Raw genomic sequence first — 55,393 nt, 5'->3', positions numbered from 1 at the left:
TTGTTCCAGTTCTCCACCTCTACAAGGACTCTGCTCCAAGACCTCCCCTTTGATGTCCGTCTTTGAAATGACTGCATCACCCTAAGACAAGACCTAGTCCTCCTGTATAAGCCAACCGCCTGGATCAAGCGCTGCCAGGGAGCCAGAAGGCGGAGACAGAAAATGCCAGCCAAAATGAAAATGGAGCAGGTGCAAGGGAGCGGTGCAGTGGCTTTTCTCCCTTCCCAGTGACAGAAAGTTAAGGCACAAAATTAATTTTAACTTCATTTTTTTCTCCACAAATTGTGTTGAGGCGTAACTGACTCTACAAGGTTCAGTATTAAACACACAACTGCAAACTATCCTGATGTGAAGGCAAGACAGAAAGAAGAGTGAGAGGTCAATGTGGCTCCATCAGGAGCTCTTTAATGGTCTGAAAATCCAAAAGGAATCCTACACAAAGTGGAGACATGAACAAATTGCTAAGGATGGTAGAAAAGAACAGCACAAGCATCTAGAGAATAAAATCAGAAAGACTATGGCACAAAATGAGTTACACCTAGCAAGGAACATAAAAGGCAATAAGAAAAGGTTCTTTAAATACATTAGGAACAAGAGAAAAATGAAAGAAAGTGTAGGTCCTCTACTGAGCAGGGAACTGGAACAGCACAGCAGTTAGTCCAAGACCCCACGGGGGTCTGAAGGAGCAAAGGAGGATGCTTCTGGCAGAGCCAGGGGAAGGGGAAACCACCTGGCAGTTAGTCAGGGTGTCACAGGGGCTAGAGAGGAAAGGGAGGTTGCCGCAGACAGGCAGACTGACAACGCTGAACTATCCATGACTGGGTTCCCTGTCCCCCACCCACCCATCCATATGCCTGTGAACACAAAAATCCTGGCTGCCTCCTTCTTACCTAACCCCATTCAAGCTGTGGTGGCCTCGCTTCCCGTTTCTGGCCTTGTCTGCATCGTTTGCTGACAACCCTGCAGTATGGGCACTGTGAAGCCAGGAGAGGTGCAGCTTTCCGAATGGTGAGTGGGGAGGAAGATGGGAATTGGCCCTCGGCTGTGGAATCAGAAAAGATCGGGGCTGGGATCTGGGCTGGCACTTGGGATGGTGAGCTGGGTGCGTGATGTAGGTGTAACTCACATACCTCCTGGGTGTGGTGTTCTGTCCCATCTGGTGGCACCAACACCACTTAGAGAGAGAGTTAATGAGTCTGTTCTACAGCCTTAGCTAACAGCCATTGGCTTTTAGATCATGCGGTAGACCTTCATGCACTAAGCTCCAGAAGTCCCAGGTTCGGACAGAACCAAGGTCTGTTGGCTATTACACAGGCTTCCTGAGAGAGCAGCAGCAGGGGGCCATATGCTGCCACATACGTCTCTACTGGGGGTCAGTCAGTGATGACAGAGTGTGAGGGAAGGTCTGGAAGGGTGCAGCAGCTGCTCAGCGAGTGCCCATCCACACTACAACGTCAGCCATGCTTGTTCTAACCTTTAATTCCAGTAACCAATGATGTTGCTGTGTCAGTTTGTGTATGATCTCTAGTTGCAGTTTTAAAAGCACCATTTTCTTTTGTTTGCCATGTGCTCCTGGTTGTCGGAATTGGGAATTCTTTGAACAATCACCATTGCTCACCATTGTTGCTTGTTAGAAAGCCAATAGCATTTGTTCTTTTGTGGCAACGAGTTCCAGGGGCAAAATTTGCATTCAGGTCCCTTTGGCAGCTGGCTGGGCGGGGGTGGGGAGGGAGGGAAAGGGAATCAGACATGATTCTGGGGGTACTGAATAACAAACACTTTCCATACAGTAATTTGAGGGACCACCGTGCTAAATAATTTGCATTAAATGCAGGAATTGCTATCTCAAGTGTTATGTAGGAGGTCATATTAGATAAAGTGGCCTCTTCTGTTACTCTAATTTTATTTATATATCTTTTGGTGTAGATAGGCTGCATCCTAGGAATAGGAAAGGTGGGTGGAAGCAACCAAACATAAATATGTTCAGTCTGTTATGGATTTTAGGGGAAAATTTAAGAGCAGAATGAGTTAATAATCAAAATGGGCCAAGGGAAATGTGAAGGGCTTTCACAAATGTGTATATATAAGCCTTGGATGCAAATCTAATGTTTCTGGGAAGATCTACAGAGAAACCTAAGATAGGGCCTGACCCAACTCCTGTAGAAATCGACTCTCATTGACTTCAAATCTAGCCCATAGACAGTAACAGGACTGGTCAATATTTTAACTTTTTTGCAAATATTATTGAATAAATGAAAACTTTAAATTTTATTCAAAAGCTTTCAGGACCTTTTACAATATTCACAGCTAATTTTCTCTTCAGTTTTTCCCCCTGCCATTTTTTTATCTTTTTCCACTTGAAAAGTTGGGGGCAAGTTTATTTTTTTAAATGAGAAAAGACTGTCTTTTTCTTTTCTCTCCTTTTCTAATGAAAAAGAGAACCTGCAAAACTGAAATGAAACTCTTTATCTATATCTATCTATATATATAAACTGACAAATTTCCACAGGAAACTTTTTTGTTTTTGTCAAAGCCATTTTTGTGTTTAAAAAAATAATTTCAACCAATTCTAGAAAGTAGGTCTATTAATATATGAGGAATATGGGAGAGGGAAGAAACGACATGCTAACATTTCCAGATGACAGTAAATTGGGACGAGTTGTGTATACCAAAGAAGACAGAAGAATAATACACAGAGATTAAAGAGTTTAGAAATATGGATAGAAAACAGGATTCAGTTTGCGGAACAGGAAGGTAATACAGGAAGGGGTAACTAGCTAACAAACAAACAACTTACAATATGTTCTTGTTTTGTGCATTTGATACTGTTATCAACTGACGATAGCACTTTGTGGGCTATAGACAGAGGTGAAGGTAAGAGGTGGCCACCGGGACCGGCCTGTACACAGCCGACGTTAAAGCGCTGCCAGGGACGCCAACCGGAGGGGCGGGGGGCAAAAGGGGCAGCTGCCCCAGGGCCTGGTAATTTAAAAGGGCCCAGGGCTCCCGGTAGCGGTAGCGGCTGGAGCCTCGGGCCCTTTAAATTGCCACCGGAGCCTCTGGTGGCACAGGACGGGCAGCGCCGCAGGGTGGGCTGATCAGGGAAGGCTGATCCCCAAACCCTGCCCCTTCCACCTGAGGCCCCACCTTTTCCAGGGGCCTGGAGTCAGGCCCCCGTACTGGTAAGTCTTTAGATTTACTTTCACCTCTGGCTATAGAAATAATAATTTAATACTGTAGTCAGTAAAACTTACCGCCTGACCACTAGGTGCTGCTGCTGCTATAGACAATCAGAGTTGAGACTATATCTAGGCCAAGCTTTTCAAAAATAGGAGCCTAAAGTTTGGTGTCTATATAGATTGAGAAGCTAAGCAAGTGGCTTGGTTTTCAAGAGTGCTGAGCACCCTATAGCTCTCACTAATTTCGGTGGCATCTGTGGATGGTCACTGCCTCTGGAAAACACACCCAGCTGCATCTTGGTGTGAAGCCAGAAGTGGAGGTACCAAATAAGGGACATTTTAAAAATCTGTGGTAATAGAATTTGGATCTCCTCATTCCAGTCGAGTGTTTTAACTATAAGCCTGTCCTTTCTTTCATCCTTCTGTCTCAGAGCAGGGAGTGTTGAAGCACCTGAGGTTTAGAAGGACTGAGGACCTAACGATAGTGTACTCCTCAGTGCTTTAAGAAATAATGGTAATAGGCTTGCTCACCAGTCATAGCAAGAGTGTGGAGAACTCTTGCAGGATCTAAGATTATTTGCTGTGCTACTGTATGGTGCTTTATGCAGAATTTGTTTCAAGTGAAACCAGAAGTTCTCAAGGTAAGTGGTGACCTCTGCTCTGGCAGAATCTTAGTCAGAGGCATTTAGAGCAACTCTGGCCTGACCTCTCTGACTAGGACCCTGGAAAACTTAATAAAAGCATCTCAGTGAAGTGCATGGTAATGTCTGGGTGCAATAAAGCAGCAAATAATGTGCCTCATACTCAGCACAACTGAGAATAGAAAGGGGGAGAATCTGATTCTGTAGAATTTGAAGGGAAATTTCTGTGGCTTTTCTGCATGATGTGAAAGTGACACTGTTAAAGGTGACTTGTAACAATTGAGTAAATGCAGAGGGGACTATATTGAATGTGAGCCCTTTCTTGTTGCTTTCAGGTGCATGAAGGTCTGAAGGGGTCTTTTATGTTAAATTATGGATGAAGGCGTGTTCACAGCATATACACAGAGAAATTAGATAACGTTAACTACTCTTGCTGGAAGGTTGCAATGTAACACTATTTTATTTCTTAGAATTGAGAATGATAACACAAGAACCCAAAACACAGAGAGAGAAAAGAGGCTGCTCCCTATGGTGGAGAGAGACAACTCACTCAACTTGTGGTCTGGCTCTTTCACATGCTTTGCCACAGAGCCTCTTGGTTAGCAAACAAGACCAGGGACCCCCCTTACTCTTAAAGAGAGCACTTGCAATTGCAATGCAGTGCTCAATACACGGTTGGTGGGTGGTGGAAGGGATTTGCTTTTATATATTAGAAATGTGGATCTTGCCTATCCTGTTTGTCTGGAGACCCGATGGCTAACCAGAGAACTAGTGGGCTTATTCTATCAGTATCAGAGTCTGAATGTGGAGTTTGTTAGTTGTTAGTTCCTTTTGTCTGGCTCAACAGCCACCGATCAACAACAGGTTTCAGAGTAGCAGCCATGTCAGTCTGTATTCGCAAAAAGAAAAGGAGTACTTGTGGCACCTTAGAGACTAACCAATTTATTTGAGCATAAGCTTTCGAAAGCTTATGCTCAAATAAATTGGTTAGTCTCTAAGGTGCCACAAGTACTCCTTTTCTTTTTGCGATCAACAACACTGGATGGAGCTATGTACCCAGATTTTGGGAGTACATTACTTGGCACAGTAGCCCCTTTAAAGTTACAGAGGGGCATATTTCAAAAATACTTAAGGAATAGGTTAAGCGACAAAATTAGCATTGATGTATTGCCACAATTACACATGCAACTGTGGGGAATTGTATGCACAACTAATTTTGCAATTGCACACTTTTGTGTACAACTCTTCACTTCTAAGGCTTTGAAGTTTAGGCAAATGACATCTAAAATAAGTGTTCTGAATTGCTGCCACTTTACAGCTGTATTGCTGCAACAAGACTTAATTTTGGTTTCCTCTTTACTTTTTGCTTCCTTGTGGCTTTTAATTCCAAAGAAGTGCTGGAGTTTTAACACTATTTCAGGTTTTTAGCTAAAAACAGACTAAGACTCTTGTGTATTTTGAAACCTCTGTATTTAAAGTTGTGAATCACTGTTTAAGCCCAGCATTCATGCCACTTCTCTGCACTCCATAGGGTGGCGATTATAATTTCCTGACTAGAAATTCATTTCTGGTTTAATACAACTGACAAGCATTCAGGTATAAAGTCTTTATACATTACTAGGAAGTTAAACATGTTTGACTCACAACTGTTAAAAATGGTTTCAGAGTAACAGCCGTGTTAGTCTGTATTCGCAAAAAGAAAAGGAGTCCTTGTGGCACCTTAGAGACTAACCAATTTATTTGAGCATGAGCTTTCGTGAGCTACAGCTCACTTCATCAGATGCATCTGATGAAGTGAGCTGTAGCTCACAAAAGCTCATGCTTAAATAAATTGGTTAGTCTCTAAGGTGCCACAAGGACTCCTTTTCTTTTAACTGTTAAAAATGGCTTTTTAAAACTTATTCGGTGGCTTCTGATGTGAAGATTCTTTACATCATATTATATTTTTTATAAAAATATAAAGTAACTTCATTGTTTTAGCCTCATCAAATTGCTTATTGTACCCTAAACACCTGCAGTTTATTTTGAGAGGGAACTGTTTGAGCATTTGCCCAAGAATCATCTTATGGTTAAACATAGAATTAGAGTCCTGCCATGGACTTCCTTGTCACTTTAGGCAGAGCATGGTTCTCTGCCTCAGTTTTCCCATCTGTAAAAATGGAGATATTTACCTACTCATAAGGTCATTGAGAGGATTTAACATGTGTTTATAAAGCCTCTGAGGGGTCCAGATAGGATACTATTTATTAGTACTAAATACTACATTTAATTGTAATTAATCAGTTCTCTGAAAAAATGTACTACAGAAATGCTAAGTACAATAGTTATTCTACCCTGAGTCCCTCTTTGAGATGGGTGGCTGTGAAACCCTGTTCAGCTTGCATCTTTTTATGTTCTGTTAAATTGTTAGATGTTGAGGGGTAGCTAAGCCCATGCTGAGACTGTCCAATAGGCCTGTAATGGAAACAGTGATACCTCATCAAGGGTATGAACTGAGAAACCACTTGAAAATTTAGACAAGGTATAGATGCAGGTAGAAGAACAATATTTTGTCATTGTTATTCAGATGGGACTCCTGGATGCATGAAGATAGTTTTCTGGCCACACAATAGAAAGTTAAACCAAAGAATCATACAGATAACGATTGTGTAATGAAGTCAGATGCACAGCTCCATCTTGTTCTTCATTGAGATGTGGCATAGGCGCTGACTTTTGTTTTTCCTGGTGGGTGCTCCATCCCAAGGCCCTGCTCCCGCTTGGCCTCTTCCAAGGTCCTGCCCTTGCTCTGCCTCTTCCTGCCCCCGCTCGCTCCTCTCCACCCCCTCCTGAACACTCCCACCAGGTGCTCATTGATCCGCAGCCAGCCCCAGGAGCCACCCAACAGCTGATCAGCAGCCAGCCCTAGGGCCAGAATCACTGTGGCTGGTGGGTGCTGAGCACTCCTATCTTTTTTCCTCTGGGTGCTTGAGCCCCTTACCACCCATGGAATTGGTGCCTATGGGAGATCCTACACTTCCTCCTCCTCCTCCCTCACCTGTTGCCTTTTGGAAAACAGGTTTAGATACTTTTTTAATAGACTTAACACAAGTGTGAACCTTTGAAAATGGCTGGGATTAGGCTCTAGGTGTTTGCCCTCTATCTGCTCAAAGTCACTATTGTTTATTACTAGGAGAGGACATGGGGTAGATTCACAAAGGTACTTAGACACCCAGACCCCAGAATTAGACACCTAACTCCCAGTTTTAGGCTCCACGGAGATCCACAACACTCCCGCCAAATACTGCAGACACCTGTGTTTTCAGAGAAAAATTCCCTAGGTGCCTAAGCTTCTGCCTCTGAGCATGTGCAGAGATGTCAGGATGCCTAGGTCCCATCTAAGTCCCCACACAATCCATGACCCAGGGTAGGTAGGCGTTTGCCCATCTGTCTCACATGCAGGGCCTGATCCGGTAAGTGTGCTCAGGGGCTGCCTTCCACATTGGCTCCCATTCAAGATGTGGGCAGCAGTGGAGGTGATAGCGGCAGCCACCTTATAACTTTTAGCCCAGTGGGTGGAGCACTCACCTGGAATGTGGGAGACCCAGGTTCAATTTCCCTCTCTGCCTGAGGGGGAGAAGGGATATGAAGAGGGGTTTCTCAGGAGTACGCACCAGCCACTGAGCTATGGAATAGTCTAATAGGGAGAGGGTCCCTAAGTCTCTCCTGTTGAAGCTCTTCCACTGTGGATAAATAAATATTCATTGGAGCAGGGCGACTGGACCATGAGTCTCCCACCTCCCGAGCGGTTGCCCTAACTCCTAGACTACACAGCCATTAATTCTCTCTCCCCGTTCACCTGCTCCAAAAGCATGTATGTGAGCCAGGGTCTGAATGAGCTCTCCCCTTCCTTCTGTCCATGCACTAGGGGAAAAAGACCTCAGGAGCAGATCGTATTTGCATAGACACACCTACTTCGCCAAGATGATCAGCAGACAGAGCTGCTTTGCCAAAATGACCAATTTTTGCTGTTTGGGGTTAAAAATCATTTTATTCTTAAATGTGGTGGTAATAAAATGGTGTTATCTGTACTGTGTGACTGAAAGGCAGCAAAATTGTTAAGGGTCACCCTAACTGTAATCTCAATAGGTAAGCAGGGGGTAGTGAAGTCAAATACCAGTGAAAGTCAATAGAGGTAGGGAGAGAGATTCTGGGGGGGAGGGGTCTGTTTAAAGGGTGTTTTTAGATACTGTTTGATCCTTTTCCTCTAGTGTTTAAAGGCAGTGTATAGCAAATTCAGCTTCATCTTTGTTTCCACTCTGTGATCACAAGAGGTAAAATCATTGATTAATGGGTCTAAGGGGCTGAACCTTAGCCTGGGTCTGGGGAGAACTACCTAGTGAAATTGCTAAGTGGTGGAGCCTCTGAACATGACATTGAGGCTAGAGGCAGAGGCAGCAGTACAGACAGGGGTGAGCAGCAGCAGCAGCAAAGCAGTGGCAGAGGCTACAGAGGTCAGCAGCAGAGGTATTGATCAGTCCCCCCTTTCAGAGGTGGGAATGAGCCATGTGGACACACCCCTGAATTCTGGGACTTTGCTGACTTCAGACAACCAGCCATGAGTGGGATGTAGCAGAGGGAAAAGGGAGCAGTGTGTTAAAGGGACATTCATCCATCAGACTTCCACACCACAAGCTGGGAAACTGAGGCAAAGGACACTGCCCAAGATATTGAGGGGTAGGGGTAGGTGTCTACTGATGGTTTGCATACTTTCTCTCCCTTTTATTGAAAGTTTTCATTTGTTATACACAGACTCAATGCTTGTGAGTGGGGAAGTATTGCCTGTTAGAGGTGCCCCGGGGTGGTGTTTAATTTTCCCAGATTACCGGGTGGGGGCTTGAGCTGGTTCTCTTTTGCAATGTTAAGAGGAATCCCTAGATATTGAAACTGGCCCTTGTTGCTGCCAACACCACCTGGCAGAAGGGTACAGATATAAATAAAAGGGACTTAAACTTATGTACAAAGGGTGTCCCACCTTCAGGGTCATTGCAGAGTGTGCATGTCTCCTCTTGCTTGCTCACTCTCTGCTCCAAAAGCACTTGATGTATATCACTGGGACGTAAACATATGTATGAAGTGTCCAAAGCGGCCTTGCTACGTGGCTGCTAAATATGTTGTTTCATGCATGGCAGCCAAAATCTGTGCATCCAAACAAACACTTTTATACATGAATTGGATAGAACTACGTGATTGGTATGAGCAAAGATCCTCTGCACATCACATGTTTTTCATGTACAAATATTTGCATGCAAATATATTGTAACCTTAAGGCCTCTTTTTTATAAAAAAAAAAATGGCTGTCTTCTTCTGAGAGCTTTGCCTGAATAAGGCTTGGGCTATATAGTACATGTCATGCTCTGCTGAACAGCAGTTCTCCTGGAGTGAAATGTGCTGATGAACAGTGGACAGCAATACTGTGCGGTACTTTAGGACAAGAACTGAAGATGCTCACAGTAATAGCAGGTTTACTGAAGTAGTGCCTGGGGACCATCAAGAAAGGAAGGATGATCCAGCGGTTTAGGGTGCTTTTGTAGGGCTTGAGCAATCTGAGTTTAAGTCTCTGCTGTGCCACAGACTCCCTCTGTGACCTTGGGCAAGTCACGTAGCCATTCTGTACTTTGGTTCTCCAACTGTAAACTGAGGATAATAACCCTGCCCTGCCCCACAGGGGTGAGCGGGGATAAAGATTTTGACGAGTTCAGACCTATGATGATCATGGGTTCCATATAGGTACTTCTGATAGGTAGAATGGGCCCCCACTGTAGCAAGTGTTGTACAAATAGAGCTGATTGTCCCTGCCCCCAAAATCTTAACAGTCTAAATATACAGGACAGGGAAATGGGCATAACAGACAAGCACAGTAAACAAATGCGATGGCCTGGAAATATCCTGCTACTGCCCCAATTATTTGTATTCCTTGGATGTGGTTTAGTTAGGAGGGGATTAGTTGCTGAACAGACAAAGGAAGGGGGTGAAGGGGCATAGGAGAGGGAGGGAAGGGAAGAGAGGAACATGGAAGCAAGATGGGGTGAGGCTGAGGGGAAGGCATTGTACCAAACCAATCCCTGCTGTAGCGCTTGCAGAGGCAGCTTCTGTGTCTGCTCCTGCAGGCTACTGTCTCTTTGGCCTCTGGGACTAGTTCCTGTTCTTCCATGGAATTTTTCTTCCCCCAGCCCCACATCATGGCTCATTGACTCGTGGCAGGGGGTTGCCACATGGGTCCCAGTGCTCTTCTTGTAGGTTGCAGTGGGAGAGATCACTCCTGCACAGTTCTGTCTCCGGAGGCATTGGGGAGGAGGAAAGGGGGTCATCCCAGCTGGGCCCATCTCTTCCCTTTCCTTTGGCCAGATATAGGGGATTGGGTGTCACTGGTTTTGGTTTTTTGCCTGCAAATCAGAGAGGGAAAAGGTAGAAGTTCTATTGTCATTCAGTAATATATTTTTTTTTAAAGGTAGAGATGTTTATTTTACAGAGATTAAGAATCTATGTGGTGTTCTTTACTGGACCTCAGCAGTTCCCAGAGATGTTAGCTGTTGGTCTAAACTTTTTAATGTCCCTCTAATTCTGTTCTTTTATTTTGTATTTTCCATGAGAGTGGGAGTCACAACCCACGCTGAGTTAAAGATAGCCCGGCACAGTTTTCTGCTGTTTTGCTTGCTGGTTTGTAAAAGAAAGGAAACTGAGCCTTTCACCAGCACAATTAACACTTCAGACTTCTGATACCGCAAGCCCCTGAGCCCAGCTACCTTTTTACAGAGAGCTAGGCCCTGATTCTGCAAGCTCTTCTGCATGTTTACCTTAAAGCGTGTGCATACTGCTCTTGATGCCAGTGGGACTGCTCACATGCGGATAGCGAAGCATCTGCATAAATGTTTGCAGGGTGAGAACTTGTTTTGAAACCTACTGGAGAAAGCAAAATCAGATGACAATTTTTTAGCACTTTGGGTCAACAAATAGGAGCCATAGCTAGCAAAATCTCTTTAGTGCATCATCCTGTTAACCACAATTTCTTTCCCCTTATTGGCCACCTGCCTTTGCTAAACATCCGCATCATTTTTTCACTAATTGCTCTGCTCACAAAATACATGTTCCCAGACCTCACCGTGTTGCTGAATAATTGCACAGTTTGGTTTCCAACTATATGCTACTTACTCTAATCCAGTGGCGCCCTTTCAGAAATATGGAGGGAGATTGTGTCAGCATGTAGAACATTATATGTGTGTTCTATCCTGCAAGGTTGTTGAGCGGGAGGGGACAGAGGTGCATATAGACCTATGAAAAGTTGGGTGGGGAGCAAACCAAGGCTAGTATGTGTGTGGGGGGGGCAACAGCCCCCTTTGCCCTAGATCAAATAACACCCCTCTAATGTTCTAATGCTCTAATGTTCACTGTAAAGTATCTTAAAGTACCAAAATACTTTACATACAAACGCTCCCCATCATATTGCTTTGTGCTGTAGAAACCTGCATGTTTGCCTTTCTTGACTCTTGCTCACTTTAACTGCAACTTTATGGTTACGTTAATAGTATAGGGCTTTTTGCATCTAGACTGAGACTTCAAAGCAGCCTAAGGCAGTTAAGTACCCAATTCCTACTGAATTTCAGTGGGATTTGAGTATCTCTGGATTAGATGAAAATGTCCTAATTTTTTAAAAGGAAACACGAATGTGTATTTCGATATAGTATTTTGGAATAAAACTTTCAGCAGATAATATTTAAACACCCCCGCCCTCCCTCGGTTGATAGAGCAGTGGCAGGTTCTGTGGTCAGAGTTAAAGACGGCAGACAGTGCCCTGTGACTCAGAAGCTTGTACCGCAACAACCTGTTTGGTAGTTGTTGCAGGACAGCACTGAAAGACCCTTCCTTTCTTGAACAAATTCACTCATATTTTAAGAGGGACAAAACAAAATTAGGAGATTTTTCCTCTGAGCCTGAGACTTAAGCACTGAAATTCAATAGGAATTGGGTACTTCACTTAATGCATCTCATTCAGACTCCTTTACACTTTCTTTGAGGTATTTCAGTTACGCTGCTTTTTCATCCTCCATAACGGTTTCACGGAGGATGCAGGGTAAGGTCTCTTTACAAAATGCATCTGAAATAAAGAGCAGATGCTAAGACCAGCAGGAAATTTAGTGATCACACAGGAAAAGAGCACAAAGTTAGTCAATGATCAGGTAGGATTTGGTCATTGCTGAGGCTTCTGTGATATAGATTTTTCCAGTGCAGCTGACACAAGTACCAGCCTAGAACACAGGCCTGAGGTCAGAGTTTGAGGCTGTTTATTAAATAAAGTATTTTGTTCTTAGCATATCAGCCTATGGACACACACCACATTATATTGGTGCAATGCAGTAGAGTACCTCAGTGTAAGGGTAGCAAGCTCAGGGCACTTCAGTCCCACTCTCCTTGTGCCTGGCAGCACTCAGGAATAACATGACTTCTGTCTTATAAAAGAATGATACTTGCCCCTTCCCTTTCTGTTACTGATGGACAACAATCCCACCGGCAGAATCGGAACGAGCCTCTTTGTGAGTGAAGTTTGAAAAATTTGTTTAATAATTTCTATTCCTCATCGCCCTCCATTCCTGCTTCCATTTTAAGCCCCCTGTGCACCTTCTATGCTGTCTCCTCTCCTTTCTCACCCGTCCTTTGTTCTCCTGTCCTCTTCTAGCTGTAAACATGTAACTGTCAGAGTGTAAAAGTGAAGGAGTGAGTGAGTACAGCAGTTCACAGAATGTTTTTTAAAAGTGTAAGGGCAGCTAGTCTACACTGTCACGCTACATGGGTGTAGCTGGACTGATGCAGCTGGTAAAGACATGCTATGATGACGGGAGAGCGCTCTCCCTTCGGCATAATGACTCCACCTCAACGAGAGACGGAGGCTATGTAGTCAGCAGAGCACCTTCTGCCAACATAGTGCGGTGTTAGACACCGCTTTAAGTTGATGTAACTGATGTCGCTCGGGGGCGGGTGGCTTTTTCACATTGAGCGACGTAACTTACATCGACTTAGGTGGTGGTGTAGACAAGCCCTTTATGTTTGTATAGTACATTATTATTATTTATGATTGGTAGTCCATTGCTGACGATGATGACGATTGTCACAATACTCATATATGGCTACGCCTATGGCTCCCCAGTCCAAATCCTGATGCATAGAGTTGGCTGCACTGAGGGCATGGGAAATCTGGATCTATGGTTAATGATTTATTTTATTTTTTCTACAGGTTCTTCCAGACCATGGAAGGAAAGGAAAAGGGGGGTGTTGTACATCTCAAGGGCCCTGCTAGACACGCTGAGGCATTCAGTGATACAGGAATTTCATACAATTAACCAGAATTCATAAGTTGTACAGAGACAGATTCCCCAAATCATCTCAGTTGAGTTTTTCAAGGAATTTGGCAGGTGAGCTTCTCTGAAGGAGGTGTTGATTATTTCCATGAATAGTGGGCATAGCTGTTCTTACCTGGCTTTTACTAGCGAGGAGGGGCATGAAACTGTTTCACAGGTTGGACCTCTAACATTTTTCAGGGCTTCTTGAGGTTCAGTGTGTATGATGGGGGCAAACTCAGAGATGGTGGGGTGAATAATACAATCTGGTCAGCAATGGAATTTTCTTTCCCAGTCAGCTCCATTCGTACATATTTGGTTGATCTTATCAGTGAAGCATGTTGACAGCTCTTCACAGCAGTGGACGCCTGGGTCTGATGTCTGGGCTATGCAGCCTGGATTGCTTATCCAGTTCACCATGCAAAATAGCTCCATTGACTATGATTCTGCTGCATGGATGTTGGAGGATCAGAAGGGTTGTTTTGCCTCCTTTACCGCGGTGCCATAGTCTCTAAGATTGCTGTACAGGGGGGGGATTTGCTGCAGTAACAGGAGGGGTATGAGGGATGGACAGAGAAGTGAGGTGGAGACGACTCTGGAGCTGCAGATTTATCAACCGGGTTGTTAATAAACTAATGTTACGCAAGTGCTACGTGATACCTAGGGGTGCCGGCATTACTGCATAAGGCTGGTTTTTCCTCCAACTGTACTTCCTACTTGTCAGGTCACTGCGTGACAAGGGAACCTGACTATTTTACTGTGGGCACAAATTCTGCAGAACCTTGGCTGACTCCTACAGCCCCGGCATCAGACACAGGACTCTATCCTGTGAAGTGCTGAGCGCCCTTTCCTCCCATTACTTCAGTAGGAGTTGATGTCACTCAGTGCCTTGTAATCCTAATGCAACAGAGCAGCTTTTCCCTGGACCAGGCGCAGCTTGCCAAGGAAGTGCTATTACGAGAGTCTGAATATCTCAAAGGAATGGGACTAATGCTGTTCTTGCAGGTTTAACCACTGGCCTTCATTTAAGTCACGGTGGTTCTCAAACTTTTGTACTGGTGACCCCCGTCCCACACCAGACCTCTGAATGCGACCACCCCCTTATCAATTAAAAACACTTTTTAATATCTTTAACACTGTTATAAATGCTGGAGGCAAGAGGGGTTTGGGGTGGAGGTTGACAGCTCGTGACCCCCATGTAGTAATCTCCTGACCCCCAGTTTGAGAACCCCCAATTTAAGATAAGTTAAGAAAAGCCTTGGCTGGGATGATTGAGTTGTGGTTGGTCCTGCTTTGAGCAGGGGGTTAGACTAGATGACCTCCTGAGATCTCTTCCAACTCTAATCTTCTATGATTCTATAATCACAGGTCCCCACTTAAGACAAAGGTGGACATGAGCCCGCCCAGAAATTAGCACTGTGTGGGAGAAGACTCCACTGTATATTGTTTGACCAGAAATATATGTGTGTGTCTGTGTGAAGAGAAGCATCAGACAGAGCAGAGAGAGAAAAACCGGGGGTGGAGGGTGAGAGGGGGACAGACACACAGGCTGAACAAGCCACTAGAAGCATGGTTTGGCCAGGGGAGTAGCCTAGAGAGAGGATTTGGGCTGGAAAGGCTAAATGAGTTTTGGACCTGTGAACAAGGACACTCCTGTTTGGTTCCTCCTGTGTTTGGGGAAACAGGACTTTGTACATTCTTTGTAAATAAGATTGAATCAAAGGTAACAGACTCCATCAGCAATTTCTCTTCCTAACTGGAACGACCCACAGAGGTCCCAACTTTGAGCAGACAGTCAGGTTAAAAGGTGTAATAGTATAGAACCTGAATAGAATAGCTAGAGAGAGGAGTATGACTATCCCTAGTGATGAGATAAATTAAAGATGTCTGTCTCCAATGGGAAATATGAATTGTAATTAAAAAGTTCTTATTTTTCAATCTGTTTTCCACTTTTATGCAATGACAAGAATTTCTTCTCTTAAAATGCCCAGAGCTTCTGAACCAAATACACCAGGGAGCAGCTTTCTTTTAATGTAGGAAAAATCAACAGTTTATGTGAAATCCCAGCACCAGCTCTAATGCAATTGTACTTTAAACACTTTATCTCTTAGATTGCTAGGAAAGAAGGAAGTCAAAACCTTCTGATAGACACTTCCTCTTACTGGATACGTCTGTCATCTTGGCTCATGCATAAATATGAGGCAACTCTTAGACAGTCCGTCTTCTTGTAGCCTCTCATCTTTCTCTGCACTTGCCATGGCTGGAGAAATAATATATGCAGATTTAAACATTCCTGGAGCTTTTTCCACTTCACAGTCACTGCATCCATCTCAGCATCCCAGTAAGTGTATTTAGCTTCTGAGTTTTGTACCAATATGGTCTCTTTTTTTTATTTGTATTCCACTTTTTGGATGTATTTTTTTGTTTTTACGGGTAGCACAGATATTTATATAAAGTTTCTCTAGAAACAAAGAGCAGGTGTGAGTCTCTATGTTCCGTTTGTATGTTAGGACTCAGCAAATATGAGGTAATTTACCATCTGTCAGAACTAGGAGCTGAATCTCTTTAATGCAATATTGTGCATTTTATTTTAATGTTAATACACAGTGTCACAGAAATCTTCAGAGCTACTGCCAGTCTGTAGATGCAAATTACATGTGAAGAACAATACAGCTTTATTTTATGGCATTTTTCTACTTACTTCATAAACACTTGGGGGTGGATACTCATGCTGTATTGAAGATGCAGTACATAGTATAGTGGGGTAAGTCAGAGGTAAAGAGCAATGCACTGATCAAGTCTTGGGAAGACTGAACACAAGGAGTCTGGGAGACTCGTATAATTGTCTTTCATTTCTTGTTGGAGACAGATCAGCGAGAAGAGATTGGATTTGGAAAATTACTGAGAAGTCAGTGCAGAGGGTCATGGAGGTGATTCCACATGGTGAGGGAAGTGTGGAGAAAAGGATCTGCTAAGATTCATGAAGAGGCAAGTAGGGAGACTGAAGTCTAGTATCCCATGTTAGGAAATAGGGGAGGAGAAGAGAAAGAAATGAAGGGCAACTTGGTCAATAAAGGATGAAAACTGTGGGGGATGCAGCGAGGGGTTGTACTGGATTCTGAATAGACCTGGATAGGGAAGATTTGTGAGGAGTCAAGTCATCACACTTCAGAGCAATTAAAGCTTGGACAACTCTTAACTCAGGGGATACCAACAAAGATGATCACAGTCATAAAGAGAAGAGGAAAAATAATAGCTTTCAGTGTTCCAGGAATAATGAATATACAAGGAACTGTAAATTAAACTTAAAAGGATGTAAAATGTAAATATATAAATCCTGGTATTTTTTTTACGAGACTCTCCTGCAAAGATTGGTATCTGGAAATAAAAAATCCTAATAATATTTTGCAGAACTGTGGTAAAAGAGTAAATATATTAGCTATTTTCAGAGCATATTTTCTATAAATAGAGTCAGGCTACTAATGAGAGGACATTTTAGAGGACTATTCTGCTGTTAATCTTAGAATCAAAATATATAAAGCTGATATTTCAGTTGTCAAGCAAATTAAATACTAACAGTCCAGATATTGTATCACTCAGTCTGCGTACAGTACAGTATATGCAGGATTACATATAAAAAGTTAAACCATTATTTAGTTTGCACAGTGAAGCATTCAAAAGTTAGAAAATGCCGGACATACAGTTGCTTGTACAACCTTAATTCTGCCCCACTGTGCAACCATTTTGTGTATGCAATGAGGAGGGATCCTTTGGGAAAAAAGTGGTCTTTAATTACATGGACATACATTGTCGTCATGCACATGCACACAGGAGCAGAGATAAGTGTGCTGGGGCAACTGTAAATCTGGCATTTCTTAACTTTTGAGTGCTTGACTTTGCAATCTAAATAACATTCTTTTGAGAGTTTTCTTTTTATGTAATTTACTAGAGTTTTTAAAGGACAAGGGTAAAACCAGATTCTGTTATGTGCCACTGTAGCAACCCCCATCGTGTATTTTCAGCAAAGTTTGATCCCTGAAACTTCAGCACAAACTGCTACTGCTTGAACAACAGGACTACTTTAATTAGCTGGCTGCAGCAAAACACTTATCGCAGAGGGAGGAAATAGACCACTGGGTTCAGGTGTTGGTTTGTGGGATGTCTCTTGGGGGAGCCCAGTCCATGCCAGCTCTCTCTCCCTCCAAGCCTCCAGGAGTTGGAACCCCTGTCCAAGTGATGCACCCAGGCCCCTGGGGTTATGGGCTGGGTCCAGGATGCTGTTGGGGAAGACCCTGACCCACTTTCTGCCCCCAGGGAGTAGGGGGAGCTCCAGCCCCATGCGGTGCCCTGTGGGGCTAGAAAATGGAAATGGGCCACAGTGGCAGGAGGTGGGTCCCTACACATGTCCTTTACTTCCCTTGGAAGCTAGAGCTTAAATTGTGGAACCACAGTAGGTGCACTTGTCAAAGTGTTTCTAGGACAACTCTAATTTTTTAACACCATCTCTAACCCTCCTCCCCGCATTTTATCCCAAAATTTGTTAATCTGAGGCCAGAAAAAAAAAAGGAAAATTTGAAGTCAATTTAACAAATCATTTAATTATTTTTAATTAAAAGACAGAAAAGCAACTTTTGACTTTAAAAAAAATACACCATTTTTTGTCCATGTATGTCTCCAGAACATCTTGTTCTATTAAGGACATAAGTTTTATTTATTAAATCTCAGTGAGAACTCATGTAAGATGGACTTTTATGAATAATGGGCTACAGTTTTTAAAGTTACTCGAAGTTAAGTTCTTTGACATTGAAAGCACTGAAGTCTCCTGTCATGATTACAGACTTGGTGGAGCCTAGAAACTGTTACTCTTTTTATTTTAAATGATGTTTCTAAGTCTCTAGCCCTTTTCCTCTTTGAAGACAGCCTTGAAAATGTAAAGCGATTTCTAGGGTTGTACTTCACGGTGGCTTTTCTAATTTTGTTACAGTAGGAAAATATCAGAGCCATTTTAAAAGCACCAAACATTAGAATGTCAAGAAGTGGACAGTTCAGGGAGTGAGCGTGTTCCCTCTGCCATGGTCTACTGACGATTTTCTAAATCCTTCTCTCACAGCCTTTTTGCACCATCCAACCAACCATCACTTTCTTCCCCAAAATTTGAAAACTATGTGCAAATGTCAACATAGCAAGTGACTAGGAGACTAGTTTCCCATTCAAGGGATTTACTGTTCAAGGGAACTCCATCAGCCACTGCCTGCTCCAATTCTGGTGCCTCCTCCATCAACACTGGCATTGGCTGAGCCGGCACCGGCCTAGCCTACTGTCCCTCCACACTGGTGTCTACGACGATGACATATGGGACAGTGATGCTTCCAGGACATGGAAGAATCCCCGTTTGGGGACACTACTATGCCATTGTCCTGCATGAGAACATAGTCTTTCTGTAGTGTCACCTCCTGATGACTAGACAGTTTCAAGAGCATCTCGGGAAGAGGGCCAATACACTGGAGCTCAAGGCAGGTACCTCTGCAGTGGAGCTGTTCGGTGTTCTGCAGGTCCAGGTGAAAGACAAGGTTATTCCCACCAGTCGGGCTGACAAATCCTACAAAGGACATTTGGTTGACTGTTGTGCCTTTTCCCCTGGTCTCTAAGAGAACAGATGGGGTGTATCCTGTCCCATCAGAAAGGTGTCAGTTCCTTCAGCAACACCTTACCCCCAACTCTGTGATGGTGTCAGTGGCCTAGGACAGACCCAGAGCCTAGCCTTCTGCTCTCACAAACAGGGAAAGGAAAAGATTTGTCCCCTTTTTCTACAGGATATTTCCCTCATGCTCTCTAGGACTGTGAGTCTTGAGTTACCAAGGAGTAATGGCCAGGTAGAGCTGTGCTCTCTGGGATACCCTGAACCCCCTCTTGGAGTCTCTTCCAAAGGAACAGAAGCAGGCAGCTAGGGCATTGCTAATGGAGGGGCTGTACAATGGGTAAACATCCTCTTAACACAGCCTTGGATATTGTGATAGGCCTGTGTAGATATTCCTGTCTCCACCCCCAGGCCTGATTACAGCAGCCCAGTGGAGGATAGAAGATCTGCCTTTTAAAGGCAAGGTCCTCTTCAGTGAGAAGATCTGAAGAAGATCAGATCTACCAGGGCCACAGCTAGAAGCATATGCCCTACCCAGCTTGGGAATGATCTGAACCTTGACAGGTTTTCAAAGGGTGGGCTCAGCAACTTCTCAGGCCTGCTCCCTCACTTTATGTCACATGAAGAGGTTCCAACCTCTCTCCACCGTGGCCATGGGGAGAGACCTCAAAAGCACAAGAACAAACACTTCCAGCGTTCTTCATCACAGTCCTCCTCCTCTGCCTACAAGCTGCCAGTTTAATGGGACACTCGGGAGCCACATAAGTTTCTGGCACCTTCCCCTCTGACATTCTCTGTCCCCTCCCTTCAGTCTTTGTCTATTCTTCTACAGCAACCGATGCACAGTAACTTCTGATTGCTGGGCTTTGGAGACTGTCACAAGGCAGGGCTTCTGCCCCGCTTGCCAAGGATTCACTGCCACACCCACAGTTGTCTTTAAGTAGGTTTATTGTCAAACTTAAACAAACAATCAGTTCCTCAGATCACCCTTTAGATGTTAGACTCTTGCTGCCTCCTCTCCCGGTGGACTCTGGCAGTCCTGCTTCCTGCGGCTTCCTAAATTTCTCTCAGTCAGCTTCCTTCTCACAGCTGGTCCTCGCTCACTGGAACTTCCCCTAACCCTTTATTCCCCAGGTGCAGTTCCCTGCCCTCTTGACTGGCCCAGCTGGGAGCACCTGCTATGGCACAGGACACTGGACCTGCTTCAAGTGACAGGAGCCAGCCACCCTGTGACAGAGACCATTCCATCCAGTTCTGCACCAGGTCCCGTCCCCACTCTCCTGCCTCCTTCCCTCCTAAGGGGGCACCCCTCTCACAAGAAAGTCTCCCTGGAAGAAGGGGACTCACTCCTCTTGAAAGTAGCTATAGAAGTTCCTCTGTGTAACCAAGGGAAGGGACTCTACTCCCACTACTTCCTCATCCCCAAGAAGGAAGGTCTATAACCTATTCTGGGCCTCGAAGACCTGAACAAATATGTCAGGCTTCGGATCCTTCCCTCACTCTTCAGGAGACTCGTACTTCCCTCTCGACGTGAAAGATGGATACTTCCACCTGGCTATCGGGAAGAACCATTGCAAATATCTGAGATTCTGCATGGGAGTCAGGTACTTCCAGTTCACAGTTCTTCCCATCACCTTGTCAACAGCCCCAGGGGTATTTACCAAGTGTCTGCTGATGGGGCTGGCACACAGCAGACATTGAGGGATACGTTTACTTGCATGGATGGATGGATGGAAAAAGCCAAGTCAGAGGAAGCCGCTTGCAGCCTGTTTTTGCTATGCCGTCATATGGTGAAATATCTCCCCTTTACCAACACTATGGAGCAAACTCTCTGCTGACATTGATTTCCCTGGAGTCACTGTCACAGTTCTACAGGATTGGCGCTGCGCTCCAGCTTTTGAACAGTCTCTTGGAGGAACCCCATCAATGTGCCAGATCCCCAGTGGGTCTCACGCATCCTTCAGGGTAGGCCAAATGGCCTCACCTCCTCCTAGACTGAGCTCCTGGGCTCCAGCACTCCTGTTCCACACTGTGAGCTCTGCTCAGTGAGCCCAACTGAGCTAGACTCCTGGCAGAGACTCACACAGCCTACAGCCATTACTGGACCCCAGCCAGTATTTACAGTGACACCCAGAGATGCAAGTAGGCTGGTGCGCCCTGGTGCGGCACACTGGTAAGAGAGTGGCCAGCTGGGGATGGGGCTCCACCCCTCCCAGTGGCCCCTGGCCCCAGCGCCGATGGCCGGGGGACGAGGCCCCTGTCCTGGTGGGCCCGAGCCAGCACCCACAGCCCCTGGGTGGCGTGGCCACAGCGCCCCCAGGCTCCAGCCCCAGTGCTCAGGCGGCCAGGCAGCACAGTCACCGTGCCCTGGGGATCCGCCAGCCAAGCAGCGCCGTGGTCCCTGTCACCCCAGCCAGCCCCAGGAATCAGGCAGCTGGGCAGCTCGGTGGCTGCACTCCCAGCCCTGAGCTCCCCCCAGCTCCCCAGTCCTCTGCCCTGAGCCCCCCACACCCTCCAACCCCCTGCCCTGAGCTCCCCCACACCAACACACACTCCAACCCCCTGCACTGACTCCTGCACCCCCACTCCCTGCCCTGAGTCCCCCCTCCCACATCCCAACCCCTTGCACTGACTCCTGCACCCCCTGCCCTGAGCTCCCACATCCCCCAACCCCCTGCCCTGAGCCCCCCCACACACACCTCCAAACCCGCTGCCCTGAGCCCCCCGCACTCCATCCCACACCTACATTTCTTACAGGTACTGTCGTATTGCAACCCCCCAACCCTCTGCCCTGAGCCCCCCAAGGGGGGGTTGCAATACAACGGTACCTGTAAGAAATTTAAGAGTGGTAGCCATGTTAGTCTGTATCAGCAAAAAGAACGAGGAGTCCTTGTGGCACTTTAGAGACTAACAAATTTTATTTTATTTTAACAAAGCTTATGCCAAATAAATGTGTTAGTCTCTAAGGTGCCACAAGGACTCCTCGTTCTTTTTGTGAGAAATTTAAGTTACTTTCGCCCCAGTGACACCTCAAAAAGTGTCTTCAGCACAGAGTAGGATTTATTAGTCACCTGGAACACAGCACGGGAAGTCCTTAGGTTAGCAGAGAGACATAAAGGTTAAAACACAGGCCATTCTTGTCTGGCCACAATTCACCAAGCAAGCATTAATGAACTCCATTTTCAGACTTTTTCTCTCTCTTTGACTTCCTTCCTTAGTCAGTTCCCAGGTGAGAGAGACCCCAAGCTTTTTCCAGACCCCACACTTATTACCCTCACCTCTCCCAGTCCTTTGTCCTGAAGCTGGGGTTTCTGCTCTGCTTCTCTGCTGAGAGGTGGGCAAATCCTCCCCACTCTGGATCATGGGTTGCTAGGCGTCAGTGCCCTGGTGACTGGGCTTTTCACTGTCTTCTCAGAATTTCCACTGATATGGGTCAGCCTTGGCCAGTCCTGTTAATGACCCGTTCGGTCAGCTCAGACAGCTAGGTGATACACACACACACATCTCTCTCAGGCTAGGTCTACTCTACACAGCTTTTAGCGACACAGCTGTGTTGCTACAGCTGTGCCGCTAAAAGGCACGCAGCGTAGCCACTGTTTGTCAGCTCTCCTGCCGACAAAAAACTTCCACCTCAAACGAGCGTTAGCTTTGTCAGCAGGAGAGCGCTCCTGCCGACAAAGCGCTGTTCACACCCGGTGCTTTGGGTTTTTTCAATACCTCCTGAAAGACAAGTTTTGTCATTCAGTTGCTAGTGTAGACACAGCCTTAGTCTATCCTGAAAGCAAATTTAATCTTTTTCTCTTTGGTATTTTCTTCAGCTTCCCGCTACTTCCATCTAGCTAGACAATTAATGTTGCCCTTGTGAGGGTGATGTGGCCTCAGAGTTTTAAACTCCGTGCATGATCATTTCCCTCCTCATATTCCATGAGCCTGAACTTTATCCTTATCTGCATATGAAGTAAGTTGCGCAGCCTCCAAAGGAGAGCAAGTTTCCATGTTTTCTTTTAAATCTTTACCCAAGGTTTTGGTTCTTGCAGATAGTGCTCTGTGCCCGCGCTGGCATAGGATTGCTCTCTGGCTCGGATGGGCTGGGAACATCATCCTGGCGGTAGCTGTGATTGTGTTTGGTGTTTGGGGTGAGTAGCTCAGTGCCACAGATTCTTTGGCTCAATGAATTCTCCTCTTCCTCCGCAATTCCATTTAGATTCTATATTTTGGCCTCCAAAACATTTCTGAATAAATTACCGGGCATTTCATCATTGCCATAGACATCAAGCGTGTTATACAAAGAAAGTAGAGTTGAGAGCTTGATACAGGAAACATACATTATTTGGCTGTAACAGATGTGTAAGATGTTCATTCCACATTTTTGCACCTTACGGTGGATAATGAGTGAGATTCCATCTCACACTACTTCTCTGTCCCCATCCTAACTTGATAGATATCCCATGGTATTTGGTGACTTGATACTTTTTAACCTTCTCTCTTTTGTTGCATGTCCTTGTGAAGGACAGACCAGAGGACAGAGAACAACAAATGGAACTGAATGTAATTCCAGCCTGAAGGATTCCCAGTCCTGCTCGAAACAAAGTTTGTATCCAAAGCCAGACAACAACTTAACAGGTAACTGTATCTGCTATTCTTTGTGCTCTTTGCAACCTTGTGCCCACCTGGAAGAACTCTCACTCCAAACTCGCTGATTGAAAATTCAGCTACTGTGTTACAATAACTTATACATAGCTGAGACGTGCCATACCTTCATCTTCCCATCTTTATTTTTCTGGTCATTTGTTCTGTTTGATGGCTGCAAGATAAATACTACAACTGGCTGAAACATTTTCTGATTTTTAATCAGAAAAGAGGGTTTTGTCAAAAAAAATGTTCATGGCAAAATTTATTTTTAAATTTTCTGAAATTTTTCCAAAGGGGAAATTTTCAGAGAAAAACTAAATATTTTGTTTCAAAATCATGACCTTTTCCCCTCTTTCCTATATATTTTATCTTACCCCATCTTTTCTCCAGTGAGAAAAAAAGGTAGAAAATAAAAAAGGGGGAAACCCTCTGAAAATTTCTGTCTGAGAAAGTCTCACTTTTCAAGCAGCTCTAATAAATAGGTTTCAGAGTAGCAGCCGTGCTAGTCTGTATTCGCAAAAAGAAAAGGAGTACTTGTGGCACCTTAGAGACTAACCAATTTATTTGAGCATAAGCTTTCGTCAGCTACAGCTCACTTCATAGGATGCATAAAGTGCATCCGTTTTCAGCTGTTTGTGCAAAGTAGTAGGAGTGACATCTAGTGGTCATTCAAAGTACTTCCAATGTGTATGAAACAGACACATTTTATAGTGTAATAACAATTCTATTATATAAAAAAACTACATTAAAAGAATGTTTTGGCTGCAAAGTCAAGAATTCAGAAGTTAGGGAATGACAGATTTATAGTTGTCTATAAAACCTTAACTCTGCCCTTTTGTATTAGACTCTTGCTGAACATCACATAGGAAGTCTGTGGCAGAGTCCAGTCCAGTGCTTTCAACACAAGAGCATCTTTCCTCTTCTTAAAGCCATCTGACTCATCCACTGTCCATCCTACGCACTGAATGAGGCAGGGTCTCATGGAAAAAACAGAATGTGATCATGTCATTAAAGACCGTATCAATGTTTTACAGAGGGGCCAATTAAAGGTTGTCTGGGCAATCTTATTTCTTACACTTCCTAGCTTTCAGCTGTTCACCTTTGCAGCCCAAATAACATTATTTTAACATATATGCAAATGTAACTTAATACTTCCCCCTAGGAGAGCCTGTTTTCAGTTGCTTTTATTTTTGCTGAAGATTAAATGTTCACGCTGAACCTTTCCATGCCAGGGGTCTGCCTCAGCCTGATTTTTATTTTTTTTTTTTTCATTTCAGCCAAAACTGTCCAGCTGTTCATGAGGACCAGGCTAGTGAAAATATATTGTTTTCCTCATGTTAAAAAAATTCTGGAGACTTTGTCTTTCAGAAGCTTTAGTGCTGTCCCCATGCTTTGGAATAGGGACTTGACATTTGACAAGGGGGTGGCTTACGAATCAGGGATCTGTCTGGCTTTAGCTGCACCTGTGAATATCTGCCCAAATTTGGCCAAGTTTTAAACCTTTGAAAATTCATGATTCTATCAGCAGTGAGTGTGCTCCAGCCCAGAGCTACAGAGGGCTGACTAGTAGGACTTTCCATGCAATTGCAGCCCTGAGCTGCTGCGGGCAAGGTTTTGGGTCCTGACAGGGGCACTGAGCATGGGGATCCTGTCTCTCCTGTGATTTCTGTGCCCCACTGAGCCCTAGCAGCATGGAGGAGGAAGTTGCCTGAGTTGCATGCAGAAGGGACAAGAGCCAGAAGGCCGGGGAGAGAGTACATTGGTGCTGGTGGTGGGGGAGAGTTATTTAAACCAATCCTTTCACAAGTGATCACTAACTGTGTTCCTCATTCATTGGATGCCTGAACTGAGACCCTGGGATCTGATTTGTAGAAGTGTTGAGCAACTGTAACTGAAATCAATGGAAGCTTGGCACTGAACTTATGAAGTACTATAGAACGCTAAGAACTTTGAAAAGTCAAGGCATTTAGGTGCCTAATTCCTGCCTAAATACCTTGTGAGGAGCTGAGTCTAGGTGTCTCAAGTTGGATACCCGATGTTAGTGGATACTTTTGACCTCAAACTCTCTGTGCCAAAGCTCCCCATCTGTAAAATGGAAATATTGCAATCCCCTGATCTCACAGGGGTGCTGTGAAAATTCATTACTGTTTTGTGAAGCACTCAGCTACTATAGAAAGGAGTGCCAGAGGAAAGCCCATGAGGAAATTAATAGTTCTGTCTTCAGAGCCGGCTTTGAATAGTGCACAGTACTACTGGGGCTACACATTGAATGAGAAGAAAACAAAATATTGAACAGCTGCTCGGTAAGTCAGCAGCACTGTCCATCATGTGCCCAGAATGAAGCAGGGGTCTGGTGGAGAAAACTGGTATGTGATCATGTAATTACGGACTGGATCATAATGCATATGCACCAGGGGGTCCAATAAAGATTGCACAGGCAACCTCAATTCTGACACTTCCTAACTTTTGAGTGCTTGACTTTGCAACTGTAATACTGTTCTTGTAAGGTGGTTTTGTGTGTGTGTGTGTGTGTTTGATCTGAACAGAGCCCTCATTTCTTTGGGAGTACTTGGGGAAGCCAGAACTTCCTCTGAGAATCCCTTGCCTCCCTTCTTCTACTTCTAAAGTGCTTCAGAAGTGGCTCAGCAGGGAAGGCGACAGTTTTGTTGTGTCTTTCATTTCAGAGGTTCGGTGCTACTTGGGGGGAAATGCATTGTGTGATACTGAGCCCGTAAAATGTGAATTGTGTGCCCAATCTTATGAATTCATATTCACATTACAGCTCTGCCAGAGCACCTCTCTCCTGACCCGCACCTCCATCTGCTATTGAATAATGGGCCTTTCCTCAAACAAACAATGAATAAAGAGAAATGTCTTGGCTGAGAATGTTTATAGTTTGAAAGCCCCTCGTGAACATGGGGAAGCTCAGCACTGTTCAGAACCTTCCGGCCCATTTAATGTTGCCTTTTCCATGTCTATTTCTAGATGGCTGTGGGTGCAAACTGTGCCCCGCTGACTGGCTGCCGCACAAGAACAAGTGCTATTGGGTCTCTAAAGAAAGTAAAATGTGGAATGAGAGTCATGTGGACTGCTCAGCGAAGAGCTCTCAAATGCTCGTGATCCAAGACAAGGAGGAGATGGTACAGTAAATAAAAATGGCTTAAACTGCCCCTCAAGAGATGGGTGTCACTAGTTATAATGCAATACAATGGGCTTGCAGTAAAACAACAACAATCCCACAGCAGTATGACATTTGGCTTAAGAAAAATCTATTACAGAGCCCATCAAAATATCATTGATATGTGGAGGGGAAGGAGGGGGTGAGACTGGGAAAGGGAAACATCAGAAATTGGGTATAAATCTATTGCACAGTTGTGTAGCAGGTTCTCTTCCTTCATTTGCTGAGAGAGCAAAGAAGCCAGAGAATTCTAGCAGGTTATATTCACCCAGACTCCTCCGTCCTGTCACTTACAGGCGTATATACTGAGTATTCCACAATTGAACATGGTTTGGCTTGGACTCAGTGTTACATCCCCAGGGAGGAAATGGACCTGGGTGGATGGCTCCACGTTCGATGAAACACTGTGAGTGTTCATGGTTCCTACTTTGGCTTTGAAACTGAGTGTGTCTTGCATGGTGCACAAGTGGGAACACAAGGTTAGTGCCCTCTAGTGCTAGCAGGAGCAGAGGCTGCCTGTGAGCACAAGTAAAGTTAAGCATCAAGCAGAGTCCTCCATGGAGAGATGGTCAGTCTCAAGCCCCCTGTGTGCTTGCAAAGCCACAGGATAAAGGGGGGTCAGGGTCTGTTTGGAGAATGGGCATGTCAGGGAAGACTCTTGCTGAAGAGGTACTTAGCTGTTCACGCCTACGTTAGCTCTCAGCTGTGCTGCTCTGCCTGAGTAAGGTGGCCCTTGTCCAGCAATGCGCTCGTTAATGCAGGGTCAGGGTCCCCTCTCCTGCTGAGCAGTACAGTTTACCTCCACCAGGGCTGCCATGGGGGTCGGGGAAGGGGTGGTACTTTCCCAAGCCCTGCCCACCAACTAAGCCCCACCCACTTCAGACATCACTCAGGGCACATGGCACAGTTGTACAAAATAGGACCACACGGGCGCTGCTGGGCTCCTCCTCAGAGGGGTTTGAATACACCCACGGGCAGTATTCATCAATCATCGCAGTGGATTTTGCGATGTTTTCCAGCACTGAAGTGAGCCTGCCCAGCTCCTTTTCCACTCTGTGAAGCCTATTACTAACTAGGGCTCTGTAGAAAAGTACGGATGAAGGAAGCTAGTATGGAGACAGACCACCCCTCCGAATGAGGGATAGCTGCTAAAGATCTTGCTCAGTAAAGCTAAACACCCAGTGACTCCTGCTCTTTGTTCCCCAGGTTCCAGCTAACAGAAGTGGCTGAAGGGGAGAGCTGTGTGATGATCAAAGGGAACCGTGCTTTTCTGGAAACCTGCCTGGCTTTAGCTCAATGGATTTGTGAGAAAGCTGCCCTGAAATAAGCAGTCACACCAATAAGCTGCACCTACCTAACTAAAATAGCAGGTACCCTTGTTTTTTTCCTAAGAGAAAAACAGATTTGCTAATTAAAGAATTCTAAAGTCTCAGACAAACCCATTTTCCAAGGTATCATAGAAGATATGGGGTTGGAAGAGACCTCAGGAGGTCATCTAGTCCAACCTCCTGCTCAAAGCAGGACAACCCCAACTAAATCATCCCAGCCAGGGCTTTGTCAAGCCAGGCCTTAAAAACCTCTAAGGATGGAGATTCCACCACCTCTCTAGGTAACCCATTCCAGTGCTTCACCACCCTCCTGGTGAAATAGTGTTTCCTAATATCCAACCTAGAGCTCCCCCACTGCAACTTGAGACCATTGCTCCTTGTTCTGTCAGATCCATTCACTGTGCTTCTTGTTCTGTCAGATCCATTCACTTGTTCTTCAGGAGCTGGGTCTGATTTCATGAGGAGCTGGCTGCCCCCTGCGCATCGTGTGTGAACAGCACTCTTGGCTCTCAGGAACAGTTTGAAGATTAAAAGTTGTAAAGCCCCAATGTCACTTTTGGAGACCTACGTGCCATTTGGTCACCTCTCAAAGGCAGAGTTTTGAACATTCTTCCACCTGGCCCCACTTTCAGCCATAGCCTCTAATTCTGTGGGAGATTTAGGTGAAGAAGCACCGGTTTGTATTCCCACATCTGGTAGTTGCTTACCATTTATGCACCCAAATCTGAGCGCACAATAGTTCTTGTCACAGATTCACAGGGTCTGATCTATGCCCAGCCTGTAACCAGGCCCTTGGGCGTGTCCCCTTTAGTGGGCTGGTCCTGGCCCGTGGCCTCCAAGGCTCCAAAACTGGGCCTTCGGCACCAACGATCCCTGTCTCTCTCTGTGGCTCCCTGCAGTGAATCCAGACTCCTACAGGAGGCTTGTGTATACTGTACCCCTGCAGCACACACTGCTCCCAGTGAGTATTTGCAGCAACACTGGGCAGCCTTTTCAATACAAGGTAACAATTTATTAGTCACCTGCCTACAGAATCTGAAAGCCCTTAGGGCAGCAATGAGGGGCAAAGGTTAAGGCCTGGTCCCCAGTGGCCAAGCCAGTGCAATCAGCCAGCCGAGCTGATATGGGATCCACCTTTTCTCCATCTTCTTATGGGTCCCAAGTGCAAACTTCTGTCTCTTCAGAGTCCAGTCCTTCTCCGAGTCATCACTCTTTGCTCTCTAGCTGGGGCCTTTTTGCCGTTTCTCTTCCAAGAGGTAGCAGGGGACATCTCCTTTGTTTGAACATCATGGCCACTGGGGTTCCCATTGCCTTTCCAGATTCTCCATTGATCTGGGTTGGTTTCTACCAGTCCTTTAATGACCCCTTCATACCTCCCCAGACCACTGTGTGACGCAAACACCTCCTGTCTCTTAATCTTCCTCCAAGAGCAGTTTTAACCCTTTTGCACCCCCTGGGTAGTAATGTATACAGAAACTGAGGCACACATATCAAAAATATTACAGAAAATGCCCACTTTGTCTGGCATTCCCTCCCCCCTCACCCCAAATATCCTTGAATGTACATTTATGAGTGTGCTATGAGACCTCCCCTTGGAAAATCTGATCCTAAAATCTTTGCAGACACTGCTCTGGGAATCCACAGGATTCAGCAACTGCACTTGCTAGCCACTAAGAGTCACTCTCTGTCCATAAACTGCTCAGTCAGCCCCAGTTTTTCAGCTTTTCTGGCGGTGGGGGCAGGGCAGGGCAATGTCACTGACTCACGGGGTCTGTGCTGTGCCTGAACCTTCCATCAGTCTCCTGCTAGTAACTACTTTAGTGTCCTGGACCCCAAGGATCCCCACTGTTCTGCAACAGCCAGCCTGTAGCCTCAACGACCCTGAGACCGGGGCCAGAGCAACCCATTTGGCAAGCTGAACTGAGGTAGGGGCTGTTCAGACTTTCCCCTTCAGGGTGCAGTGCCCTCAGTGAGTATCTGCAGTGACCCCAGGCAGCCTTTTCAACATAAGGTACCAATTCATCAGTCACCTGCCATACAGAAGCTGAAAGGCTGTAGGCTAGCATCAAAGAGGTAGTCGTAGGCCAGAGAGCCAATGGGGAAGGTTCCCATGGGTTCACCATGCCCTGCTTCCCTGGGTTCCATCTTTGTTCTCTCCTTGTCCTGCTCTGACTCCAGCAGCAACCTCACCCCTTTGCTCTCCAGCCACAGCCAGGGTCAGCTGCCTCAGCTTCCCCTTCGGTAGATGTCATGCCCAGGCATTGAGGTTTACTTGTTCTGTAGGGTCTCCCATTCACCCATGTGTACTGGAAGCTAGACAGCCTTAGTGGGCTACCTGTCCCAAACACCACCTGCTTTCTCTGGCCCAGGGGAAGCATTTTAACCCCTTGCATGTATTGTTCATAAAAATAAATTCCCACTTTCATCACAGGGGGCTCAGGGGGTGGATGGGGGAGGAAAAAGGGTAGGGAGAGACCTTAGTGGCATGGAGAGTCAAGGAAGGCTCAGGGAAAGGGGTAGAGAAAGGAGGGAATCTTGACTGGAAGTGGGACTGGCTTTACCTGGGCCCTGGTGCCTGACTCAATTCCCTCCCTGTGGTTAAGGGACCCCACAGCCCTCCTCCTCAGGGCTGTGCTGCAATTCAAGCAGGCTTCCCCAGGCTCCATGCTAGTTCCTATTCCAGGAATCCTCTTTCGACTCATGACTCCCTTGCAATTCTCCCCTCACCCTCTTCCAGTCAGTTACCCTAACAGCTGGGTGTTATCATGTTAAGGAGGTAGCTAAGCTAGTCTTCTGCTTCTCTGAAACCTCTTCCCATAAAGAGCCATGTCTTCTGCTTCTCTGAAACCTCTTCCCTTAAAGAGCCATGTCTTCTGCTTCTCTGAAACCTCTTCCCTTAAAGAGCCATCTCATGGAGCAGGGTTTGCTAGACTCATTCCACCTCAGCCCCTCTTGGTTTGGCACCATTAACACTGGATTACCACCCCCCACATCCCCTCTCAGGCCTTAAGAACTGTGCGACAGACTCTTGCCTCTATCATACACATGGTGGATTGATTTAAATCACTTTGATTTTAAATTAACTATTTTAATCATGATTCAAATCAGCAATCAGGGACCCTTGATTTAAATAATCAATTTTAATTGTTTTGCATTTGTACTTTTTTATTTTGCTAAAGAAAGGTTAATTCGTTGGTTGATAACCATTAGTTCAAATGAGCATGTCTTTAAATACAGCCTGTACACTAAATTGGGTGCTTCTTTTTGCTAACCAGGGGGCTACACCATACCTATACACATTTATTTGAGCAATTACAGAGCTTACTGTACATTTATTCAGATTAATTTTTACATTTTTTTTATAACTAGATGAATCTTTTACTTGTGATTTATGTCAAGCTCTATTTGGATGGAAATTCGATTTAAAGTGCACAAAACCCAGCATTTTAATGTTTTATTTAATAAAACTAACTTACATGTGTTGGATACATTTTAAAAAAGTTTATCAAAACATTGTTTGCATTTAAAGCCGATTTATTAAACAAAGGCAGCAGTAGCTGCAGTTAGTGAATTAAACTGATTATTTCTGTCACCATGTACTTCAGGATTTAGAACTGGTAGATCTTGTCCACGTTTGGCCAGCTGGGAGAGGGCAGGGCAGCACTTGGAGCTACAGAAGATCAGGGAGAATCAGCAACGAGGTCCTTGAAGGAAGCTATAGGACAGTGATACTCAGACCCTCGGGGGTTCAGGAGCCAAATTAGGGATCAGCATTACCCAAAAGAGCCAGTCGTGTGAATTCATTTTCATTTACTATTTTATTTATATATATACACACACAATTCTCACAGCAAAATGACTGACCAAGTATTATTTTATCAACTACAATTGGTTAATAACATAGTAAAATCATCTGGATTGGTTAATAACTTAGCTTAGTTAATATTTAAATCACAGTGTTTTAGTATCAAGAGCTTCAGGAGACACATTAAAGAGCTGTAGGATGTTGATTCAGGATGTATACTACTGTAGGATGTTGATTCAGGAAAGGCTGAAGACAGGGGAGTGGCAGCAAGGTTTACCCGCTGATGTCTCCATGCTGGAGCCAGAGAGAGCTGAAGGTCAGGGGAACAGTGGTAGGGCCTATCTGCTGGCCTGCTAGAGATGAAAGGTAACAGAACAGGAGAAGTGCTGGATATATCTCAGGTGAGGATGAACTCCCGCGGGAGAGGCTGCTGGGAAGAGTGGGTTTGCACTCCAGCTGGGGTGGCTGACATGGCAGAAGGCCAGGAGAGGACCAAAGAAGACCCTTGGTGTGGTGAAAGACATTGATAGCCCAGATGTCATGGGATTTTAAGGACTATATGCACCGGGGGTGATAAATGGATTATGTTTTGGAACCTTGTTGTTGTGGAGTATTTGCACAAGGTTTTCATAATAAACTGATCCCAGGGATGGGATGGGTCTGATCAGGGTGGATACGCTATGACTTTAAAAATCAAATTTGGATTTTTTTTCAGATTTTTTTTATTTAAATTAGAACAAGCATATTTTTTACACATAAACCTGTGTTGAAGCCTAAACATGTCTCTTACAATAATTTAAGGAGTACTTGTGGAACCTTAGAGACTAACCAATTTATTTGAGCATAAGCTGTAGCTCACGAAAGCTTATGCTCAAATAAATTGGTTAGTCTTTAAGGTGCCACAAGTACTCCTCGTTCTTTTTGCGAATACAGACTAACACAGCTGCTACTCTGAAACCTAACAATAATTTAAGTTACTTATAAACTTAATCCTAAACAGGTCACATTTGCTGCCAAGTTTTAATGAAGGTCAGACCACTGAACTGCTGGAAATCATGAACTAAGCACCTGCAACCAGAGTTTGCTGAAGTGCTAAACCAGCTTTTGAAGGACAGTCGCCTCTTCTGCAGGTGTAGAGAGAATATTTTCTTCTTTTCAGTTTATTCAACAAGTTCAGTTCAGTGAATGGTTCATTCAAAGTTAAGAAACCTACTGGAGAGTTGGAAAACTAGTGTAACCCTTCTGCCCGTCAGAGTTGGCAGCAACAAGGGCCGGGTTCAATACCTAGGGGATCCATTCCAATAACACAATGCAAACCGGCTCGAGCCCCACCCAGTGACCTGGGACAAATATATACCACCCCCACTGGGCGCCTCCAAGAGGCAATACTTCCCCTCTTGCAAGCACATAGTCTGAGTGGAGCAAAAAGCCTTTTAATAACAGAGAGAAACAATGTGGCATTATGTTGGGGAAACACCACCAACAGGATTCATAATACAACCCATGAGCAAAAAAACCCACCCCAAGCAAATTGGGGCATGCCCTTTCCCTTTGGTTCTTGAGTCCAGCAACCCCAAATCACCCAAAGTCCCAAAAGTCCAATGACCCAAAACTCTCTGTCTCTGGTCAGGGCAGCCCCAGAGTTCGAAAGTTTATCTGCAGAGCTTTACCTCCCAACCTGGGTGGAGATGGGGGCGGGGTAAGAGGCACCTTACATGATCTGAAGCTGAGCGCCCCACAGCTCCATAGGCCTTCGCTCCGCTCCGCTCGCCGCCCCACGAACTGCTTCGCTCAGCTCCGCGGCCCACCAGCAGCTCCCGCCGTCCTATGAACTGCTCCACCAGCCTGTCCACAAGGCACTCCAGCCGTCCCACAAACTGCTCCACAATATATCTTCAGGCTCCCCCGCTACTTAACACAACACTCAGTGATTTCAGCTCTTAGTCAGTTCAGCTCTTTAGTGAATTCAGCTTGTAGTAGGGGAGCCTCAGTGCTGGTGCACTATTAGCCCAAAGTGAGCTCAGCAGCCTGTAACTAGACTTCTAATGAAATCAGAATTAGCTCTGATATTCCACAGTGGAGCAAGTGCAAATAGCATGTAAGGCCCTCACCAAGGGGCCCATGCCACCAAGTATTAATACTTATCCATAGCCTCTTTCAATTCACGGTTTTGGAACCCATGACCCTTGCCTAGCGAGTGCTACTTAGTCGATGGTGAGTCTCTTCATCATAACAAAAGGCCAAGTACAGTTCCAAGCACAGTTCCCATAATCAGGATAATAACAATTTATTCTTCCTGCCCCAATAACAGAGACACTGGGGATCCCACAGCAGCCAAAGTGACCATTTGGGCAGCTATGGCCTCATTCTAGGCGGGGTGGGTGTGCCTATGCAAATGAGATAGGCCCCTGAAGTTCTTTTCCACAACTTGCCACACCTCACCAGCAGATGTCAGGGTGGAGCTCATCCTGACACTGCTTACACTAGCTTTTCTGCTTTTTTCCCCCCTCTTCCAATGAGTGAATTACAACTAGGGAAGCCCTGCGGAGAGTCTGTAAGGAATAAAGACCCAGCCTCCTTCATCTTCAGGTAGTGGAAGGTGTCTCCCCAACAGAGCTTTTCCAAGCCTAGTTCCTAAGCCCTGGTCTACACTAGGAGTTGAGGTCGAATTTAGCAGTGTTAAATCGATTTAACCCATTGCAGCAAAGCCATCCACTATGACCTGCACATTTCCCAGGGTCACTACCCTTGATAGCAGCAGATCTTTGACTGCGTTGGCTACTTGCATCACAGCAGCCCACACAGTAGATTTGCCCACTCCAAATTGATTCCCAACTGACCGGTAGCTGTCTGGCGTTGCAAGCTTCCACAGAGCTATTGCCACTCTCTTCTCAACTGTGAGGGCTGCTCTCATCTTGGTATTCTTGCGCCTCAGGGCAGGGTAAAGCAAGTCACAAAGTTCCATGAAAGTGCCCTTACGCATGCGAAAGTTTCGCAGCCACTGGGAATCGTCCCAGACCTGCAACACTATGCGGTCCCACCAGTCTGTGCTTGTTTCCCGGGCCCAGAATCGGCATTCCACGGCATGAACCTGCCCCATTAGCACCATGATGCCTGCATTGCCAGGGCCCATGCTTTGAGAGAAGTTTGTATCCATGTCCTCATCACTCTCGTCACCGCACTGACGTTGCCTACTCGCACGGTATCGCTTTGCCAGGTTCTGGTGCTGCATATACTACTGGATAATGCGCGTGGTGTTCAATGTGCTCCTAATTGCCAAAGTGATCTGAGCGGGCTCCATGCTTGCCGTGGTGTGGTGTCTGCACAGAAAAAAGGGGCGGAACGATTGTCTGCCATTGCTCTGACGGAGGGAGGGGCAACTGACAACATGGCTTACGGGGTTGGCTTACAGGGAATTAAAATCAACAAAGGGGGTGGCTTTACATCAAGGAGAAACAAAAACAACTGTCACACAGAATGGCCCCCTCAAGGATTGAACTCAAAACCCTGGGTTTAGCAGGCCAATGCTCAATCCACTAAACTATCCCTCCCTCTGGTATTTCAGGCAGGACTTCACAGAGGGAGGGAGGGGGGAGCAAATGAATACAAAACAAATCTGGTCTATTTCTTGTTTTGATCCACTCCATCTATCTTTTACATCTTTGGCTACCAGCAGATGGTGCAGAAGGACTGCAAGCCATCCACATCTCCTGGCTGCTCACCATAAGATGGTGCAATAGGACTGCCTGCAGGACTAAAGAGAATGACCTGGTCGAGTCACTCCTAATTTAGTCCCTGCACCCATATCTGCCCAGGCGCTCCTGACCGACCTTACCGAGGCGGCCAGGAGCACCTCGGACATGATGAGGATGGTTTTCAGGCCTATTGTACCATCTGCTGCCACAAGGCAACGGGTTGCTGCTGTTGTGTAGCAATGCAGGACCGCGTCTGCCAGCACTCAGGAACATACGGTGACAGTGAGCTGAGCGGGCTCCATGCTTGCCGTGGTACGGTGTCTGCACAGGTAACTCAAGAAAAAAGGCGTGAAACGATTGTCTGCTGCTGCTTTCACGGAGGGAGGGAGGGAGGGAGGAAATGGGGGCCTGATGACATGTACCCAGAACCACCCGCGACAGTGTTTTTTGCCCCATCAGGCATTGGGATCTCAACCCAGAATTCCAATGGGCAGTGGAGACTGCGGGAACTGTGGGATAGCTCCCCACAGTGCAACACTCCGGAAGTCGACGCTTGCCTCGGTATTGTGGAAGCACTCCGCCGAGTTAATGCACTTAGAGCATTTTGTGTGGGGACACACACAATCGACTATATAAAAACGATTTCTAAAAAACCGACTTCTATAAATTCGACCTAATTTCATAGTGTAGACATACCCTAAGAGTCTGAAAGTTTTAACTCCATAGCATATTTCTTCCACATCGTATAGGAATCGGGTTTGCTGCAGATCCAGCGTCTCCATGTGCTGCACCGCGAGCTGCCGAACCAGTCCTCATCCATCAGAAAAGCACAGTTGCCCCCTCCTCTTATCGGAAACCTGCAACAGAGACACCAGGAGTGGGAGTCAGGGAGGGATGGGGCATTGCCCATCAGTCACAGACAGGGCTGCACCTACAGGCATCGGCCCCATTTCAGACTCCTCCCTGGCAGATGTAGGCAACAGGTAGTGGCTATTGCAGGGCAGGGAGAGGAGGAAGGGGGTGGGGCTGAAAGAAGAGAACTGGGCCTTCCAGAGAAGTCTTTATGCTGGTAGATATTTGCCCACTACTCAGCTTTGCCTGACTCTCTCACCTAGTTCCAACTTTCTCTTCAGTCCCATTCAGCCCAGAGGGGAGAGATTCCACAGGCCTCTCACATGGCAGCGAGCAGCAGCAGCTCTCTGCGGAGAAGAGTTTGATACGATCCTCCCCAGGCAGTTGTGGGACTGTCAGAGAGGCCGCGAGCCTGTTTCAAACCCCATGGGCTGTCAGGACAGACTGTTAGTACTGAAATGAGATTTCTCCCTACAACCTTCCCAAAGAGAGAAGCTCAAATTACCCCAACAGTGAAGGACCCTGTTCATCTCCACACACCACTCCTCAGAGCGGGATTAGGGAGTCTAACTTCCACCCGGACAGCCCAATGGGGAAGGGGGAGCTCTGGTTAGTGTCTCCTCCAGCAACCTCCCTTGTGCCCAGAACTGCGGTGCATTGTAAACTATGTGGGGCAGGGACCATCTTTCTGTTCCGTGATTGTACAGTGCCTAGCACAACAGGGCCCCGGTCTAGGGGTGCTACGTTACTACAAATTACAAACAATGACAACACTGCAGGGGGGACTCAAACGCTGCTGGAATATTGGTTTTAGTCCATGAAAACCAAATACTAATAAGAACCCAGACACATTCCCACACCCCCAAACAACCTTGGTTAAATATATTCATCTTTTGGCAGCATGCCAGGCACCCGTGACCTAACACAGAGAATGTTAGTGGAGGGAAAGGGACTCACCGCTGGTCGAATTCGGTGCCGTTGGGCCATCTCCAGGGCTGGCCTGGCTCCCTCTGGAGGCCAATCCAACGGTCGAGGAAATCCTTATAGAGTAGCAGGAAATCCTGAAAAATAAAACAAGCCAGATGATGTTTAGACCCCTGGCTGTGGTGCTCGCCTGCCCCTGTGGCTCTGTGTGGCCCCCAGTCAGAAGTTCTGGATGGGCCGCCTGTAGTTTGCCAGCTGAGAGCCCAGCCCCGATGACACAGCCCAGCCCGTGCCACAGGGAGCTTGAGAACAAGTCACAGTTTAACGAGCCAGCTGTGGGTCACAAAGACAGGACTGGGCAACAGCAACAGTCCTCCCCTCCCCCAGCCCCACCCTATGTTTGGAAGGGGTCAGAGCTGGCAAGGGAAGGGCCATCAGGAGGGCAGCTGGCAGCTCCCTCCTCTGACAGCAGCTTCAGCCGGTGAACCGATCACTGGCTGAGAATCCCAGTTTGTTGGACGTCCCATCAGACTGGGACCTGCTCAGCTGGGAGCCTGGGGACACGTGCAGGAGCTGGGGGGGTGTGCGTGCTCAGAGGCCATATTTACCCCCATCTATCTCCATCCCCACGTCCATGTTTACATGGACAGACCTGCCCCTGCCCTTCTACAGTCTGGGCAACTTTGGCTTTGCTGGCACCTCTGCCCTCCTTGCAAGGCTCCTTCCCAGCAGCTTTGCACTTAACGCCCCCCCCCCCCCCCGCCCACCCCAACGGGACAGGCAGGAACTGCTCTGAAGAAGGGAAGAGCTCACTCCCTGCACAGCCCAAGAGGGCTTCCCCTGGCACCCGTGGGGTCATTGGTGGTAGTGAGCGGGAGAGGCAGGTTCTTCTTTGAGTGCTTGCTCATGTCAATTCCAAGTAGGTGTGTGTGTTGTCAGAAGGTTTTTCCCCTAGGGGTACCCGTCGGGTCGGCTGTGGAGCCCCATGGAATCGTGCCCTCATGGCGGTGTATATAGGTCCCTGCCGACTTCTTCAGCTCCTTCTTACCACCAGTGACAGTCATTGGAGCAGCTCTTCTCTTGCTATGGCAAGCAATCCCCTAGTGGCCTTTTTTTGTTGTACCTGTAAATAGCTGAAAACTTAGCTTTTTACATGGAAAGGACGAAGCCATTTTGAAAGTCGACACAGCTCTTCCTTGCAACTGCTGAGCAGATGAGGAGGCTCCCCGGTGTGGTCCCAAAGGATCTCGACCTGGATCACGGCCGGCGGCAGGGCGTGCTACCACCCAGCAAAGATACCTGCCCCAGCACTAACAGCTCACGGGCTTCCTCGGCAGCGTTCCCGGCGAAGGTCCCCATTCAGGACATCTGCAGGGCAGTGACGACGTGGTCGTCGATCCACACCTGTACTTCGCACTACGCCATTACTCAGCAGGCTAGAGACAACGCAGCGTTCGGCAGGGCAGAGCTGCCGTCTGCGACTCGGTGAACTCCGACCCCTCCTCTTAGGAGATGCTTGGGAGTCGCCGACTTGGAGTCGACATGAGCAAGCACTCGAAGAAGAAAAAACGGTTACCTACCTTTCGTAACTGCTGTTCTTCGAGATGTTGCTCACGTTCACTCCAAGACCCACCCACCTACCCCTCTGTCGGAGTATCCGGCAAGAAGCAACTGAGGAGGCGGTGGGTCGGAAGGGACCTTTATACACTGCCATGAAGGCGCAACTCCGGGGGCTCGACCCGACGGGTACCGAGAGGGGAAAAACCTTCCGACGATCGTGCACACAGCGCGCACGCTTACTTGGAATTGACATGAGCAACACGTCTGGAAGATCAACAGCTACAAAGGGTAGGGACCTGTTTTTTCTCAACAGGCAGCCCGCTGGCCAGGAGCTGACCAGGCCAGCCCAGCACTACAGAGGGGGATCCTCCCATCTGGGGCTCTGGGAAAGAGGAGGGGCCCTGGGTGTGAGCAATCCCGTGATCCCTGACTGCAAACCCAGCTCTAGCCAGGGCTGGGATTCCGCTGCCAGAAATACTCTCAGGTTTCCTAGCGTGACAGGCAACGGGTCAATTTCTGGACCTCTGGGGCTGAGCCCAGCCCGATTCCAGCCCTGCCAAGCCCAGTCTGTTGGGATAAAGCATCTGCTGCTCTCTCACCTTTTCCTGCTCACTGTCGATCCCAGCCAGGGAGGCGTTGAGTGCAGAGCAATGGCTCTGGCTGTAGGTCCAGTTCCCTTCAGTCTCGGAGAAATAATAGCATTTCCCTCGGTACCCGATCCAGCCGTCCGGGCAGCAGGGCACCGCAGGGGGGCCTGGAGCAGCCAGAGGTGGTTTGGATTTTTCCACTGAAAGTGAGATAAGTAACACAGGGTCAGAGACTGTGTTCCCCTCAGCCTGATTCTGTATCTGAGTGAATGAGGGAAGAGAATCCCTTCAGATCCAAGCTTAAACCCCTGGTAGCCGTACCAAGGGAGGAACGAGACTATCTGGAACAAGAAATGGACGACCGCCTCCCCCCACATCTTCTTTAGTGGTTCAGTTTCTGGGGGTCACAATCATTGAAAGTGCAGCTGGCAAGCAACCCAGAGCAGAGTGCAGTAACACCGGAGTCACCAGGAAGGCATGGAGCAGGCAGGGAGGGGTAGGGTGACCATATTTCCCTATACTCAATACAGAACACCTGGTAAAATGACTCGTATTCAAGCGAGTTCAATGGCAATCCATCAGAACTATGCAGTACAACCATTTAAATTAACATCAAGTTGACTGAGCCCCTGTTAAAAAGAAATACTGTGTAGTTGGATTATTTTTCTTTACCTTCTTATCTTTAAGACTTTAGGGTTCACATGGGGGAGGGGTGACACACAGGCTGGAAATCGCTCCCCCACCCCACACACACTCTAGAGCTTAGCTGATGGGGGAGCAGCTTCCCCATGCCAGCGCTGTGCGGGGCTTTGGCACATGTAGGGCTCGGCCCCTCCTGGCCAGCACCCTGGGCCAGAGGGTCCTGGGCTTTCCCGGGCTGCCGGCCCAGCCAGAGGCAGTGGGGGAAGGAAGGAGCCTGCCCGCCAGGCTGTTGGTGAACTGAGCGCTCCGACCGGCTGGTTTTCTGCACAGCGCTGGGAGAGGGACGGGCCTTGCCGGGGGGAGGGGGGTATGGGGAAGCAGCAGGGCAAGGGGAGGGTGAAGGGGCAAAGCAGGAAGAGGGGGAGCATGTAAAGGGCCGATGGGTGGGCAGCAGAGGTGACATGTAACTTAACTGGACACCGTACTCATCAGCCACCACAGCTCGCAGCCAGCGCCGGCTGGCTGGAAACTGGACGGGGAGGGGGGCGGGGGGAGAGAGAAGCAAGGCCCTGCTGGCTGAGAGCCAGCATGCAGCAGGGGCTGTGCTGATGGACCAGCAAGGGGAGCTGACAGCCTCGTGCTCTGCATCTTCACCCCACCACCTCTCCCATCATTGGCCACTCCCCCACACCCCGCCACTCACCACTGGTGGGCGGGCGGCTGGCAAGTAGGGATCTGGCCAGCAGAAAGACCTGCCAGTACTGATGGGAAGGAGACAGAAAATATGGGACATTTTGCCCATTTTTAAGAAAAAGTCAGGACACCTGCAGGAGGGCTTAAATACGGGACTGTCCCTTTAAACACGGGACGTCTGGTCACCCTAGGTAGGGGGAATGTTACCTGTGGGTCGGCACAGAGCAATATTGACACCAGAGTTCAACACAATTACATGGGATGCTGGGTCTGCTAACTCAGGGATATCCTGCTACCCTAGCTGGCGGGCGACCCTTCCCAGGCTCTTTGCTTTAGAGATGCCTTGAGATGAAGATGGGATTCGAAGCACAACAGGGAACAAACCCAGGTGCTTCTTGGAGCAGCTAGTCTTGGAACCCACAAGAGGAGAGGGAATTCTTGATTTAGTCCTAAGTGGCGCAGAGGATCTGGTCCTAGAGGTGAATATAGCTGAACTGCTCGGCAATAGCACCTGGAACTGTATAAACAGCAGCCCTCAAATGGCACCGACTGGGCCGGTAAGTGTCTCTGGGGGACCTTCACGGCCGATTTCCTTCATTTGTGGGTTGAACCTCTCAGCCTCCAGGGCAGTTTTGATACTGAATGATAAGGCCTGAGTCAGCGACACAGGAGCACCCACCGGCCCTGAAGAGGGGGATGCAGAAAGGCCAGCCCGATAACGGCAGAGCGGCATGCTGCACACGGGATGTGCTGCTTAGCAAAGTGAGATGGCAGGTATAAAAGTCAACAATAAGGTCTGTCAATAATGTGCCCTTTTAGCGCTGCTGATCTTCCTGTTCCACGTGCACTTTATCCTGGACATGCAATGTATGTATGGGGAAGTGGGAAGCTCTGAGGTGTAGGAAGATTTAGCACTTTGAAAACGCCCCCACTTGATATCTCTGGGCATCGGTTTCCCCATCCAAAAAACAGAGATAGCAAGCTCTCTGTGCCTCCCAGAAGTCCAGATACTAAGGTGATGGGGGCTGCATAAGCCTTTAGACAAACTTCTTTCTCACCTGACTGCCGAAGCCAAAGGGGACAGGGAGGAGAGATTATGTGGCTGCAACAGCTCCAGGGGGAGCAGAGACTGTCTGGGACACGCACTTACCTCTTAAAAGTTCTGCTACAGTGGCAATAGCGATGATGCTGATCAACATAAAAACTATAACTGCAGCTAGGATGACAGCTGGGACTAGGACTTGATGGGAAGCCCATTTCCTGAGTGTGTGGTTAGAGCCAGGGCCTGAAAGAGACAAAGCCATGAGTGCTTCTGGGGAACAGACTCATTAACAGTACCAGGGTCTGAACTGCTGGGGAGCAAATCTCTGTTGTGATTCCCAGGGTGCTGCCCTTCCCCCTCTGGGTACAGACATTAACTACAGCCCCCAGTCAGAGGGCTCAACACAATGATAAACTCGCCCCGTCCCAAATGACCCCACACTTGCCCGACCAGCATGTGGTTAAATGGCTCCTACCAGAACGAGAGGATGGCCTAATACTTATTTAATCTCTCCCATTGCTCTTCCCACAGACTCTCACAGAGCTGCTACCCAGACTGGCTCTTGGCTTACAGTTGCCCAGAGAGGTGAGGGAGGGGAACATGTCTCACGCTCACCTTTACTCTGCCCCATGCTCAGACTTTGCCCTCTACCTGAAGGAATCCGCCTTCCCCCACCACACCCAGCTACTGAACCTGCCAACTCCAGCTGCACCCACCCCCACCCCACAGCCTGAGACTGGACACTCAACTCCTTCCCCACCCCTTAAGGGAAGCTCATGCAAAGTCTAGCTCGTGTCAGTGGTTTATGATTGAAATGTGACCATTGATATCACTGATATTGCCACTGTTAGATAATTGCAGCAAACCTTGTACAACATATGTCATGTCAGGTGTCAATGGAAAAGTTATGACTTGCTGAGTATGATTACCCTGTGCATTAACATATACCACCTTTGTATCTAAAGTTATGAATATTGACTTATGTACAAATATTTCAAATGGGTTTGCTCCTGGAGAAACACCTACAAGGTAGTTGATTTACATCCAGTCTGGTCAACACATTGTGAATAAGCTATTCAAGTTGGTGGCCCATTAAAGAAAACTTAACTTTTCTATTGCGTCATAGAAGCAGCTTGTCTCCCACCGGTGAGCCTTCCTGGGGACATTTTAGACAGAATTTGGGCAATGGCTGCTCCTGTGAGTCAGCAGAGCATGCATGAGCATGTGACTTGCTCATGTGACCCTGGACTCCATCTTGTGCCTGTACTTTTCCACAAACTGTGCTGGGGGCTTTGTTTTGGGACAGTGAAATTCCATCCACATGGGAGAAGATATAAAAGACCTTGGAAATATCTCCATTTTGTCTTCATTTCCTGCTTCATTTCTCTGGTCTGGATTTCTAACAAGGAAACTCTAAACATGGACTGATGACCCCCAACCTGTTTAGGTAATTTCCAGAGAGACTTTTGCAAACTTGCAGTTCCTTTCATCACTGCTACAAACCTGATCCAAGAACTTTGAAATAAGCATATGCATTCGATTTCGTTAACCACTTTATCTCTCTCCTTCTTTTCTCTTATAAATAAAACCTTTAGATATTAGATACTAAAGGATTGGCAACAGCGTGATTATTGGGTAAGATCTGAGCTATATATTGACTTGGGTATGTGAATGACCTTCTGAGATCAGAAGAACCCTTTGTTCGATGAAATTGGTTTTAAATAACCACGCATCATTACGTTTGGTGTTTTGGGTGGTAATATACGAACTGGAATGACTAAGAAACTGCTTTTCTGACTTCTTGTTAGCCAGTGTGGTGAGACACTGATATATCTAATGGTAGACTAACCACCAGTCTGGGGTGTGTCTGCCCTATTTCTCAGCAGTTTGTCCTGAATTTGGTATTCCTGGCTGTGACCCACTGAAGCACGGTGACACCCCTCCCTTAAGGGAAGCTCATGCAAAGTCTACGCGGTGTCAATGCTGTCTGAAGGCACCCTCAGCACAGACTGCAGCCACTGAGTCTGAGAAACAAGGGATTCGGTTTTTCCGTTTGCCACTACAATATAACCAGGTTCACACAATTCACCAAAAATGCTACCGGGAACCCCTGGGATGAGCAGTGCTGGGGAAGACCCACTGGATTTTCTAAGGCTCCTTCTCCAGCTTTCTCGAGTTCAGAGGTCCCCAAAGAATGGGGCAGGCCCCAGAGGGTGCAGAGGAACATTCAGGGTGGCACAGTGGGGGCTCAGGCCACCCAGCCCTGCTCTGCTGCTGCCCCTGCCCCCAGCCTCGGCCTCTCACCCGGCCCCACCCCCAGCTGCAGCCCTGGCTATGGCTCTGCTCGCGGCCCCGGTCCCAACCCCACCCCAAGCCTCAACCCCTGGCTGCAGCTCCACTCCCGACCGCTCCCCCAGCTCTGCCCCCAGCTTCGGGCCCCAACCGTGTGCTGAGCGTCTGAAGCAACCCCCGGACTCCCCACACTAAGGACTGATTTCTCTGGGCCCTGCTCCAGGCTTTAAACAACAGGGCGCCCCATCTCCTCTGGGACTCTCAGGAATTCCCAATTCTCCTTTTCTTCAAGAGGCGAGTTTCCTTTGAAATCTTTGTTTAACTTACATTCCCAGTTTGTTCTGATGGTAGTAACCATGAAACACCTGGACAGAGACCTCGGGGCAAGGAATCCAGGCAGCTGTCATGGGAGAGGAGACCTCTGAGTGCTAGGCATGCTGGGAGGTTCAGCTTCCTCCTACACAGCCACCTTTGCAGATCCCCTTCCCCGGAGCAGTCAGGGCCACCTTTCTGCAAGCACGCCCGCAGCACCGGCAGAGAAAGGTGAATGCACTGGCATGGCATACGCCCACAACATGAGTTATCTGCTGTCCCCAGACACCTGCTTGTTACTCACATAGATGCGGGGCCCTGGGTACGTGCACACAGCTGAGTCTGCCTATTGCTCTCCTGTTTCAAAGCCTGGCCTTTGGATAAAGAGAGAGAAATAGAAGGGAAGGGGGAAAATGAATGGACACCTGGGCCAGCATTTCAGACAGATGAACATCTCTCCCGCTTCAAAATTGTCTCTGAATCCACTACCAGGCCTCTTGGGTCCACCCAGGAACACAAAATACCAGCAGCGGGGGCGAGCTGGGTCCCTGGGCCATAGGAGCCCCTTGGGGTGATCAGCTTTCTGCTGCTCATGCACACGGGAGGTCGGACAATTGCAGCTGCCACTGAAAATGCAGCCATCTCATTCTCCCTGCCCATCCAAGCCCCTTGCAGGGAGGCTCCAATTACCTCTCTCCACACCTCCACTGCAGTTAACGTGCTCCTCGGTCTCTCCTCTCTCTTGGAGTCCCTGTGGTGCATGCTGGACTCCGAGCAGCTCAGTCTCACTGGCTGCAGCTCTCGGCGATTCAGGATCCATATATATTCAGTCACGCACCAGTTTAGTTTAAAGGCACGATGCTCAGCCAGTGAAAGCATGTGTGTGTTCCCATTTTAACCAGACTGATTACTATTTAGCTCCAAGTCCTCTAGGAAGAGGTTTAAGCTAAACTGAAACAAGAGTGTCCACACACACATGCTTGCACCAGTTCAACTGAAACGGTTCAAGTGTGGGTACACGTGGCAAAAGCAAAGTCAGTTCCGAACCGCAGCAAATTCTCAGCTCTGCCTCCACCTTCTCTGGTAGTTTTTCTGGACGAGTGGGAATCCATGCTGTAAAAGATTCATAGACTCTGAGACCAGAAGGGACCATTATGATCTGTACAACACAGTCCATAGAACATCCACAGATAATTTGTAGGGCGGATCTTTTAGAAAGACATCCACTCTTGTTTTTAAAATTGTCATTGGGTGCTATGAGAATCAAATCCCATCCCCTCAGCCCAAAGTGCTAGAGAGATTAGTCAGACCTGTTGCTACACCCACCACTGATATACAGCCACCTCTGGGTGGGGCTGGGGGGAAGGCAGGAGGCCCTTCTGCAGGTGTGTGAGAGTTGGCAACGGCAGAAGGTGAGAGCCCCTGACACTCCCAGAGGCCAGGTAATGAGGGACAGTGTAAAAGCCAGAATATGTTGGAATAGCCCCAGGACGGCATTTTAATATATAATTATTGTAAAAAAAGAGTAGATACTATCACAGACAGTTAGGAACAATATTTTGGTAATAAGAACAGACTAATAACACACTTATTAAAGTGCTCGGGCCCAGAACCTTGTTTTACCACCACAAAGGATCCGGAAGAGTCAGTTCTGAAGTGGCTTGGGCACAAAATGTACAAATATAGCACATTACTTCCAGGACAATATTTTAGCAATGAAAACTAATTAGTACCACACTGTCATTAACCTGTTCTGGCCCAAACCCCTTCTATGATTCTATGATAACAACAAGAACTTGGAACAGATGGTTTCAAAGTGATCCAGGGGAACCAAGTTACACATCCAGTGCATGACCTCAAGGACAATATTTTAACAGTGAGAATCGAGCAGTAGCAGACTGTCATTAACTCTTTCCAGCGCCAAACCATTTTTTAACAGTAAGAAGTGCCAGGAACAGTTGTTTCTGAAGTGGTCCAGGGGTTGAAATTTAGAAATATAGCACATTATCTCAAGGACAATATTTTAGCAATGAAAACCAATTAGTAGCACATGGTCATTAACCCATTTCAGCCCCGAAACATTTTTTTAACATAGATGAGGAAAATATTTTAGGAATGACAACTGATTAGTAGCACACTGTCATTAAGCCGTTCCAGACCAGAACCAATTTTTTAAAACCAATTAGGACCTGCAACACTCGATTCCAAAGTGTTACACTGGACCAAAAGGACACACATAATACAGCCAACTGAGAATAATGCTATAGTACACAAATCCTCTTCCAAAACCATCTTTAAATGCCTATTCCAGGCAATAAATACCTTTATGAGTAGATACAGCTGAAAAAAAAACAAAACGAACCAACCTTTCATTACCCATTTAATTCATGTATTATTGATCCAAAATATCCAGAACAGCATATTCACAAAGTGAAGGGAGAACAAAAAATAATGTGTAGGCCAATATAAACAGAGCCATGTTAAAGCAATGCACTAGACATCAAAACCCAGTCAAAATCAACTTTTAATACTGTACCCCCTTCTGTGCAATAAAACGTTAGATATTAACTATTATTATTTGTGGGAGTCTAAACCTACTTCTGCTTTTGTGGTTGTAATTCTTGTTTTCGTTGATAGTAGCAGGAGTAGTCGTTTATACAGCATTTCCATACAGCGTAGATCTGGAATACTTCACTGGTAGAACCATTTCAAATATTTGGTTGTTTTGTTTTTCAATGTAACAATCTAAATTGTAGGCCTAATCAAAGGCGCTGACTTTTCCCAGGACTGGAGTCCTCCGTCAGAGTGGAGCTTCTAGTTCTGACGACTGTCAGCAGGTCAGACCGACAGCCCTATGGACTATGGTCCTTGACAGCCACACAGTGGCTAGGTGGTTCCTCAGTGATCCTCCATGCTTCTGTGCACGTTATAGTGGAATAGGGGAAGTCTATGGAATAAAGGTGTTCAGGAGAGCTGGCAGTTTCTCAAGGAGTCAACATTAAAGGCATATCTGCCAACTACCCTAGGAAGAGGAGTGAGAGGCCAATATGGCTCTTTAATGACCTGAAAATTAACAAGGAATCCTACAAAAAGTGGAAACGTGGGGGGATTGCTAAGGAGAAGTACAAAAGAATAGCACAAGCATGTAGGGACAAAACCTGAAAGGCTAAGGCTAGATCTACAGTACCATTTATTGCGGTATAACCTATGTCCCATCAGCATAGAGCAGCTTCAGCTGACACACTGTAGAGTCATAGAATATCAGGGTTGGAAGGGACCTCAAGAGGTCATCTAGTCCAACCCCCCAACTGTAAGTCCAACTGTAGCGCTTCTAGTGTAGACAAACTCATAGGCACAAAATTACTTACACCTGGCAAGGGACATAATGGGCAATAAATACATTAGGAGCAAGAGAAAGTCCTCACACTCATCAACTGGAATTTCAGAGCAGAGAATACGTGGTTTTGGGCAGAATAATGCATAACTTTAAACTGCCTCCATAACTAACATGCGTATTAAATTGTCCCATTGTTTGAGATTCTAGCCTGCAAAAGGGGGCAGATGTGAAGCGGAGCCAGGCAGAACCTTCAGAATAGCTGCCAGAATAAACCAGTATATCAAACCTAGAGCAGTCGCTGGAAGGTTTTCAGCATACATTTTATTTCAAATTGAATTTCATAATTGTTGGATTAGGACCAGGACTGCAACTCCATGCAGCATGCAAAATGCCTTCACTATCCAAACATTATAAAACATTCACTGGACACAGAATATTCTTTAAATGGGGAAAGAGAGAGATGGAGAAGATTTGGAAACACAGCTAGCTGTCTCCTTAAGCAAAAAGGAGACTTAAATAAACACGGGAACTACAATCAATGTGAACAACACGAAACATTTATTACTAGAAAAAAAGTGTCCTTCAGCAAAGACATGTCATTCAGGCAGAAGCTCTGTCTGCAGCTCATCCTTTTGTGTAGATAATAGAGGGGTTTTCCAAACACTGAATGGTCAGTGCCAGAGCAGTACATAGAGCAGTGGTCCCCAAACTTTTCACATCATGCCCCCCGTTACCCCTGTCCACACACACACACCCTGAAGTTGGGGCTGGGAGCAGGGTCATGGCTTGGTTGGGGGGGACATGGGTAAGGGGGTGGTGAAGCTGGGGCCGCAGCTAGGAGCGCGTCTGGGGCCAGGAGAGGGGCCATGGCCGGGGGCCAAGGCTTGGGGTGGGGCTGGGAGCGGGGCTGGGATGGGGCTGGGATCGGAGTTGCAGCTGGGGGCTGAGGCTGGGGGCAGGGCTGGGGGCAGAGCAGGACTCCGTGGCACTCCCTCCCCACCCTCCGTGGGTGCTGGTCCCAGCTCTGCCATGCCCCCCGGGGGAGGCGCACCCTGCAGTTTGGCGACCATTGACTTAGAGAAACAGAAGCACCTTTCCTCATGCTCCAGAGTAATGTGGAAGGAAATGAAGATGTTACGAGGGTTAATACATGCACACAAAAATATGCACACTATCTGTCTCCATACTTGCATGACTCCATGTCATTAGTAATTGGATACGGGGGGGGGGGGGGGGGGGAGTTTTCCCCTTCTTAATTTTGAAACTCCCCAGGAAATATGTTTCTCAGTATTTCTGACTTCACTATTAAAATCTCCTGCAGGCTGAAACCTGGCATAGACACACATAGCCCAGGAGTAAATTTTATTTTACATTAAGATGTTTAAAAGCTATATTATTAAAGTGGTTGGAGACATTAATTTGGATGCTTTAGGTGATTCCTCTGTTGACTAAAACAATGAAAAAGTTCACCACTCTTTGGGACCATGACATTTTGCAGGATCTTAACTCTCTGGGTGAGTTATGCCCTCTTGGTATGAAAATAATATCCAGCTGTTTGTGTCAGTAACGTGATTCCAGCACAAAGCAGCTCCTTTTCATAGAATCGTTTGCCAAGGATTGGGAGTGGGGGAACCATACCAATCAGAATCCGGCTTGTTCTGGCAATTTAGGTGAGATTCAGTTGGAGGATTATTTAATAACTCCATAGCCCACTTCTGAGAGTACGTACGCTGAACTAAACATTCTCCAAAATTCATCTTTGAACTCAATATAGTTTGTACATGTTTTTTGCTGGTAACAATGTCACTAAAGCCCAGACGTAATTTGGCAGGCTCCACTGTGCATAAAGTCTTGGATTCTTAACAGCCATTTAGCACAAATAGCCGTTTCACTGCTGTTAATGTACAGTTAGGCCCCTTTGTTTTCAGTTTTTACAAAAAGTATTATTATTTTACAAAAAGTTTCAGCTTTTACAAAAAGTATTATTATTTTTTTCCGATTTTCACCCTACTTTTGTATAATTCAAATATATAAAAAAATAACTTCTTTTATTAGGAAAATATAATCCATGCATGAGATATGTGTATTACAATAGTACATTAGTCTGTGTGTATATGCAAAGCGGCCCACTGAAGTAAGCCTACGTATTAGTCTACAAGATACACACAATAGACAAACAGGCATGCATGCAAGCTCTGAAGTTTGTCCGCATCTGAACATATGAATCTCACGCCTACCACGTACACGTTTCAAGCTGTTGGCAGATAACAGTTTAAAGATCTGACACACTAAAATGGGAAGAAAATGAAAATCTGCATCAGAATACAGTTCAGAACACAAGGAAGTATTCAAAAGTTTTTAAAAAACAAAAACAGGAGAAAAGGATGAAGTTGAGTGTAAGCACCGATTATTAAATGTAAATATTTATGGGCTAATAGTTCTAAGTCTACATCAGTAAACTGTTTGTTCAAATGAAAAGTTTTACATGCGGATTAGAGATAAATTGTTTTAAACTCAGAGGTGGTAACGTTCTGAGTTCTGTTTTAGTTCTGCAGCAAACTACATTGAATTCCATTCATCAAAGCATTAATTTGCTGAATATTTTTCCCCTATCCTTCCGTCCACCAAAATAAACCCCAATATTTATCCCAAAAAATTATTAATAGATTTTTCCACTAATTTTCAGTCCTATTTTTGTTGTTGTAGTAATAGACACCGATACATTCCTGGGAAAAAATGAAATAATATAAAAAATGAAAAAGAAGGGCCCTATGTATAGTTAAGAATATTATGCCCTGAACGAGGATCACAGGCCTGTTTCAGCAGCCTTTTCTCAGGCAAAAGGCCTGATGATTTCAATCCCTGGGTCAGATTCTGCTTGCAGCTGCAGCAGGTGTAAGCACTGCGGATGGAGTTACTCCGGATTTCCATCAGTGTACCTGGCAGCACAAAGACTGAACTCAGGATGTGGTTAGCCTGAGGCCGGAAGAAGAGCCCAATCATCAGAGTGGGCCAGATTCTGATTTTAGTCACACTGATGTAAACCTGGAGTAGGTGTATGGACACCAGTGAATGAGATCAGAATCAGGTTGAAAAATCTATAATGGCGCCAGCTCGGACGTATCAGGTCTGCAGGAGAATGAGACGACATGCGACTGCTTATGCATTTGTTGTTGCTATTGTTGTCAGTACATGTAGCTGAATGTGGATGTGTTTGTGTGTGGAAGTAACTATCCCTTACTGTATGCACGTAGCTCCAAAAACGAGCATGCACACACACAGATGCAACTACACAACTTCAGTTAAGGATGTTTCTGTTTCCACTAATAACGGTTGCAGCTGGGTTTCAATCGTTATCATTTAAAACCAAATCATAGAATATCAGGGTTGGAAGGTGTCACGGAGTGTGGGGGAGTCCAGGCCCTGCACCCCTCCTCCTGGGATTCACTGGGACTCTCAGCCAGCCAGTAAAACAGAAGGTTTATTGGACACCAGGAACACAGTCTAAAACAGAGCTTGTGGGTTCAACCAGGACCCCTCAGTCAAGTCCTTCTGCGGGAGCAGGGAGCTTAGACCCCAGCCCTGGGGTTCCCTGCGTTCCTCCACCCAGCACCAAACTGAAACTAACCCACCCCCCTACCCCCCAGCAGGCTCTCTCCTGCAGCCTCTGTCCACATTCCCGGGCAGAGGTGTTATCTCCCCCTCCCGGCTCAGATTACAGGCTCTCAGGTCTCCCATCCCCAGGGCACATTCCCAGGTCATCACTCCCCCCTCCCTGCTGCATCACAGAAGGGACCTCAGGAGGTCATCTAGTCCAACCCCCTGCTCAAAGCAGGACCAACCCCAACTAAATCATCCCAGCCAGGGCTCTGTCAAGCCTGACCTTAAAAACTTCTAAGGAAGGAGATTCCACCACCTCCCTAGGTAATGCATTCCAGTGTTTCACCACCCTCCTAGTGAAATAATTTTTCCTAAACCTCCCCCACTGCAACATGTTGCAATCATGTTGACATTTCACATGTTTTGTCCATCAGCACAACAAGCATTTAAATCAGCTGGGATTGTTGCAAAGCTTCCCTTATCCCTGTGCTACCATTTAGATTTGTTGTGTTAACTACTTTTCTAGCGGATAAAACATGTTCATTTTGAAAAAAATATTGTTTTGCAAATAGTCCGCCAAGTGGACTGTATTCAAGACTTATGATTCAGAAAGTCCTCTAATACCAAAGGTATTTGATCATATTTGAAAAATAGCTGCCGAGTATGCAGGGTAGCTGTTTTTCATATTCTCTGTATTTTGTAGCACTGGTCAGAGATAAGCAACAAAGCATTAAGGGGTAAAGTTCAGCCAGGTGAGTGTGTGTTTGGGGTGGGGGGAAATTCAAAACCCTCTGCACCATTTACATGCACCCCATAGTGGGGCTGGGGCTGCTCAGGGAAATGAGGCAGTATAAAAGGCTGCAGTGGGAGTACGGGTTCATGATTTACACAATCCATTTTGGTCACCCGTGCCACTTCAGACCCGTGTGTTGAGAGTCCTTTTTGGCATTAAAACATGGTAGTTGGCCAGAACAGGTTAATACGAGTATGCTACCACTTGCTTCTCATTGCTAAACTATTGTCCTGAAGGTAACACGCTGTAGGTGTAAATATCATCCCCGGGATCTCTTCAGTTCTGGATCCGGTGTTTTAAAAAAAAGGTTCTGGGCCAGAATGGGTTAATGACAGTGTGCTAGTAATGGGTTCTGGTTGCTAAAATGTTGTCCTCAAGGTAACGTGCCATATGTATAAATTTCGTTCCCTGGGCCACTGTGTTTCTGGTTTTACGCCGTCCCAGGAAATGCTGGTATTGGAGATGGAGACATAGACACAGTATAGCTAGCCACCGCTCAACGCTGGCAAGATGCTCCCCCCCCAAGAAGCAGGAAACTGCCGTCCCAACCCCACTGGTGCTGAGCCCCAGGCCCTGCCCTGACAGTGACTGAGAGGCAGACCCCATAAGGGGGCGGGAAAGGCTCTGCCCTCCCAGTGACCGGGGAGGTGGGCAGTGACAGAAGGAAGCCCTACAGGAGGCAACAAGCTTTGGGGGTGCTGCCCTCACAGTGCCTGGGGGCAGCAGAGTGGGGGCTCGCATGTGCCACCTGACTGCAGTTCCCCACCCCTCTCTGCTTCTTCTGCAGCTCCCGGGAGAGGAGTTAGGGGATCCTGTCTGGGCCCAGGCTCCCCCCACCCTAAGCAGCAGCAGCGTGTCTTACTGGGGGTGCATGATCAGCAGCCTCCTGGGCTAGCAGCAGCAGCGAGAGACCTGAAACCGCCCTGAGCATAAATTTGATTTGTCTAATTCCTTCCGACAGCTGCCCAACACTTCAGAGATCCCATCTCTGGTCTCTTCCTCCCCAAATTCCTCTGTCATTTTATCACCCAGTTGGCATCCAGCTCACGGGGTTTGTGCCCAGCTGCTGCTTCCCCTCCACAACTGGCTCCTTCCTTTCAACCCCCTCACATCCAACCCCACCAGCTTCCCCTCTACACCCAGCCCCGTCCATTGATCTATCCACCTGCCTTAGGGTTTTATCTGGCTGACGGACACCAATATCTAGGCGCTTCCTACATAAAATCAATTGCAATAGCCAAGTCACCAGTAGACTCTCCCTTTATGGGGTCAGATCTCTGCTTGGGGGGATCGGGTTGTGTCCCCCCCCCCAGCATGCTCGGGCCCCCCTGCTGCTGCCAGCTGGAGTACTTAATGGCCCCCGCAATCAGGCGCCCAGCCAGGGTCCAGCCCCGCATCCCTGAGCGCCTTCTGCATTGGGGCCAGCCCTGCGGGTACTTTCCAATTCCTCACTCCCAGCCCTCTTGATTGATCACTTCTGCCGGCCCGAGGGGCCGTTTACACCAGCTTCCCGGCAATCACCTGATGCCTGAGTGTGCTCTGACTGGCTGCAGCCAGGGCAGGAGTCAAGATTAGCTCTTGCGTTTCTCCTCCCCGCCCCCCCCCCCACCAAAGTCAACAAAGTGACGTGTCCTTTCCCTTTTCTGCACCCCAGACCCCCCAGCCATGCCCCCCCCCACGCAATCTAAACTCAGTACAGGAGGGGGGCTCTGCCCTGGCAGGGACTGTGGGGCAAGGAGGGGGAGAGACCCAGCAGAGGGGCAGGAAGGGGGGGGGGCTCTGCCTTGGCAGGAACTGGGGGAGACCCACCGAGGGGGCAGAGACTGGGGGACAGTGGGAAGGGGTGGCCCCCACAGGGAGGGGGTCTCTGCCCTGGCAGTGCGGGGGGGGGGGGGGCGCAGAGAGAAGGGAGAGCCCGGGGCGGGGGGGGACAGCCCTGCAGGGGGTTGGTGGGGAAGAATTGGGGGCACCCTGCCCCAGTGCCACCATAAGCAGCAGTGGAAACTTACCGGCCTCGGTGGGTCCCTGTGGGCAGAGCCAAGTCCCAGGAAGCTGCATAAACAACTCCGGAAACAAACAAGATCTGCGCTGAGGAGCTCTGACCGCAGCTGCTGAAAACCACTGCAGCAAACCGGTAGAGTAGCAAGTGAACCTCCTTCCAGCGTCGCCCTCTCAGCACGAATATCCCCGTCCCCTTCCTGCTCCCCGTGACCCTGGGCTGAAATCCCCAGGCCCAAGGGAGATCACAGGGTTTGCTGGGGGTGCAGCATCGTTGTCAGCGCCAGCCAGATAGATTACATCTCACGAGGCCTTCATCTCCGCCCTTCCCCGCAGCTCAAAGGAGAGAAACTGAAACAAGAAACGAAAAACTCAACCCTCAGCCCCAAAACACTGACAACAAGTTTGTGGAAGAGTTTCGAGGCAATGGGGCCTGATAACCTGAGCCTTGATCTCAGGTGGGGCAGGGACTGTCTCTTGTTGTGTGTCTGTGCAGCGCCCTGCACAAATGAGCCCCTGATCTCAGCTGGGGCAGGGACTGTCTCTCCCTGCGTGTCTGGGCAGCGCCCGGCACAACGGGGCCTGATCTCAGCTGGGGCAGGGACTGTCTCTCCCTGTGTGTCTGGGCAGCGCCTGGCACAAGGGGGCCTGATCTCAGCTGGGGCAGGGACTGTCTCTCCCTATGTGTCTGTGCAGCGCCCTGCACAAATGAGCCCCTGATCTCAGCTGGGGCAGGGACTGTCTCTCCCTGTGTGTCTGGGCAGCACCGGGCACAACAGGCCCCTCATCTTGACTGCAGGGAAGGGTGTGGCTCTGTGCTGTCGGCCATAATAGGAAAGAGGAGGGGATCTTGGTTGGTGGCGGCAGGGAGGGAGGTCTAGGTGCTATTGTAATATGAATAAGAAATAATTTATGGGTAACTCCCCCAGTGCGGCTCCCTCAGGGCAATGAAAGCATTACATTTCAGAGGGTGCTTTTGGGGCATATTTCCCGTTGAACCCTTGCCATGCTGCTGCATTGGGAGAGACAACTGGGTCTTGTAGATAAAATTCTGTCAGTCGCCAGCATTGCCACCTCCCAACCTCTTGTGCCAGCCACCATGGGGCCGTTTCTTGTCACTGAGCAAATCTCAGCACTTTTGTTCACCTCCCCTTTCTTACTCTAGAGTTCATTTCTAATGTGGTTTGGTTGGTTGGTTTTATATGCATCCGTCACAGTCTCTTTAGCACATTAATAAGCCTGATATTTCCCCGGCCTTTTTATTTAAACTGCTCCTGAGGGAGCATCCCTTCTGGGA

General features: G+C 47.2%; 2 protein-coding genes across 3 annotated transcripts; one reads left to right on the top strand and one right to left on the bottom strand.

Annotated features, from left to right (window-relative positions):
- The first annotated feature begins 15,384 nt into the window (after positions 1–15,384).
- On the top strand, positions 15,385–27,963 carry LOC144274908 (killer cell lectin-like receptor subfamily B member 1B allele B). The gene is made up of 6 exons (XM_077834004.1): positions 15,385–15,529; positions 22,864–22,962; positions 23,336–23,449; positions 26,444–26,598; positions 26,933–27,042; positions 27,843–27,963. The coding sequence occupies exons 1-6, from the start codon at positions 15,385–15,387 to the stop codon at positions 27,961–27,963; spliced, it is 744 nt and encodes a 247-aa protein (XP_077690130.1).
- A 3,800-nt stretch (positions 27,964–31,763) lies between these two features.
- On the bottom strand, positions 31,764–54,700 carry LOC144274340 (C-type lectin domain family 2 member D-like). Of its 2 annotated transcripts, none has more exons than XM_077833097.1 (7): positions 54,108–54,700; positions 45,059–45,481; positions 41,873–42,007; positions 39,400–39,587; positions 37,274–37,377; positions 36,161–36,321; positions 31,764–35,089 (listed from the first exon to the last, which is right to left on the bottom strand). In XM_077833097.1, the coding sequence occupies exons 2-6, from the start codon at positions 45,186–45,188 to the stop codon at positions 36,162–36,164; spliced, it is 717 nt and encodes a 238-aa protein (XP_077689223.1). In that variant the 5' UTR covers positions 45,189–45,481; positions 54,108–54,700; the 3' UTR covers positions 31,764–35,089; position 36,161. The 2 variants fall into 2 exon arrangements, with proteins under 2 accessions (XP_077689223.1, XP_077689224.1); XM_077833098.1 differs by lacking the exon at positions 54,108–54,700 and adding an exon at positions 44,673–44,742 and having other exon boundaries at positions 45,059–45,143.
- Between the last annotated feature and the right edge of the window lie 693 nt (positions 54,701–55,393).

The sequence above is a fragment of the Eretmochelys imbricata genome, chromosome 14 (genome assembly GCF_965152235.1).
Source record: "Eretmochelys imbricata isolate rEreImb1 chromosome 14, rEreImb1.hap1, whole genome shotgun sequence".
NCBI lineage: Eukaryota > Metazoa > Chordata > Testudines > Cheloniidae > Eretmochelys > Eretmochelys imbricata.
Note: the sequence above shows the minus strand (reverse complement) of the source record. Positions and strands in the feature narration are given on the sequence as shown.

What these genes read in the sequence shown, in the direction of transcription:
- LOC144274908 (XM_077834004.1), top strand. Translation starts at nt 15,385, where the DNA reads ATGAGGCAACTCTTAGACAGTCCGTCTTCTTGTAGCCTCTCATCTTTC. An exon ending in GCATCCATCTCAGCATCCCA is followed by an intron (nt 15,530 to 22,863) that starts GTAAGTGTATTT and finishes TGGTTCTTGCAG; the next exon opens with ATAGTGCTCTGTGCCCGCGC. An exon ending in GATTGTGTTTGGTGTTTGGG is followed by an intron (nt 22,963 to 23,335) that starts GTGAGTAGCTCA and finishes GTCCTTGTGAAG; the next exon opens with GACAGACCAGAGGACAGAGA.
- LOC144274340 (XM_077833097.1), bottom strand. Translation starts at nt 45,188, where the DNA reads ATGGATCCTGAATCGCCGAGAGCTGCAGCCAGTGAGACTGAGCTGCTC. An exon ending in CAGTGGAGGTGTGGAGAGAG is followed by an intron (nt 42,008 to 45,058) that starts GTAATTGGAGCC and finishes TGTCTCTTTCAG; the next exon opens with GCCCTGGCTCTAACCACACA. An exon ending in TGTAGCAGAACTTTTAAGAG is followed by an intron (nt 39,588 to 41,872) that starts GTAAGTGCGTGT and finishes TCTCACTTTCAG; the next exon opens with TGGAAAAATCCAAACCACCT.